At 42.7% G+C, this 72,089-nt stretch overlaps 2 protein-coding genes across 2 annotated transcripts; both read left to right on the forward strand.

Moving 5' to 3' along the window:
• Positions 1 to 19,295: 19,295 nt before the first annotated feature.
• On the forward strand, positions 19,296 to 29,455 carry CD28 (CD28 molecule; the record flags this gene model as incomplete). The annotated part of the gene is made up of 4 exons (XM_082001781.1): positions 19,296 to 19,359; positions 25,655 to 26,008; positions 26,270 to 26,388; positions 29,315 to 29,455. The coding sequence occupies exons 1-4, from the start codon at positions 19,305 to 19,307 to the stop codon at positions 29,453 to 29,455; spliced, it is 669 nt and encodes a 222-aa protein (XP_081857907.1). The 5' UTR covers positions 19,296 to 19,304.
• A 34,535-nt stretch (positions 29,456 to 63,990) lies between these two features.
• CTLA4 (cytotoxic T-lymphocyte associated protein 4) lies at positions 63,991 to 67,284 on the forward strand (the record flags this gene model as incomplete). Its single annotated transcript, XM_082001202.1, has 4 exons — positions 63,991 to 64,048; positions 65,261 to 65,611; positions 66,104 to 66,213; positions 67,186 to 67,284. The coding sequence occupies 4 exons, from the start codon at positions 63,991 to 63,993 to the stop codon at positions 67,282 to 67,284; spliced, it is 618 nt and encodes a 205-aa protein (XP_081857328.1).
• Between the last annotated feature and the right edge of the window lie 4,805 nt (positions 67,285 to 72,089).

Consider the following 72,089-nt stretch of genomic DNA (forward strand, 5'->3'; position numbering starts at 1 on the left):
TAAAAACTTTTGGTTAGTTGCCAGGCCTAAATAACACAACCAGCTCCCACAAAGAACTCTCTTCTCCTCCACATGTGCAAACACCGTAATTTTTCTATTATGCTGATTCAGTAATGGATCTTTCGGTAATCATTCATTAACTGAAACACTCATGTCCAACAGCAGCATAGTATCTCATCTCTGCATATTCAGAAACCCTCAAGAGATGATTAAAAAGTCCCAAGCCCTCAGAAATGTCAGTCTGGGAATCCCTTTGTTTTAAATGAAACTAAAGACCAATCATTTCCCTGAAATGCTCAGCTTGTCCTGAATGCCTGTTTAAATCAAATACAGATATGCCCTATTCTTTCTGCAGAGCCGTTTGCCTGCTCAGAGACAAAGAAGATTGCAACATAAGTGCATGCACATCTCCACATAAAACAAACCCCACACCCAGGTCTGCAATCAGTTGAGTGTCCCAGCAGATGAGGAGGTATTTTAACAATGCTGCAGCTTGGAAGAGAAAGAAGGGGAGGAAGTGGAGAAGGCATGGGGGACAGAAAAAGGAGAACAGATTTTTCATTATAAGGATGACATTTACAAATACCATTCCCTTTGGGTGAGGTTACATTTAAGCTAGACAGCTCAGACAATATTAAATATGAGATGAGGCTTTATTTCTGAAGCACTTCTCTTCTGAGGAACGTGAAACACTTTCAGAGAAGCATGAATTAAGCCTCACAGCAGCAGTGTGTATGAAGCAACAATTATTCCACATTTAGTAGAGGGGGTATAAAAATGCAAAGAGGTCACGTGAGTGGTTCAAGGCGTACAGGAAGTCTGTGGCACAGCACAGAAATAGAATCCAGACCTCTTGACTCCTAGACTTGTACTTTAACCACAAACTCATCCTTCTTCCCTTAAATGTTCAAGAAGTTGAAAGCCACGCATCAACCAGTCAAAGATCTGAGCGATGCTTGCCTTAGATTTTGTAAGTATATACCTAAAATAGTATATGCATAGACAGGAAAAGATCATTACCTTGGGCATTACATAGTAAGTGTGGTATAAACGTCAAATTTGTTTTCTTCCTTGGTGTGCTGCTGGAGTAGGACTCCCCGAGTTCATTCTTGTTCCCAGCTGGGAAAGGATTTCAGGAAATGGCGTTGGGAGACGACAGTTAGTGCATGTTTGTTGACCTGGACCTTTCTTACTTTAATCAATGAGATACTTACGAGAAAAATAAATAAATATGCATAAGTGTTTTGTGCTCTGATAGAGATGACGCTACAAGGAGAATGCAGGAGCAAAGGATGAGCTTTTCTATCTGTAGTAAAAGTTTCTACAGGGTTTAAGAAAAGATGTTAAATTATAACAGAAAGAAACAAGTAAGCCTGGAAAGATTGTTGCTTATTATTGTGCTTGAATGGAGGCATGGCAGCAAAGATCACCTATTTCTGAAGTGTAATTCTTTAGTGTTAAACAGGAAAGGCTACTCTCAAGAGAGATTTCTAAAATGAAAAGTTGCTTGTGTTTTCACAGGTTATTGCTTAAAATCTGTCTTCTGGGTTCAATTCACCAACTTAAAGCATCATACAAAGAAGGCAATTTTAGACACATCTAACCTTCTTTCATGACTAAGGAAAAAAAATCCAATCATGTTTTCCAGTGTTTGATCACTGTGCATGTTTGTGTGGCACTGGCTATTTACTTTTGGTCTAAAACAAGGCCCTTCACAGAGACTGGTATGTGCTCTTTACTGAGGTATCTTTGAATTCCAAGACACAACTGCATCTCCAGTACTGTTAGTTTGGTCGGAAGGCATTAGTCTCAAAACCAGGGAGAGACAGAAAACATTTGCCTCCCCTAAGTGGTTAGTCTTGGGTGAGGACTAGTAACAGTAAATTAAAAGGAAGAGAAAAAGGAGAGACATCTTGCTTTTCTTTTCAGTTTTGTTTTCTTTTCTAGCTCAGGTATTTAAGCCCTATTCGTCTGAACACATGTGTCTTCTGGATCCTGATTTTTAGCCTCACTGTTTTACAGTGGTACTTTAAAAAATACATAATATATTCCTTTTAATTGCCCAGCTCCCTTAGTGAGCAACCTATTGTGCTCAGTAATTGAAACACCAGATTAAACAAGACACCAATACTTTAAAAGCAGTGCTCCAGCTCAGACATATGCAGAAAAAAAGCTAATTTCTTGGCAGATCCTTGGACCTGAAAGAACTGCTCTTCATATGGGTAAAGACAGATTTGCTTTTTGCCTCAGTCCAAAGGAAAGGAGACCTGCAGCTGGGCTGGTGTGGGAGTCCAAGTCCAAGCATGTTGTCTGGATGCCAGCCTTCCTCCCCACACTGGAAGCAGTTCCTGGTTTTGTCTATACATATATGCAGCAAGATATGGACCAACAAATGTGAAGGGAAGAGAATCAGCACAGGACCAAGTACCAGAACAGCCACATCCATTAGACATCTCCCTAGAGCAGAATTGCCACCCTTCACTAAGCCGTGGCCGTGACTTGTTATTACTACTGAGTTTATATTGCTTCATTGGGATTTTCCAGTTGTACAGGAACCCAATCTCTAAGGATTTGCTGGGGGATCGGTTAGATTAATTTTCAAATCCGAACTAATCTAATCTATGCTGGGCACACAGACAGCTGAAAATAATTCATCTTAAAGAGAAAATGCAGTCAGATACATTCAGGTAGCATTGAACAAAATGGAAACTCATGCATCACTGACTTCTGAAATTTTGTCCCTTTCCAAAGCCCCATCCTGATACTACAATCTCTGATTTGAGGGCTGTACCCTCGTTGTGCTTATTCTGCGGGCTGCAGGTTAGATAATAGTGCCTTTTTGCGGCTCACAGTCATTCATACCTTCAAGCTTGATGCTCATTATAATCCTGCAAGCAGGTCAGCCTCTAAGCTAGGATCCCTTGCAGTCTGATGGCAACATGAATTACTGGATTTACTAATGAGATGTTACAGGAAACTGATAGAGGTAATTTGCACAGAGGAGTAATCTGCCCAGATAAAATAAACATGGAGTTGAATCTTTGTAAAAACTCATTGCAAACCTGAAATGAGCTTTTTGTCATATGTTATCTGTTTTTAATTAGGGAAAATACAGTATAGTGCAGGTTTTCTAAACAGTGTGTATTTGTCTCTGTCTTATAAATTCTGTGGCTCCCAAATGGACTAGAATTTCACAAACCTGAACTGACAATAAGAAAGAGACTAAAGACATACAAAGAATGGTCTACGTTCACAGCATTAAAGAATATGTTCTTCGCTGTTGTGGTGCTGTGACTCAAGTCACTAAGGTGCTGAAAAGCCAAAGGGACTCTCTTGCTGTGTGGGCCTGCACTTGCACCAAGAGAATGATGATACTGTAGCGTGACACATCAGTATACTCAGAGGTAGCACCGAATAGTGAGAAAAGGTCACACTGAATCTGATTCAAAACTGGTAGAAAATAGTACCTTGCAGATCCCCGCTGCACTCAGCAGAGGATGGCTGAGTGAGTACATGGAACACAACAGCACCCCGACAAGCATTCATTCCTCTATTAAAGTTACTGCTGCTGTTTGGTGCAGTACCAAAAAGACAGGAAGAACAGGGAACATTTCCTGTGGGATTTTTATTTTTCACCTTAGTAGCACAATCCCATTCTTTTTAAAGACATTTGATTAATTAACTTTGTAGGTAAAAGCCAGTGAATGATATTTCATTTATACTTTGCAGATGTAACAATCATTTTTATCACATTAGTCACCTGGAAAAATCTTCCTCGATATTGCCATTGGGCAATATTGTTTCCATATAATTTCCAGAAGTTGCAGAGTAGCTAAAATACATCTTCTATCTGCGATTATCTTGATGTGTCCTATTACTTGTATTGCAATCATGTCTAGGTGACCTGGCACAGATTGTGTTCCTCTTGGCTGGGCAGTTCTTGATGCAGAAACATCCTTGCCTGAAAGGTTGCAGGAAATGGAAGAAGAGAGAATGAAGAAGACCACTGAGACTTTCAAGCCCAGCTCCTCAGACTTTTCCTTGCCATGAAACGACACAGCAATGTTTTCCTCTGTTACCATGGCATTCTGCAAACAACTCCAGCACACTAGCTAAAATTTAAGTGGGCAAACCTCTAAATGTTTGGCAGCTTGAATAAACATCTGTGAGGATCTGGCTGGACTTGGGGACAGGCTGTCCTTTGCAAAAGAAACCACAGAAATTGGTAAAGATGCACGCCTTTTCCAAGGGCCTCTGCAGAGTCTAGAGGAAAGGGTATGACGCAAATAAGATCTATATCCAGAAAAGTAGAGAGATGGGGGAGTGGCTGGAAAAAAGTGTCCCATGGCAGGGAATCCCGTACAGTGCAGAAAGGTAGAAGGGATTAGAAAACAAATAAATGAATGGAAGAGACCAGAGGGGGGTGCTTTCTAGTCCACAAAGAAGAGCAGGATGCATATTATATTGCAGATGAAAACTGCAGTGCCTTATATGTATCACGTGTGATCACACAATCATGGGCATCTTCCCAGTGAACCTCTCGGAAGGCTCCCAGGCCTGTGGTCTTGGAGAAGGGCAGCTTCTCCTTGCAAGAGAAGCAGGGACCACAGAGCTGTAAGCTGAAGATACTAATGACCTGCAGTCTGGGCAAAATTTAGGATTTCATTTAGGATATCACTGGGGGCAGAAAGAAGAAGAGTGAACCCTGCTGGACCATTAAATAATAAATAGCTGGAGCTGTCTGCCTTTCCCAAGGCTATTCTTGTTTCTATTCCTAGAGCTTCCTATCACAGGTTATGTGAGAGTTGTGTGGTTTTACCCCAGCCAGCAACTAAGCACCATGCAGCTGCTCACTCGGTTTCCCCCAGTGGAAGGGGGGAGAGAATCAGAAGGGTAAAAGTGAGAAAACTTGTGGGTTGAGGTGAAGACAGTTTAATAGGTGAAGCAAAAGCCACACACACAAGCAAAGCAAAACAAGGAATTCATTCATCACTTCCCATCGGCAGGCAGGTGTTCAGCCATCTCCAGGAAAGCAGGGGTCCATCATGCGTGATGGTTATTTGGGAAGACAAACGCCATCAATCCAAACCTCTCCGCCTTCCTCGTTCTTCCCCCAGCTTTATATGCTGAGCATGATGTCATATGGTATGGAATATCCCTTGGGTCAGCTGGGGTCAGCTGTCCCAGCTGTGTCCCCTCCCAGCGTCTTGTGCACCCCCAGTCTCCCCACTGGTGGGGCGGGTGAGAAGCAGAAAAGGCCTTGACTCTGTGTCAGTGCTGCTCAGCAGTAACGAAAACATCCCTGTGTTATCAACACTGTTTTCAGCAGAAATCCAAAACATAGCCCCGTACCAGCTACTGTGAAGAAAATTATTTCTAACACAGACAAAACCAGCACAGAGTTTAAGTCAGCCTCTTGGGTTGTGATATTTTTCTGAATATGCACTACATACGATAAGACATATATTGTTTCAGGTAGTGCCTCCCTTTGCAGGAAGAAGTGCTGTTCAGAAGGGACACCCGGTGATCACAGTGATGGTGGGGCCACTGGCCAGCCTGCTCTTCTGGGTGACTTGGCTGAATGTGGCAGTGCCAGATCCTTGCATCTGTGTGCTTCCATTCTTGCACTATTATGTACACATCCCAGTCTCAGCTGAGGCTGCAATCAGGAATAACCCAAAATACCACAACAACGGCTGTTTTGTTAGATTTTATGGAACTGAAACCCAGAAGTATCAGAAATCTTCAAATAAAGCTTTTTCCCATAGAATAAACTCCCAGGTGCGTGAGCCCTGAGTGTTTGTGAACAAGCAATGTTTGGCTAGTAAGCTTGCCCTTTTGATGTCCATCACTTACCATTTGATTTATATTAAATATGTAATAACTGGCTGAACGCCACAGTAACTCATGAGAACGTTAATGCATGATTTGGTGGTAAAAGGGTGTATAATTTCATTGGAGGGCCACCATCAACCTGACTGCATATTTTAGCAGGGTTTTCTTCGCTGGATAGATTGTTCTTGGATAAAAAATGCAAAACTGAGAGCAGTCCTTACTAAAAACTTTCACAGGTTTGACAAGCCAGTGAGCAAGTGCTATGACGCTGAAAACTACATGTGATGTGTAGTATGTTAATTTTACCAGACAATCAAGGAACCTGCTTTTACGTGAAGTATTTCAAAGAAAACCAGGTGATTTTTTCCACAGGTGGCAGGATGCTGTGCGCAAATATTCTCCCTATGTTTACGACCTTACAGTAAGGCAAAGAGACTTCACCTACAAAAGATTCACAAAGCTTTACAAGTGTCATATCTGCTCACTGTGATGTGTTACATACTTTGCAATGACTATAGAAAAAGGGGCATGAGGGGATCATGATCCTAAGCAGATTTCTATACCACCTAAACCCCTTGAGATGGATGTCTAACCAGTTAAAAGCCTCCCGCAGTAGAGATGGAAACCTGTGGTCAGTCTGCTGCTCTGCTGGGGTACTCTTGCCTTTAGAAAGCTTTTCCTAATGCTGAAGTCTCGCTTGCTGCAGTGCAGTCCCATCACTACCTGCCTTGCCTACAACAAACATGGAGGACACGTGATTTCCTTCCTCTTCCTAAACCAACTGCTATTCTGCACTCAGTCCGCTATTCTCTGAGTGAACACACACCCTTCAACCCTTTCGAGACTTCTGACTGATCTCAGTGCACCCCTCTCACCTGCTTCCAGCTGGGCACAGCTTTCTGGCTACACAGTGCCCCAAACACCACTTGCTACTCTAGCTGAGGCACTGTTGATGCGGAACCAAGCTGAAGGATGACCACGTAACTTTCAGTCCAGTTTCCCAGTTTGTGCAGTGTGGTGTTTGCCTTTTTCACGTTATTAGTGATTCCTGTTTAGGCTGTGATTCATGAATGGACCTTCTGCAGAGCCGCTATCTCACCTGTTGTTCCTCACTGCATACTCGTGCTGCAGACTGCTCCTGCATGGCTAGTGAACCTTGTACTTTATGGGTTTTGTGTAAGACCAGAACCGAGGAGCTCAGTTTATCTTTCTATTTTGACAGCAAATTGTCTGTAACTACTGAGCCTTGTTTCCAAACAGTTAGATACTCACCTCTCATCTGGCCATATTTCTCTTCCTTGCTTACATAAAGCTCTGCCAAAAGCCTTATGAAAATCAAGATATATGGCATTTACTGCTTCTCCCTGTCAGCATGGTAAGGATTACCTCATCAAATGATGAAATTAGATGGTTTGACACAGTCTGTTCTGCAGAAAGCCATGTTTTTCTCCTCTAGGTACTTATGAATAATGTCTTGAGTAATTTTTCCAGTATTTTTGCAGGAACTGAAGTAAGCTGATCTCTCTATAACTCTCTGACTCTTCTTTCTCCCTTTTTTAAAGAGAAGTATTGCATTTGCCCTCTTCCCTTCTTTGATATATTACCTTTCTTGAGAGAACCACAAATGGTTCTGAAATTACATCAGGTAATTCTCCAAGTATTCTGGGCTATAATTCATCAAGCCCAGAATTCATCATAAGCTGAATATAGTTGGCTTCTTTATGCCCTTTCCAACGCATTCTTTCCTTATCCTAGATGCAGATCATACTGCTTTGCTGTGGTGTCAGTTGTGTTGGTTGCCTGCCTGCAGCTAGCTCCTGAAGCTCCGGAGACAAAATCAGCACATGGCTTTCCCAGTAACATTTCCTCTCTCTGTTCAGTAATTAGCCATTCCCCTGGGATTTGTTTTACTCTGAGTGTACCTGCAGAAGTGTTTCTTGTTACCCTTTAGGGAATTTGCTTACGTTACCTCATTTTGTGCTCTTGCTTTTGTGTTTCAATCCTATATGCTAGTGTCATGCCTGTATACTCATCCTCAGTAATCCTCTAGTTTCTTAATCCCTATGTTCTCTTTCTTAGCAGCCTTTCCCTTACATCTGCCCAGAGCAGGATCCTCCCAACCAGATCTCCGAATGTTTTAAAATATGCCTTCTTGAGGTCTATACCCTTTATTTTGCTGTCTTCTTTCTCCTTCAATTTCCAAAGGAAGGCCATGGAAGCTGGAAGCAGTTAACTCCTCTGAAAATAATATTTTGATCGCATTATTATTATCACAAAAATATTATTTTGATCACAATGACAGCATTTTAGCTGCACAGCAAGAAGAGCTCTAGGCCTCTTGTTTCTTAAGCATTATCGTAGAGACTTTTTCTGCCGGACTGCATTGCAGTGCAGATGCTTCTCAAGCTTTCTTATCTGTGCATGGTATCTGATACAAGGTGCATAGAGTGCTTTGTGAGTTTTCAAGAATTGGCAGCATCTCCAGCTGCTAAAGTCTCTTGTGCTTCTAGTCCCCACCAGGAGAAAACAGTCACATATCATCAGGGTTTTCACAAATGCTACAGAGACAGCTCATTATGTCACCTTCAGACACATTTGGTCTTGCTGGGAAAGATACAACTGTCTCCATCATTTTTTAGCTACACCTGTTAAAGTGCATTTACCCAGGTATAAATCACCAACGCCAACTGCCCACAGAGTAGCACAACTGTTATCTTTCTGAAATTGTATTCCATTTGAACACATCTGCTACCTAATAGCAATGATGGCTTTGAAAATTTAGATGACAAATTAGAGAAGACTTATGGTTGTGCTCTGTGGTGAGAGGGCACACTTAGAAGGCTTTAGGCCTTGTGGTTTCAAGAGCCAAACTTAGGATATTTTTCAGGTTCTGAACCATTTGGATTAGAAACTGATCTCAAGCCTTTCAGCTGGTTCCTACACCTACGACATGTGAGATGATACGCCTGGAAGTCATCAAAATTCAGCCTGTGTCTGTCTGTGTTGAACAATAATGAGGGTGATGGAACAACCACAGATGAAATAACAAATCAACAAGCTAATCTACATCCTTCCAGCATCACTTCCTAAAATGTGATGTAACCACATAAACATACCACAGCCTACAGCTTACATGTCTCACCCAAAATCTGAGCGCCTGCAAATGTTAGTGAGTGTAGACCTAAAGTTAAAATTTGCAGCTTTACATTAACTGAAGAACACATATATCTCTTGCCTTGCTTTCGTGTTCTGTCCAGAACTAGAATCAAGATTAGCTAGTTATTGCAAGAAAAGAAAAAAGAAAAAAAGCTTTATAACATTTCTGACCAGGATGGAATATAGCAGAAACCCAAATATGGGGAGACAGCCTTCCCACATGGTCTGCAGCCCAGGTTTACCAGCTTAACAGAATTCAGTAGGTCAAATAATGAGCTGGGATGAAATCCTGGCCCCAAAAAATCCATGACAAAGCTCCCATTAACTTTTCCGGGATGAGTATTTCAGTCTGGTCAAACTGTGTCCAAATGCTTTTGTTAAGAAACAATTAAAAAGCAGCACGTCATGCAGCATTTTGTACATTAATATATTCATATTCAGACAAACTGGAATGGTTTTGGGCAAGGAAACGTACATGGGGTGATTTTGCTGTCAGGTCAAAATGGGCTTTGGAAGACACTGTCCCCACTGTATGTGAAAGGATGGACAAAAGAATACTCTGCAGTGCAGGCAAATAGCAGACAAGTAGGGTACTCTGTGGAGCTACGGATGTTGGTATGAGAGCCCATGACTCCCTAGATCCATGAGAGTTATGTTATTCTCAGCAAGACGCAATGAGCTCAAATGCTACTCGGCAACAGAAGAGGTTTCCCTGTTGTGCAGATGAACAGGGGCTGGTGCTGTTTGGAAGAGATGAGTATGACTCTGGTTTTCTGGAACTCACCCATACCCAGCCACAGCACTTGGGCCCCAGATGGTTTGCTCTCCGTCAGCTGCGTAGCCCATGATCTGAATAGCTCGAATCCTCTCCTTCAGTGGACGGGACAACAAGAACAAACAGGAGTTCCTAGCATGGGTGCAACCTGGGTCTTCACTGTGGAGTTGTTCCTTCTGCTTTGAAATCTATACTGCTGTCTTAAAGTTAAAACAATACTTTACCACTTGAGCTGATGACAGCTGAACAATATACTCCACCTTAGACTGCCTGTTTGTGCCTGACGTGTGCCGTGTGTGCCCTTCTCACTTCCTGCCGGTGTTTACAGCCAGGCTGCAGCAAGAGTTCAAGTGCTCCTGTGCTGTCTCTTCTCTCCATACCTTTGTAGGCTTCCGCCTGTCCAGAGCTGATGTTGGCCCTAGTGCTCTGATATTAGCTTAGGTTCAACGCATTATTTTAAGCTAATGAACAAATGAAAACTAGCATAACCTATCCCCAGGGACAAAAGGAAGAGCCAAGAGCAGATGTTGAAATATCAAAGTGATGATGTCAGTTAAACCTCTTTACAAAACAGTCAAGTGGAAAGACTGAAAAGGAAGGTTGCACTTTTCCTCCAATACATGTCAAATAAAGAACTAAACACTCCTTCTCCTTCCTATCACTGCTTTTGGGATTGTGCTTTTTCAAATAGTTTCCCTGATACAATCAAAGATATTTACCTTCTTTATACAGGTTTAGTGCCCTCACACTGTTAATCCCTCTAGGCATTGAGAAAAAGAAGAATCTATTTCTACTAGCTTTATTAGTGCAATGCAATTTTCCCAGACTCAGAGTTGAATTAATTGTTTATCGTAATAAGTGATTTGTTTAATTTAGCCCATTTTTTTCCTATTTGTGACTTGACTATCACATCATCCTCACTTCTGTGTTTGTAGGATTAATTGTAAATATTCGCCAAACAGATTATACAAATACATTTCAACGGATGAGTTGTTGCAGACCAATGTCTTTGAAAATACCCAATTAATTTTTTACCCCCAAGGGAATGTGGCTGGTTGCCTAATTCATGTGCCATTGTTTCTGACAGAGAAACTAAAACTTTTAAAACAGGAGAATAATGATGGAAGCATATCAGTTACCAAACAGGTAATAATGTTCCTGTATGATGATCTTCCAGATTAATATTAATCTCTGTTAAAGATTGTTTATAAAATGTTCAGACTCACAAATAAATTGTTAAACTAACAGCTTAAATATACATGACCCCTGGAAACCAGGAGTGAGATCTAATCATGAGAATAGTCACGAATCAGTTCCTTCTAGTTCCAAAAACTCTCCTGTTTACTAATTTGTCTTTTATCCTGCAGGGCTGCTCTGTGAAAACCTCCAAGGATATTACATGCAATACAAAACCCACATGTAACTAATCATGGAAATTTAACTAATACTAACTAAGGCAAATTTGACTGAACAGGCAAAATGTTATATAGAATAATTTGTTTTGTAAAAAACATTTACGAAATTACTTCTGATTATGAAAGGACGATTGAATTAATGATTGTCTTTTTTATATGCCACATAGACACTTTGGAGTCTCGTGAGAATATTTCTTAATAAAAAGCGTGTGCAAGTACCTTAAGATATAGAATTAGGGCTAATGGAGTCATCAACAATAATGTGCTGAAGCCAAGGAAAAATGACACCAGAAAACTTCATGTTTCTGAGGCATAAAAGTAAAAGCTCAGAAATGTAATCATGAACTCCATAAAACCTTAGTAGACTTGGCTACAAAAATGTACTTTCATTTTAATAAACTCTCAGACTGTCCTGAAATCAGCAAAACAAGCATTTTTACACTGCTTTTAATAACCCCCAAAGCTTAGTGAGATATTAAAATTTGATTGTATTTTAATATCATCTGAATGATTATCCAGACAGCTACAATAAGCAACATGTAGCAGGACCTCTTCAGGGTCAAACTTTGTGTATCGGAAAAGATGAGGTTATTCTGGTTTTTATTAGAAAGGAATCCATACGTATATGAGATAGCAGCACTGTGAAGTGGAAGCCCCTATACCTAGCTTTCTAATCCTAATAGTTGCCTACTGGCACAGATACAAGTTTCCTAGGTAGTTCTAGCACATGGTGTTTGGCTATAAGTCTGGTTTGGGATAAGCTCTGGTTTAAGGGCCAGGTTTAGCCTGTAAGAATAGGCCTGTAAGAACCCAACCTGCAGTCTGCTGTCTCCCATGAGCCCTGTAGCGGTGGTCATGCAGGTCAGCCATGCGCTACACCAGGCAAAGGACAGCAAAATGCCCGTTCACATTAACAGGCTGCGCATGTGCCTGCGGGCTCATGAGGGGTAAGCCTGTGCCATTACATGCCGTTGGCATGTCTGGGTTACCAATACTTGCTGGCTCCATGTGCTAAGATACGTTAAGGGAGACACCTAAACATTCAGCACCCAGGCAGCTCCCTAATGGACTTTATGGCTTGCACCAGTAGACAGAGTGGACGCCTCTGAAATAAAGCATGGAAATTTTTTCTGCTTCTTGTGTGGATGTGGCTTCTAATAAAGCATCATAGGAATTTTTCTTCTTCTCCCTAAACCAGCAAGGATTCCTATCCTCTGAACCCACCAAGGTCTTTGTAAACAGCAAAATGACTATTTTCAATTTCCTGTTTAAAGGAATAGTTTAAGTGAATGCTGACATGTTGAATAAAAGCAGGATTGCTTTTCTAAGAAAAAATCTGTTATAAAATTAATAACTACTTGTCACAATTTACATGCATATCCAAATGAGTAAGCAGATGCTTCCTACTGTGATTTGAAAAGGGCTTCCTCCTGCTTTAGGCACTTTTCACAGTTAAGAATTAGGAATTTTGGTCTCTAGTTCCTGTGTGGAAATATTTAAAAATCTTTCTAATATATTTATGATGTTTTCCTATGCAGCCCAGCACAAACATTTCCAGTGTGCTATGACTCAGTACTTTTTTTGAAGTGGCAGAAATACAATGAAAGCCTGTTCCTCATAGTATTTTGGCAGAAAACAACTCTGTGGGCTGGTGTTGGCAACACCACAGTCTAAGAATAGGGCATTTCTCAGGCAGAAAGTTGTTGAATTTGGACATAAGTTAGGTTTGCCTAGGCGTAAAGAAGCCACTGTCTTCAGGGAAAGGAATAATTTGGAAATGCTTACCCTACAAGTTAGAGTGCATTAATGTCTACCAAAATAATTATTTCCTGTGAGGGCTACTCAGAATGAAGTAATCTCAAAGAATATATTCCATTGTATGAGCGAGGTCGCTAGGCAGCCTCTCCGACACTTCCTCAAAGGGGCTCTCATTGTACAGAGTGCTCTATTCTAGTTTCAATTGTTCATAAACATGAGTAATGCTTCCTTCCAAGTTTGTGTAAATGGGAAGAACTGTAAATGGATGGTGCTTCACTGTACATGTACCATGCTGATAGCACTCCTACTATCTTTACAAAATGTAGCATTTGGGTGAGACAAAAAGTAGCAGAACAATGAGGAAGTGAAAGAGTTTAAGCTTCAAAAAATGGGCATGATCATGAGACAGCCTTAAAACTTAATATTCTGTGTGGAACCTGGGCTGCCCTGGTTCTGCTGAACCCAGTGGAGGCAGAATTGTTTTCTCTAGCTAAGGGTTTACCCATAAATAGAGGCTATGTAGATTGTTCTCTACAAATAAAGGCAATGCAGACAATTCCCTGGAAACGCCAGCTACAGCATTCCCTTACTATGGGTAACGTTTGCCAAGTGACTCCAGTGTCTAGACCACCAGTTTGATTTCATTCTTATTTCACCCCAGGGCTCTGGTTTCCTGATTATCCATGCTGTTCACGTGCTGCTTTTGGCAGCCATAGTTTTGGTCAATTATTTCTCTCCAAAAGGAAATGCTGGCACAGTTGGCAGACCAGCAGATCATATTGGCTGTGTACCTCCCAAGCTTGGACTCCCGCTCTATGTGACTGCGTTCAACACAGCCCCAGAAAGCCTTCCTCCCTCAGCAGCCCTCTACAGACCCTCAGACCTGGCAGGACCTGTGACACTCCACCTTGTCCTCAATTAAGAAAGCACAATCCTAGCAGACAGAAATCTTGTTACTAATATTTAGGGATCTATGTAACTTCTCTGGACAAACTGTAGACAGCCAGGTCTGGAAGCTGTCTTTTTGCACAAAGGTGAAACCTGAATTTGTCTGCTCAAGATTTCTAGGTCTTAAGTTCTTTGGAAGATGCTTCCTCTTATTTAAAACTCTTGTAATATTCCTGCAGTGCTCATTCATTTCTTTTGTTTTTAGCAGGATAAAGGAGAGGGAAAGAAATTCTCTCCCTCTTAAAGAATGAGGCATTCTGAACTGCCTTATATACAGGACACCACTGCTTTGTTGCCATATCCTTCATGTCTTTACTGGCTATTTTCCAACTTTTCTCATATCCCTCTCCTTAGGAGGGACAGAAGATCACTGGCCTGTTACTCACTGCAGAAATGGAAGAGCTAGCCCAGCTCCCTGCAGCTGCCTGGCAGCAGCTCTAAAACAGAACCTGAGAAGAGCTAAGGATTATTGTTCCAGGGTCTCTCTGTTCTACCAGACCCAAGCACCAGGTCCTCAGCTGAAGTAAACTGGAACAATTTTGTCAACTTCAGTGGTAATGTGCCGGGGTCTCACTCACCTTTTCTACCTGAGAGAAACAAGGAGCAGGTGGTGCAGTTAACAGGAATTATTCTCCCTCTAACCTTAATCTGAAAACTCTTTTATCACAGAACATTTGGCGTATACGTACTCACCCGTGGGCTTTATTTCAGGTGTTCCTACCTAAACATGTGACCTCTACTGAAGCAGCAGCCGTATGTCATCTTACAGGCAGGTGATAGATGGAGTTAATCATGCAGCTTTGAGCCATTCCCTCTCTATCCATTAATCCACATCCTTTGAGACTTGTTCTAACAGTCCAAACCAGGAATAGGTACAACCAAAAGAAATCATTACAACTTTAAAACTCAGATGAGATTTTTAACTTGAAAAAATGGAATGTGCATGTGTGAACTCCTGCCCCTTTCCCAACAAACACTAATGAACAGCTTCCAGCTATTGACATTAAAAATATTCAGCCTGTCAGGTAAATGTTTCTTTCCCCAAATAGGGAAGGCTTCCCTCAAGCTCTCTCTCAAATCTATATGTGTTTGATGGTAGTGCTTAGTCCTATATTAGTGACACATTTATGGGCTGCTATCTTGAGGGCTGGAAACAAAAATTTCACATCTTTCCAAAAAAGAAAGCTCCCTTTCCACTGTGACATGTCATATTAAGCTCTGGTCCTGGAAGGCAGTTGTAACATTTTAAAGTACACAAAACCAACTTAAAAGTCCCTCTGAAGGAGTATATTGATTTTGCCTTTTAAGTGTGATAGTTGTACTGTGGTATGAAAGCATCTGAATTCACAGAAAGAAGGGCGTGAAAAGGCTGACAACACAGTGAAAATTCATGCGTGTGCAAGGGAAACAACAACATGGAACAGAGGCCATCAGAAAGCCAATCAGACCTTGGAAGCTAGAGAGCACAGGGCTACTTGTAGAGGTTCCTAGCTCTGCCACTAACCTGAGGTATGTCCTTGGGCATGTCTCTTCACCCTGCTGTGATTCCAGTCCCCATCTGTGAAGTGAAGATAACAACATGTAACTTTATGAAGTGCTTCAGCTGACAAATGCAACATAACTCCTTAGGGTTAGCTTACTGGACACGGCAGGGGGTGAATAGCATAGATTATTTCTTGTCTCCCTAGTGAGAAGTAACACGACTATTTGTTAAACTCTTTCTGTCACCCCACTTCTACATCTCTACGGCAGCTAGTTAAAGCATATTCTCCTTGTAATAAAGATGTGAAAGAAACAGCCTTCCATCTGTATCAAGTACGTATAACTCTATTCATAACAAATCATTACTTACAGCAGCAATGGGAGAGTAAAGATGTTTTAAGATTTGCAGTTGTAGGAAACAAAGCATTTACTCAAGCAGTTGTCAACATACAAGCGTGCAGAACAAGCAGAATAAAGCCACCTAGACTACTTGCTCAAGGTCTGTGTTATGATTCTTCATGGTGGGGAAGAAAGAGGAAGATTCTCTCAGCCAACTGTTAAATTCAATCTTTGTATGGAGTTGCAGGAGAGTCCAGGGACTTAAAAGTTAATTGTCTATAGTAGTTACACGGAAATTAGACCAGAGTCCTCTGGAATAAGTGAACGATAGTATATTGTTGTATTACTCTTTTAGTATGCATGTACGTTTTTATTTGCCTGAGAACAGGAGTATGTGCTGGGAACAATCATGGCACTATACAACTTCCAGTGATTGAAGGGAGACTTCATTTATTTTAAAATTAGCTTCTAAACTGAATACTTGGCTCAGGATTTGTGGGTGATTACTTCCTCATTCTTTAACATAAAGGCAAGCTAGCAGCCTTGCTTGGGATTTCTTGGGTGTCTTTTAAAGATATCCAGATAATCCTCTGAGAAACCATACTAGATCATATCAGCATTTCTCTCAAACTTACATCACAGCTCCTGTCAGTGCTTGGTTTTCTAACAGTAGGTATGAAAAGCTACAATCAAATACCTGGACTGTTATTTTATTTACATACTGTGACAAGTAAAAAGCCCGAGCCCATAGCCTAAATTCTTGTGTACCCTGAAAACCCACTCACAAACCTCTCATTTACTTCTCTTGGACTGCAATTTCAGCCATTTTGTGATTGGATGGAAAACTTCTTTTCCCCAAACATGGCCAAATTGCATTTTTAGCTCTTTCAGTGCTCTCTAAGCTCTATTTCCACTGAAATTATAATGTTAGTCTGGATTTCCATCACTGTGACAGCAAGCAGAGCCTGTCTGCCAGCATACAGACAGACTCAACAGACTGAAATCTGAATCAAAAATGGGGTCAGAATAGGAGTGAATGGTGCCCGAATTAATGTTATTGCAGAACACCCTCGGGTAATGCTCGGGGTATAGAAGGAAAGATACTTAGGGAGGTGAGAGAATAATGAAAAATTAAGAGTGAAGGCATATTGGGGGACATTTCCAGTTTTATTTTTTCCTAGATGAACTTCTATGTGGTTTGTCCTAAGTGCAGCTTAGCTGAAAAGATATTGTGCTGAAAGCTACAATATCTTCTTCCTCTACCCTCATGACAACTTTTGCAACAGAAAAAGATCATACATGTGATGTGACTAAGTCAGGTGTTTAAGGGATTGGAAACGAACTGTTTAAATTAGAGCAAGAACTGCAATTTGGAGAAGGAAAGGAACCATACTCTCAGGAACACAGTGATGATTTGTGCCCTTTTAAAATCCTAGAAAACCAAGAAGTGCAGATGAGCCAAGAGCTATTTTGGGGGAAAAAAAATGCCCTTCCTTACTCCAGGGATCAAAGAGGAAACCATTAGGCAAAACTAAAATCATGACTGAAAGACCAGAGTCTCTGGAAAAAGCAATACTGGTACCACTGTTCAGCACAGAGAGAAATGATACATCACAGCTTGGACTCTAAAGGCCACAGTGGATAATTTCTCTTCCCTCTCTTGTATTCCACCAGTCCAGTCCCTGTTTGCAATCAGTTCCTTGGTTTGTCCTCACCATGGCAGAGGCACACGGGGAGCAATAACGGATGGAAGGGAATAAATAGGTCCATGGCCACACTGAAAAGAGTGCACACTGTTCCCTCTTGGGTTTTGTTAGTGGTATTCCTAGAGTCTCTTCCCACACAACTGTTTCCAAAATCAGGTTTCCGTCTGAATGGTGCCCCTTTGCCAACATATGCCAGTGAAATGAATGGCAGTAGCTCGCTCTCTGCAATATACTCTGCTAATTTTGTGATGAGGGGAGAATGTACCCTCTGTGCATTTCCAGTCCGTACCCCAAATACAGAAAGGATCTGAGAGCCAGGATGCAGAAGCATGCAGCAGGATCAATAGACATCGTGTAGGCTCAGTTACCTGAGCCAGAAGATGTGACAACAGTGGTTTTTATCTCTGAGACAGGGCAGTTCAGCAAAAAGATACTGAATTTTGTAACTTTGTTGGGGGATTCTCACTTCAAGTTAAGATGAGACTATTGCTTCATTGATAACTGCAGGTACGCTCATATGAGACAAAAAAAGTTTCAGAATATTTATCTAGAAACCACAAAAGTGGGCCAAGAAAGAGAGAATCTGACTTTTTTTCTCTTTTTATTTTTTAAGTACAAGGAAATTCCAAAATTTTCAGTATTGCAGGCAATTTACACCGATTACAAAACAAAAGAATACTGTTAAAATTCCTAGACTGCAAATGGATATACCAGCTAAAGCTGCTCTTAGCTTGCGTACAAAATTTCTGATAAAACATGGCCTTAAGACCTCAGATACTAAGGGAAAAGGAAGAACAGTTTGTGGCTCCTCATCCTTTTCTACAGCAGACCAATTTTCTTGAAAGTCTTCCTGCTAAACACCTCCCCTTTTCTCTCAAATAAATCACAGATAATGACAGACATCGATACATATTTCTACTTTGGTGGACAAAAGTAAATAGTTAATAACCAGAGTTCCTCACAGTTATAAATGCCATTAACTGGCTCTCACAATCCTGCTGTTTTAAGGGGGTAGGTGATGTTGAGCTTGCAGGGCAAAGAGTGAGCATTTACCAGATGAGTCGAAGAGTAAACTTTAAATCAGAAGACCTGTAGTGAAAGCACTGATTGAGAAGTGTGCTTGCTGCTTGCTGCCTTTATTTAGATGTCAATTGGATTACAGTTGCGCTCATTTATAACTTGGGATATTTTTCAAAAAGGAAAGGTATACCAGATCACTGTTTCTTGCACAGTTTGTTCTGCATTTAGGTGGCAAGCAGATGCAGAAAAATGAAAATGAACAAACTTAGATCATCTACTGCCAAAATACGTCAGTGCTCCCAGGGGCTGGGAAGGCAGGCAGAAGCAAGCCAGTAGGCCAAGACAGGAAGGTTTCTGCTTCTAGAAGTGAGGAGAGATGGAGCTTCCTGAGCACACAACTTCCTGAGGGGCCAAGTTTGGCCACCAGGAACTTGGAAACTGCTGTTCGCTTCTACCATGATGACAGCAACAGCGTATGGCTGTATGTTCTCTCGGTAAAGAAGCCATGTCGCATCTCTAGGGAAGAGCCCCAAACACAAGCACACATCTTGCAACACAGGGACAAGAGTCCCTATTTTGAAAGGCGGGCTTCCACTACCTTTTAGGCGTTACTGAGCTTTGCAGAGGCAACTTGCTAAGGCTAAAGGGATCAAACAATTTAACTTCCTGTTCAAGTGTTCCCATTACTGTGGTTTAACTCAGCTGTGTATCATGTGCTGCAGAGGGAGGAGGAGAGAAGTTGTGTGAGCAACCGAGGGTGCAGCCTGGCCCCACGGGGAAGGAAGGCTGGGGCTGGTGGCACGGGGCCCTGGGAGACGTGACAGTACCTGGAGGGGGTGGGGACAAAGCGTCGGGCCCACCATCAGCACCATGCTGCTGGGGATCCTCGTGGTGCTCTGCTTCATCCCCACTGCCGATGTAACAGGTAACAATGCCCCCCATCTCGATTCTTTCCACAATTTTTCCTCTCTTTGCTCATCGGGAGGAGAAGATCTAGTATAGCTTTGAATTAATTTTGCACAAATTATTCTGTGTTTGGATGAAATGGGAGAGACAGAGCATGCTGCTAATACTGCACATGGATCAACTTGATACAACGAAGAGGCTGATCTTTTTCCTGCCACAGGTATCCCTCCAAGATAAGAGCCAAGAGGTTTCTTTTAATTTAACTTCTCTTTAGATGCATCTGGAAATTGCATGCATAGATAGAGGGGGGTTTATTTCACCTTCCCTATGGGCTTTAAAGATTTTGCCTTCTTTTGGGGAGTAGAGAGGCTGTGCAGATCTGGTGCCAAGGGCCTCTCTCGGAGCAGCCTCTCCACCACCCCCAAGTCTTCTGTGCAAAGCTCCGGGTCCCACCATGGCCTGGCTCGGTGTGATGGGCTGTGGAGCTGAGCCCACCCACATCCTCACAGAGCTAGCAAATAAAAGGACCAAAAACGGAGTTGCTTACTGTGCTCAAAGACGGGAGGATGGGAATTGCCAAGTCTCTGATTTTTGCATTGTTTAGTAGTTTATTAATACTTACTAGATATCTACCTTCTTTCTGAAAAGATCTTCAACACAAAAAATGTCTATTTGTGACTTTGAAATTAGTGAATCTTTCTGAATCTTCAGTTGTTGTGATTAAGGGTATTTGTCTTGGTGTTGTCTTGCTGATGCAGTGTTTGTATGTTCAGAGTTAACACATCTTTCCAAGGGATACATCAAAATGCAAAGCAAGGGAAGAGATGCTGGCTTTTGCTAGGATAATCTTGAGACAGACAATTTTTCAAACCGCTGGCCTGTGAACTGTTGTTACTGGGTCTTCTTCAAATATCAGTGTTTTGTATTTTACAGGGAAGTTACAGATAGGATCAAAAATCTAACATATATAACATGTCTAAAGAGTTGCTTTTTTAATATGAGAGATACAATCGAATCTATTTTTTCCTTATTTCTGACTTATTTTTCTATACTTCTTTTCCTCAGTGAAGGCATTGTAAGTTGCATGACACCGTGATCCACATTGCTTTAAGAGATCATAAACTTTTTCTTCCTTGTCCTTTTCCCATGTTCATAATTTTGCGTTTGCAATATCATAATTATTTCCACAGCGGGCCCCCGGGTTGTCAGAGAAGACACTGATTCCAGGAGGGGATAAGTATCACCAGTGGGTTAGCAGTTTTAAAAAACATTTCCATGAGGTGTGAACAGCTTTTAAGCAACTGTTTTGAATTGCAACAAAATAAAATATAGTATGTGGTTATCAGACACAGGGGTTTTGCCATGACTCTATAGACATTTATACACTTGCTGCGCATGAAGAACTTGAGTTTCTCCAATAACTTCACTGAGACTGTTCAACTGCTTCAAGAGAAGCACATGAGGTCACTTGCTTCTCAGGGCTCTCATCTTTTTCCCCTGTCTTTTCTCCACCTCTTCATTTTGATTGAGATGATTGATCCTTAGTACATGGAAAACATTAAGGCAGGTCAAAACCCTGCAGGACTCCCTCAAGCCGCAAAGTGTATTGTAGGCCTTAGGTATTTTATTTTGGGGAAGACAACAGAATTTGTCCTGTTCTGCTGTTGTTAGACCGTACCAGTGAGTACTGCAGGTTGCATTTGGATCATGGAAAGGGACTTAGAAGATCAGCTTGTTCATTCCTCTTTTGCAGAAACACTGACATTTACAAAGTTTGTCTTCCCCACCTTCTTGTTGGCTAAAAAATTACCTTGCTATGGTCTGTCTGAGGGGCAGCTAGATCAAGTTGCCTGTCCTATGTATTTTGTGAAATAAATAATATAAGCAGGTTCCCACTGCAGTGTACCACAAATGACCTCATCTTTTTACCATCCGCATAACTTTCTGGCTTACGGTCTCTGGGTGTTAAAATCAAGCTCTAACGCACTAAGGTTACCAGAGTGCAGAAGATGTATGAAGGCAAGGTTAGCCGAGATTAGGATGACATCAACAAATTCTTGTTTAAAAAAAAAAAAAATCACAAACTGACAAGAAACCCCCCTGTGCTCACACTGGGGTTGATTAAAGCAAGAGCGTCACCGGGGCTTTATGTAGTACTATGCTTCCTGCAGTCCTCGCACCAAAGTAGGAAAGATTAGCAGAAAGCAAGTCTATAACGGCTAGAAGAGGCAGATCCGTCCAGCTGCACATTATACACACAGCTGGGTGACCTAAATCCAAAGTAAAAGAGGAAGACCCTTGTACCTGTGAAAGAAGAGTAAAGGTAATTGAACAACAGACCAGCAGCAGCGAGAATGAAATAGCTTTGTGTATAACGTAGCTGTGTTTCTTTCTGCTTGTGGATTAAATAAACTCCTTTCAGGTTTTCCCCTATCCCCCCAGGGAGTTAAGTGGGACACTACCGTGCTTATAGAAATCCCAACTTATCCCAGAATCCTTGCTCTGGCAAATAGCTCTTTGAAGTCAACTGGCATGGAAAAGGCAAAATATTTTTAGCAGAGTATTTTTTCCAAGAGCTGATGATGATTCATGGAAAGTTCTGGAAAAAAAAAAGACCCTCAAAATAGTTATTTTCCATACTTTGTCATCTCTATTTCACTTTCTTGGCAAATAAGAAAGAAAGGAAAAAAACATCAATGATGTTTTGCTTGCATCAGGGGTCCATGATTAGAGAGTCAGTATTTTACACATATTATAGATGGATGGCATTTTTTTTCATGATGCAAAAACCCCTCACATGTCATTATAACAAACGTCTAGCACAACAAATAAGGTATAAAAAAAGCTTAACAAACATTTAGAGATCATACACACCATTGCATATAAATCCTAAGATCCTGAGAAAGCTTGCAGCCTGTGCACACTGACTTAAATGACTTTACATTTTTAGATTTCACAGCTTTTTGAAACTGTAGACAATAATTTTTCGTAACTGCCATTTTCTTGGCTGGGTAAGGCCAAGATATAGATATTTATGACTATGCAGCATGACTGAACACAGCTCTGGAAATGGCAATCATAACCCTATTTAGGGGAAAGCATACACTAATGGAAACACATACTAAATGTTTCAGAGTTTCACCATTTTAATAAACCCAAAGCGACACTTACGAGAAAAACTGTCTCTGTGAAGGCAAAAGCAGCCTCAGCTCATGTTTGTTCAGAATGGTCCAGATCCTACTACAAATATATTATCAAATCCTATTCAGATCACAAGTGAAGTAAGCGATGTTTTCCCTTACTCTGTTTTCCCCGTGAAACTAATACATTTTTGGCATGATTGACTTTCTTCAATTAAAAAAACATCCAAGCCTGGAGGAGAAGGATGACAGCAGGGCCCGTCTGACACGCCTGTGGGGTAAGCCTGCCTTGCCCCTGCTGGCACTGCAGCCCAACCAATTCATGTGGTCCTAGTTAGTTCCTATAAATGAAAAACAAAAGATCTCCCTCAATCAATTTAGATTTGAACTAGTAGAGCCCCTTTGTGAAAATGGATTTGGGTGCTTATCTTAAATGATGTAGGAGCAGTCTTCGTTTAATAATCCACAGGTAAACTTTTTTTCCCACTGCTCAGCCATCCTGCATCCCAACATCAGCAGCATGGGGCTGGGTTATCAACACGCAGCCTGCACGGCAAGGCAAACAGACCAGACCATAAATTCAAGATGTGGAAGTAAGTTGAAGGAACTTATATTTTTAGGTGGGGTATCAAAAGAGACTGGTCGCCACTTAGCACAATATCATGGCAAGGACATAAATAGCCCAAAGCTGTGGTTAAATAGCGGAGCTCAAAGGCATGAAGCTACATACTAAACGTCAGGAATCCAGATCATCTGACAACAGCAAAAGGTGGGGGTAAGTCACTGGGGTCTGCAGGTGGGTCTAAATAACATTAGGAGGTGGTCCCTCAGTGATGAGATTTTCAGTGTTCTTTGTGTTTCCTCTGGCCATAGCAAAAAATCTGACCAGGCTAAGCAATAAACATCTCTTAGTTTTCTGTACGTACTTGTAGTGAAAAACAGACACGTATTTTTCCGAAGTGTAATGTTTCTGCAAGTGTCTGTTACGGGATGCCTATTTTGGTTGTAAACTCTGAGACAAAAAAGGTCTCTACTGAAGGTGTGTTCAGTCCCTGTGACAATCAGGGTTGTAGTGGTGGGCACTACCGCAGTGCAAATCAGAAGGATAACTCTGTCTCAAGTGAGATGTGTAGAATTCTGCTGTGCTAAAGGTAGAACAATTCTACCACAGACTTCCACATTGCCACTTAGGCCAAAGATCAGTTTTCTGGACAACAAAAATAAGATCAAATATCTTGTTTTTAAGGGGTGGAATCCAAACCCCACCCCTTACTAGAATGCCTTATAAGTCTATGCAAGAGCTTTTGTCGGAAAATGCTGATTCGATGAAACTGAAATGTTTTGCTGAAATGTCTTCATTTCGATGAAAATTTACCACAGGCAGCACCTCAAGTAGAAACTTGCCTTGTCTGTTATTAACCTGCTGCTCAGTTCCAGGATTCCAAGATCTGTGTCTCTTTCTGCTGAAAAGCCTGGAAGTGTTCGTCCTTCATAAAAAAAAAAGTTTCACAGTGTTTGTGTTCCCTGCAAACATGGGATTTCAGAGCTGTGAGGAGCTCTGCTTCACCCCCATGCTAATGATGTTGAACAGAGAGACATGAGGAGGGTGGACTACAATCTTTCTTTGCTAAAGACGAGGCAGTAGGGCATTCCCTGTCTCATGTCTTCCTGCTCTCATGAGAAGAAAGGGCTAGTAAACAAGACTTTCAGTGAGAAAATTAGCAACTTCAGCAGTTTCATGGGTTGGGCTGGTAACTGGAGAACTTGTTAGCTGTGGGTTGTTTTTACTGCCCACACCCTACCACTGGTCCTGGCCATCTCACACATCTCTTTGCAGTTACTTTACTCCCTGGATCACGTTCAGCCCAAAGGAGTATCCTAGACAAGAGATTGGGGTACTCCATCTTCTTGTGCAGGTGTGAACATGATAAATGTAGCCATTTGGTCCTAAATACTGTTAAACACAGTGAAATACTTATTTTCTGGGCATTCTGGATCTGGCCTCCTTCCAACTCCATTTCCCTTACTAGTCTTTCTTAAGTCTCATCAGACGGATTAAGTAGAAAGAATATAGGTTTTGCAGCAGATTTTGAGGACAAGAGACACAATTGTCATTCTCACAACCACAGCAATTCTCAGGGATCTATAAAAAGCTACTAAGACCTCATATGACTTGAGCTTGCATGAAGACTTACGCAGTCGTATACACACACAAAAGGGCTGTCCTTAGTTCTGCCACGTTCCTAGCTTAAAAAGCAAAACTCCCTTCCTCTTACATAGGGGCCATCATTTGAAAAGTAGGTCCTCATTTGTACCGGATGATTTTTCTTGGAAGAAGTTGTCTTTCTGCATAGTCCTTGCAGTGTTTCATTGTTTGGCAGATGGTAGCACAGAGGTCTAGATGTCAGAAAATATTTCCTGTTTATATATCAGTCTGGTCAATTCAAATTTAATTACACCTTCATGTGACACGTATTTTTGCAGGCCATTCAAGTGCTAAGTGCCAGTGCAGGGTCAAATGAATCAGCTCCTGAGACCTTTGAGAGATGAAGAATCTACTACAGCTGCTAGCTAGAGAATTACTTATTTTACATTAAAATGATAGCAGTTTATGCTTTTAGTGCTCATCGTCCAAGGTCCAAACCCTTGAAATGGTTCAGCAAATTCCACCTGCAAACTCTTCAAGTCTGTCCTTGGATTAAAAAGCAAATGTATAAATAATAATATCTTATCTGACTGCTAAACTAAGCATTTAATTCACAGTATTTTCCCTCCATAATGTCCCCTGGGATTCTGCTTGCTAAGGAAAGGAAGGACTAAGGTGGCCTTATATATACACACATGCACACACATGCAGACTAGCCTTCTGAGCCCTGACATTAAATCTTAATCAGATGGGCCACTTTCTGTACTGGTGTTCTGACTCTGAAGAAGAACACTCTTGACCTCACAGTCTCCCCTAGTGACTATGTAATTATTTATATAGAGGGGGATTGCTGCAACAGGAGCTCCTGTGAGAAACTGCTTCTGCAGCCTGGTGGTTATGTACTCCCTAGCAGGGAGTGTCAGCAGGGGACAGGAGATACGAAGACTTGCATGGAAGGATGTGTGGTTCTGGAGTCTCATACTGTATTTTAAACAACTGTTTTTCTCACTTTCTCCCCTCCCTTCCAGAAAATAAGATTTTAGTGGCTCAGAGTCCTTTGCTCACTGTAGCTAACAAAACTGCAACTCTAGTCTGCAACTACACATACAATGGAACGGGGAAGGAATTTCGAGCTTCGCTGCACAAAGGAACAGACAGCGCAGTTGAAGTTTGCTTTATTTCATGGAACATGACCAAAATTAGCAGTAGTTCAAATAAAGAATTTAACTGCCAGGGGATTCATGATAAAGACAAAGTCATCTTCAATCTTTGGAATATGAGTGCCAGCCAAACTGACATCTACTTCTGCAAAATTGAGGCCATGTATCCACCCCCATATGTCTACAATGAGAAGAGCAATGGGACTGTCATTCACGTGAAAGGTAAGTTGGGAAATCTCAATAGGCCAGTATCCTCCCTGTACACACTCCCTACATGATGGCTTAAGGCAGTTTGTTTCCTAAAAAAAAAAAAAAAAAAAGTCTGGTTGCCTGGTAAAACTCATTCCTGCTCCTGATGTCTTGAAGAAGACATCTTAAAATGATGATGAATACAAATAGTGCATGGGAACAAGGAGTAAATAAACAGAGATTGAGGTTTTTGCTTTCAGGTACTTAAAGTTTTCTTTGTTCTTTTCCTTAAAGAGACACCCATCCAGACACAAGAGCCTCAGTCTGCAATTTCTTTGTGGATAATGGTGGCAGTGACTGGAGTTCTCACTTTCTACAGTATGCTAATAACTGCAGTTTTTATTAACCACTGGGTAAGAATCTACTATTTTCCTTTGCTCTATACGCTCTTTGTCCCTGCTTCACTTCTCAGGCTATACTTGCCATGTTTACCACAAACTCATGTTTATCACTGATACCCCTCTCTTCAGGATCACAGTGCTCCTTCACCCCAGCTATATTTGCACACCCATGCTATGTCCCAAAAGAACTGAAACACCACATTCTCTCTAGGTCAGCAGTCAGGCCTCTGCAGTAGAGTCCTAAAGTAAATAGTAATGCCGTAGCATTGGCAGTGCCCTGCACACCAGCAATACTGGGACACTGTTTCTAGCTCTTCCAATTGTCCCTGTCAGGGAAACCTAGCCCTACAAGCATTCCTGGCAAAACCCTTTGAGACTGTACTGACAGAGGAGCTCACTTAGAGTAAAACAATCTTTAGGGATCCCTCAGTTGGCCCAAGAACATCTGCACTGATGTCTTGTGCCTATCCAACAATTCCCTTGAGCACCTACTATTTCTGGCAGGTTGACTGCAAGGGAATAGGAGCACTGGGATCTCAGTGGTCCCTCATCTGCCCCTATTCATTAACCCTAAGAGAGCCAAGACAGTCTTTTGGCTCATTATTTTCACTTTCTAGTCTCTCTGGAGAGTTGGCTGGCCCAGGTCACATTCGGTTCTGCCTGCTGGAGTGAAGGGGAGTGAGGCGTGATGTAGAAGCAGCAGATGGACATCTTGCTAGACAAGTCTTAGGACTGTGATCTCCCAGAGCTGATTTACACTACTTACTCCATGTGGGAAAGACTTGAACAATGACTAGAGAGAGTTCTGTTCCTTGAACTCTGTCTTTCCCCTGTATCTTTGTTGTTGAATAGTGATTTTCAACATACTGTGAGGTAGTCTGTATAAAGGACCCAGAGTGCCTGACATGTTAAATGTTGCATGTATACAGAAAATCACTCTCACTGCTAGCTGAAGCTTGAGATCTATTAAGTTTCACAAAAATACACTTGCTCAATATACATCTATTTCTAACGGAAAACAGACAAATGGGGCATTGCCATAGGAAAATGCAAAGGCAGGTTAAGTGGTCCTTCTTTGTGCCTTATTGTAGAGGAGAGCTGAGAGGAATACAGCAAACAGCTGCTGGTGTTACAGTGCTGTGCCCTGATGAGATACTGTAGCTCCAAATCCATCATTTACAATCTGAACCATTTTCTCTCTGCTGTATTTGTTTGGTATCTAGTGGCTACACTCTTTGCTACTAACATGTCTGCCCCCAGCAAGAGCGATAAGGCTGCATTGCGATGTGTGCTGTTTGCTGCATTGGTTTTTACCTGCTGTTATCACTGCTGGTGGTATTCTCCTGATAATATGTGCTTTGAGTGTGTATTTAGAGTGTGGCTGAATGTAAATACAGCTGCCTAGAAGACATTGTGAATTGTAAAAAAATGTCCTAAAGTATGATACTTGACAGCCATGGCAAGCCTGTTTCACCTGCATTCCTGAAAGCATACTGTTCTGCCTTCCCTAGAGGAAAACTACTTTCCTCTCCCAAAGTAGCAGTCTTTGATCCTGGAACAGTCCAGCACTCATTCATGCTAGCAAAATGTCCTTCTCCCATGCAAAATTGCCTCTAAGGTGGATTAAAAATCCTGTATTATATATAATCCATATATACATTATGTATATGAACACATACAGGTAAAGCTTTCATGTCTAATGATTTACATGCATTGACTGTATTGCATGGCTTAAGCATGCAATGTAACTTACATTCACCACCTTGCACATATATAACATTAATATAAAAAAGCTTAAAATGTTTCATAGTAACCGCCCCGCTCTGCATGTACAGCATAATTCAGCCATCAGATTTTCTAATGCAAACCTCCTCCAGTTCCACAGCTTCACAAGTATATTGCAGCATATGCAAATATTTACATACATAGGAAGGAAATTTCAGTAAAAAAGAGACTGCAAAAGAAGGTATGATCAGTAGTAAGAAAAAAGCATGGAAGCACTTTACCTCGCCCCTGATCGATAAAGCCTTAAGCTACACAAAACCACCAACCTTGGGCACAGCCTGCAGCAGTCAGAGGTTCAAATGCTGCTGTAGCCACAAACTTCCTCTGTGACTATAGGCACATTATTTCACCTGTCTTCTGCTATTCTTATTTCTGAAAGAGGCGATGCCTCCCTTGTCTCACAGCGGCATTATAAGGCAGGAATTCAACAGTGGAAATAAGATTTTTGAGGCCCAGAGAGTGAGACAGATAAAAGATTAACATCAGCTCTGATTCTTTTGTCCCTTCAAGGAAGGCTCAAAACAACATACACATTGTGTGTTCCTTCTGTAAATGGTAGGCAAACCAAATACACATAGCCTTAGCTGATTTTTCCTGCTCTTATTCTGCTCGAGTTAAGCTAATTTCTTTTTTCATCCCGACAAATGAGGTCAGCCTTCACTGCTCAGACTGTATTGTTTGTGCTGAGTCATTCCACAGCTGAGAATTGATGGTGAGAGGCATCAGTTTGTATCCTTGGTTTGCAGCATTCTTTTACCTGGAGAGCTAACACTGTAAATCTCTCAGCAGATAAGCTGGAGACTTACATTCAGGTTGGGCAAATTCCATAGATTATTTTATGAGAACATGTGTTCTAATTCTTCTGTAAATGTATTTAAACCTGAGGCTGTCTTATAAATACGCCTGCTTCCCTGAACCAGGACCTAGGGACAGAACTGTCAGAAGTTAGTATGAGAGTTGGGTGAGACAATTTGTTAACTCAAAGAAGAAAAAATTAATCAAATCCATTATTAACTTTTCTCAGGTCTCATTAACAGTCAAAACCCCTCTGCTCAAAGGATCCCTGCTCTCCCTCTTCTTCTCCCTTTTCGAAAGTTCACCCCAGGTGGGACAGACTAATTGCAGAAATGTTTTCACACTTCTCCCTCCACAGCAAAAATCCAAAAAGAATATGTACCATCAGAGTGACTACATGAACATGACTCCCCGGCACCCACCATACCAGAAGAACAAGGGTTACCCATCCTATGCGCCAACACGAGACTACACTGCGTATCGGTCCTGGCAGCCGTGATACCCACCAGCTGACCCACCAGTAGCCTTGTGTGCTTCTAGGCAGTCACTTGCTCTTGGACATGGAAGGAGAGCCTCTTATATTCTCATCACATTTGTTGTTATTGATCATGGATACCTACACCATAGCAAGTACTGGCTAAATTTTGATATTATACTAAAAGAAAAAACAAACAAACAGACATAAAAGGGGGGGTCAGGGAAGTAAGAAAGAATTGTTTTCCTCGGTGGCTGAAAATGAGATACAACTGGTATTTAGTGTTGTCAGTGGACAAAACAGAAAGATGGCATCAGACCTCAGAGCTGGTCTCCTCCTAACACTTGTGGTTTTGCTTGACTGTTGGGAGAACCGTAACTTCTGACCTTTCCCAATAATTGCTGCCTTAAATTTAACCCTTAATTTTGTTTCCTATATGTCTAATCCTCAGAAATCCTTGTTGCTGTTAAATATGGCAAAATGTAAAAAAAAAATATATATTTTGTTTCCTACAAGACCAGGGCATGGTTTGAAGTTGAAAACTTCAAAACGAAACTTGGAAAAGTCAGCCAGAAGGCATCCAAGATATTAGGCTATGGCACAAATGGGCTGCCAGGACAAATCCAGCTGATAGAAAACTACTAAACGTTCAACATGTGAGTCCTTAGGTAGGACAGTTTAGAAATGTTCATAAGGCCATTTGAAGTCATGACCAAGGAACTCCACAGAGTGAGAATGTAATCAACCTGAAGACAAAATCAAGACAAGCGGGAGAGGAAGAAAGATCTGTTGTCATCATGAAGAACCCCATTTCTGTTTTGTTTGCCTCCCACAGCAAGGGAACACAAAGTCATATGGGAAGCATTAGAAGACACAGAGGTCAGATTTTGAGGAGAGCTTTACTTTCATTTTTGAATTTTAGTTTCTATCCAAAAGGCATTCTGCTGAGTCCTGCTGAAAATTCATGTACATCTTCTGGCACCTAGGTTGTACCAGAGCTCTTTCGAATATCTGGGTCCAGTTATGAGCAACTAGGGATCACTTGAATGTTTTTCCCATAAGCACCCAATTTTTGGGGTGTGAGAGGGTCCTTCATTCCCATCACTGTGAACTGGACCTGCAAGTGCTCAGCCGCCTGCAGGGACTGCTCTGGGCACTTTGAGGAACTTTGTGTTGACTGGAGGTTACCTTTCTATCTAAAGATGTTCTTCAGGAATGCTCCATGCTGGAGCAGGACAAAGTCTTCAGCAAAACCTGCTTAATTCCTTCAATTAAGCATGTTTACATTACCAAGACATCCTAAACTGTATTTGGGGTTGACTCGGCATAAAATCCCTTTTCATACTGAGGACATGAGGTTTAATTTATAGGGACTAATGAATAAGCAATTAAATGAAAAATAAATCCATATTCCCACCTTGAAATAAAATCGGGATTATACAACATTACTTTCCTCCAAATGGGGTGAAGAAGATTTTTTCTCTCTTTGAGGGGACATGAAAAAAGTAGAGATGTGGAAGTGTGGCAATAACTTGCTTTGACATCTTAACCCAAGAAAAAAGCTTTGGCACTTCCAAATTGGAAGTTTTATTTGAGTTTGATGACTGGGCCCCAAACCATTCAGAGTCATATCACCACAAACCATATTGCCGGAGGGTGCTGTGCCACCTCTGGGCAGCAATGAGGTGCCTGCTGTCCCCTCAGACAGGCACAGCTCTCCCCAGACCAGGCGCAGAGCCCACAATGGCCATGGCAAGTGAGGCCTGAGCGCCTACTGCCATGAGGCAGTGCTGTGCATTTGGCAAGGGACTGTGGCCTTGGACCAAGCAGGCCCTGGGACCTTTGCTCTGGGTCAGTTCAGGTAACCCAAAAGCTTATGATTGGGTTGAAGAACTTGAAAATAAAGTCTTTTTATTTATTTCTTCTCCTTTCCCCTTACCACATGCACAAACCCCCCAAGGCTGACCTTTTACCGCATACATTTTTTACTCTGTTTTCCTGAAAAGCCCTTTACTGCACCTTTGTGCTACAGCCGAGGCAGCAAGGAGCACATGCAGGGGGCAGAGAGGAGAGGGGCAGGCAGGACCCATGGCAGTCCCTGCATGGTCCCAGCTTGGCCCTCCTTGCTGCCGCTGACTGAGGGGATGCCTTGCGACCTCCCTCCTCATTTGGAGGGAAGTGGATGATACTGTGCCAGGGGCATCCAGCCACTCCTGGTAGAGAGCAGCAGGCTGGGCACAGTCTTCTCTCAGGGTACAGCACTGTCTCGCCATGCTCCATGCATGTCATTGTATAACACAACATTAACAAGTTCTCTGATTACAATGCACTGTGAAAAATCACATCTTCTAGTGCAAATGTAAGGTGAGATGGCAAATATGTATCAAAAGCATAAAACAGGGTAAACATTCTCTGTTTAAATTGCATATATATATTTTAGATATATATGTATCTGTTTCATTATATCTATATTCCCTAGAGTTTCATTATACTTTTTGCAATCTCCTTTTAAAATTATTAAGTAGATACAGTAAATTAAATTCTCAATAAATGCACTGGGCCAGAGGCTAGTCTGAGGAAAGTATTACTTTCGAAAGCAAATGTTGGTATAATTTGCTTTCCTTCCCCTAACACATTTGTAATTTCTATATTTAAAACATACTGCTGGCTCCCACGACATGATACTGGAAAGTAGGTCCTGGAATATCTGGAACAAGTATTAATTCATTTGACTGACCAAAAAGAAAGGGAGATATGGGGAAACATCAAAAATATAGTAGTAAATAAAATGAAGAGAACCAGGACAGGAGAGGCACCAGCACTGTGTTAAAATGGACATTGCCATTATATTAAAGCACTCTAAGAACACAGATTACAGACCGTTGGAGGTGAGATACCAGTAAATACCTTTTATCCACCACTGTAAGGGACTAAAAGAGAATGTTTGCAGAGAAGCAAGCCAGTTAGGCCTGGAGTCTGGCTCTGCACATGTGGGTTAGCATATGCAAACAGAGCGACAGAGCAACCCTAATTTATTCCATCTGGTTTTAGGCAATGCATAACATGCCAGGACAGCCCTGGCCTTCCCTGGCCCTAACTTTGGGGTCTATATGCTGCTTATGGGATGATGTAAAGAGATACCTTCCTCTGTTGCTGCTCTGAACTTGGAAACTGGCCCTCAAGGATCAATAGGGTTTTCTGCCTTGCACACAGATCTTAATTCAAATGCAAATATAATCCTGCCAAACAGTGATTTAATTTTTCATCCTCCTTTCCCCCTCTTTTGGATCTCAGTGTCAAACGAACATCTGATCTGCAGTCATCATATCTGAACGGCAATCAACATATGTTGCAAGGGGTCAATCAAGGGTTGTGCAGCTCTAGCCCCCTGCATGCCGATTCCTGTTGTGCACGTCTCCAGCACAGCACAAAACAACAGCCTGGCTCTTCTATGCTTCCAGGAACCAAGCCCCTAGGAGGCGAATGCCGAGGAGATAGCCTGTGTTATCTTTGCACTATCTTGAACCTTCACCATTGGGGTTGTCAGGTTTACTAAAGACAAAAGTCTCAGACGTTCCTTCTAGTTTGAATCCCCCAAATTCCAATACCCGCCTCTTGTATCAGATTTTTCAAAATGCCTCTTCATTCTTCTGCACCTGTAAAGATGAACCCGGCATGACTGTCAAACTGTATCACATCTTCCTTCTTTGCATATCATCTCTTTTACTTTCATTTCTATGCCAGACTCAGCAGTTCAGGAACCCATCCAATTTGTTATTCTCTAACACCATTGCGCAGTCTTCCGTATGTACCCCTGAGTAGTTATTTGCTTCACAAAGACTGTCTTGTATGCCACATTCCTCTTCATTTGGGGATAAGGAGTTGCCATAGGAGATTGGAGCCAGTGCTGATTGGATAGGTGCTTGTTTTCTCTTTGAAGGATTTGGGGTCTTTCATCCCTTTGATTTTACCTATCATCTTCAGATTTTCAGTCGTGCCAAACAACCACGTGGGAATCCCACACACCACGTGCTTCCCAGAGCGCATTTAATTTCTGTACGTTTCATTTCCTGTGCATAGCAGACTTTTGGCTATTGCCAAGTTCATTATGCCTGTAGACAAGCCCTGACAGCAGAAGCAACTTTGGCTACTGATGGTATGTTTGACACTACTAAATAACATGGTACAAAAAGCTCGAGTTTTAGGAGCACACAAGCAAAGGTTTCAGTGCTAAAGATCAAATCTTTCCGCTTTCAGCAAGGCTCTTGCTGTGTGACTGGAAAACACTTTATTCAAGATGAATCACAGACCAAGATATAATTTTGTTAGTCACTCACACTAACCAGAGAACAGGTTAGGGTAATGAGTACATCAGCTTTGTTAAGGTCCAATAAAGAGTGGGAAAGGTTGAAAACAGCATTAGGCACTAATTTGTAGCCAAAGTCAGTGTCTGTAAGCGGCTGTGAGAGGGAAACATTACGAGCTGCTTATCTTGATGCAAATGGATTGTTCTTCACAATTAGGTGCTTTTGTTAGAGCATCACATTACAGTATGTTACTATTCCAGCCTCAAGGGCATGCAGATAGTCTGATGTGGCCAATTTGGCTGACAAAGTATTAGGAGGCTGCCAATTTCATACAAACCAATTTGCAAAGAGACAAAAAGTTGAATGGTCTCATATTCATGGTAGGATTTTTTTGGTTTTTTTTCACTGGATCTCCAGGATCAAGGCACAAGTTCTTACTTTTTCTCCTTTTTTTGTTGATAAATAATAACTTGATTTTCAGGACCCATAAACTTACTAGGATCACTTCCGTTTGGGGGAGCTGGCTCCATCTCATTCATCTGACCATTGAAATGACCAGTTTTCAAATGCCAGTTTTCCTAACCATTATATTATTATGCGGCCACATCATTCCTTTTCCTCACTGGCTTTTTATTTCTTCAGGGGAACTATTCTAGATCAGGTTGAAGTGTTCTCATGGGCTGGAACGACTCTAGTTTTTCAGTCAGGAAAGATTACTCCCTAAGCAGCAAAAACAAAGACACAAACGAGCAATTTGTAACAGTACAGTTCTGTGGAAATTAACATAGTGGTTTCAATCTGGTAGGAGGATCAAATGGCCTTTTCACAAAATCCTTTTGCTCTAAAATAAAGATGCTTAAGAAATTACATGCTAAAGTACCTTAAAAGAAAAGAGATCAGGTTGCAAAATTAAGAAATCAAAGGCAGGAAATGCCAGAAGGAAACTTTCCTATCCAGCCTCTCTTCTGCCCCCTTGTGTGACCGCAGTGGCTCTTTAATTACAGTTGCATTTTTTCCCTGCCTACAGGGACTTTGCCTCCTAATCTGAGCATACGCTACTAAGAGAAGCTGGTCGGCTCCCTTGCAGCAAGCACAGGGCTGCTATAAGAGGCTCCAGGTATTGTCACAGTAGGCGCTTAGCTGGCGACGCTGCAGGTACAGAGTCCGAGCGATGTGTCAAGCCCCTCATATGGACGGCTGTAGCAGGATACAACCATCCATCGGGCTGACTTAGAAAATAGCTAAGTCAATGCCCGACAGCCTTGTCAGTGCCCCATTAAATTCGATCACTCTGTTGTGAGTCAGAATGAACTAATTTTCCTACTATGCTTGCTGCCTGTGACAGCCCTTGGGCTACTTGCATCTTCAAACATCAGTGGTCAAGATGAGAGCTGTTGTTTGGGGGTTTTTTTGCTTATGAAAATGATGAAGTAGGCTGCGTGTGTTTCTTCCTGGGCTGCTCAGCATTCCCCAGCCAAGTCAAAACAGGCTGGAGAATGGAAATTGTTTCTCTGTTTGCATAGCTCACCAGCTCCTGATGCATGGGGACAGAAGCTGAAGTCCAGGGCGGAATCTCACCTTTGGGAGCATTATCCCAGGTAGCTCTTTCTCTCATTAGCAGAAAGCTGAAGTCATGCCAATTTTTTTTCTTAACAACAAAAAAGTATGAGACTATGAAGATACAGAATTGGACAGCAAGAGCCTGATCTCTCTCCCTGCTGCAGACACACTGACTTGACACTAATGTCGAGTCCAGCTCTGTGATGGAGCAATCCACCATAAGGATGGGAGAAGCAAAAGGGGTTAAAGGAGAAACCACTCTGAAACCACTTCAGTGAAACTCTGGAACAGTCCCTCAGGGAATGGAAATGAACAAACCAGCTGCAGGATGCACAAAGCAGACTTCTGCCTCTCCCTGGCCATATACTAGAAATAACAGTATTAAAACCACCCTGGTCCTTCTTGCCTCAAGAAGTACTTTTTACTGCATAGGCTGCTATGCATCAATGAGAAGCTAACTGCATTGATGGTGAAAGCCAGGTTAGGTCCTGTGTGTGGACACGGGAGCAGTGTTGAGTCCCAGGAAACTCTTGAGATGAAAGCAGCAAATTATACTCAAAGGGCAATGGCCAAGCAAACCACAGCAGGCTGGAAAGGCAGGATAGATGAATGGCTCACTGCAGGAAAAGTGGAGTTAAGCAACTCCAGGGCTTGTCTCCAGCAGCTAGAGAAATGCATTAGTTTGGACTGCAGCTCCAGTGAATTTCCTCCAGTAAAAGCAGCCCTTGGAAGGACAAAGTTTCTGTGGTTGTTTCCTGAGATTTAAGTCAAAATAACCATGCATATACACTTAACTAAAAAGGACTTTTAAAATACCCCTATTTCTGCCTTTTCTCCTTTCTGAACTAAAGGATCACTTACAAATCCCACATTTAACCTGCAGTGTAAGGTTTTAAAATCAGAGTATTTCTTTCTTGTTACTTTTTTTTTTAAATAATTTTTTTTATTAAGGAGTTTCTGTTGTAGCTCAGCAGAGAGGCAAAAAAGGACCGGGGTATAAGCAGAGGATATATGTACTGCAGCTTAGCACTGCATGGCAATACCCACACACTGTGAAAGACAGCAGGCACAAAATGAAGTTCAAAGAGTCCATAGGTTACATGAGCAACTTAGTGAAGAAATGTCGGTTAGAAACGAGCAGCAGAAAACAGCTCTGTTTTCCTATTGCTGTGGCTTTGCTTGGTGACGATGACATACAAAGATTAAGTCTAACTGCATGAGCTCCAGTTGTTTATCTCCTTTATTATCATCTCCAGTAAGTGAAGGAGATGTGTGGGTGTCACCTGCAAAAAAAGAAGTTGCATTTCTGAGAGAAAAACATCTGCAGATCAGAGAAGGCAAATGGTCTTGTTTAATTTATGCATATCCAGTTTCCTTCCCGTCACTAATCTGCAGCACTGAACTCAGTCTCCTGGATTTCCTTAGCTTTACTATGCTGAGAGAGAACGCAAAAGAGAGGGAGACAGACGGACTCGAGCAATATCAATGATTGCAGATCACTGAAGTAATTTGTAAATCACAAAGGTAGCCTCGCTCCCAGGGCATGGAGTTTGATTTTCCCTTGCCTCTCCTCCCGTCTGTTGAACTATGGGGATTTGCAAAAAGAAAAGCTATCTATCTGCTGTGCAATCAATATACAGAAGAACGTTTTGTTCGAGCTGCTATTGAGAGATGCTAGCAGAAACTGGAAGTCCTGAGTAAGGACCCATGGCACGAGTGCTAGCATCTGTGTAGAGGATGTAGAAGATGTGGTTCTTCTGTGCTTGCACATTTGTCTCTGTGACAGAGCGAATCTTTGCACACAGTTAAACATTGCTTGCTGCATACATTGCACTATTTTAAGAAAGATTTAAAGCAAAGGCATCTCCTACATTGCAAACTACCAAGCAATACTTCATGTATGGACATGCAAACAACTGTACAAACACAGATGCGAGCTTCTGCCTTTGTTCCCTATCATTAGGTATATATGTAAAAATAAAATAAAAACCCCAGTGAGCCTATGTCTTGGATTGTGTACCAAGCACAGTATGCTCATTGGGTCTAAGATATCTCTAGATTAATGATTTTTGATTTGGCTGTGTGCTGACTTGCTTAGGTCAACACACCAGCCTCTGAGATATAAGAAGTATGAGAAAAATTAAAAATTATAAATTCACAGTATCTGTATTTAAAAATAAAACTTTCCTCTACCTCTAAACTTGCCATAATTTGCTCTAGCCCTAGCCCTGGATTTGATGACCTCCCTTTTCGACTGCATATCAGGGAGTGGATTCCCTGCGGCTCTGCTACAGCTGCTCTAATCATCAAGCAGGAGTGCATGTTGCACTCTTCTTGTGCCCCAGCTGCAGTCCCAGCAAACCAAGGACCTGATTAATCCTTCTCACCCAAGTGCAAAATATGACATTCACCTTCCCCAGTAAACAGATCTCTTTCTTCAAAAAAATTAAACTCACTTGTTCTTGATAGCTGCCATAATGAATGCTTGGTCAATAAAGATTAATTCCTGTTCTTGCAAATAACAAGTTCTTGTGTCTGTTTACTGAGGGGAGGAATCCAACTGATGTTAGTACTATTAGTTGTGAGAGGAAGTTGCACAGCTGTGCAACTTGCTGTGGGAATGTCTTCTTCCCTCATGTAAATGCTAGGTTGCAATCTGGGTCAACAAACTAATGTTTAGAACTTTTGACTAGAGAACAGCACAAGAAAAATATCAGAACCAAAGCCCTGTGAAATTTGAGGCACTGATCAATCCAGTGCTGCCTCTCATTGAATGGCATGAGCACTAGCAGCTGAGTGTCATTCTCAGATCAATTAGGAGTGAGTTCACACTGTAACCTCTCCAATTTTAGCATCTCAGATGCATATAGACTGCAAAGGCACAGCAAAATACTAAAGGATCCAAGGCAGGTGGAAAATACAGGGAAGCAACAGGTTTAACTTGTTAAAGGCAAACAGTGTTTGTGCTGGGAACAGGAAACCAAGAGACAGTGCAAAGGATGTTGCGGGTGTTGGAAGGGCCGCTGTAGTTACTGTGCATACCTGGGTGACTCATCATCACTGTGAACGCTGGCTTGCACTCACATGGCCCTCCTCCCCCAGCTGGAGCCAGCGGGCTCATCCTGCCTGGTGTCTCCAAGCTTCATCTCTGCTAGGGTATCATCTGGAAACCATTTGGGCCAGCACTACGCTGGGCTAGAAGGTGTACTTCTGACATATACAGACTTTACATGTCACACACACAGGAGTGATGTGCCAGTCCCTGCTTGAGGAGATTAAAAATTAAAAAAAAGAAAGAAAGGGGGAAGCAGAGGCATGGTCCTCATGCATACATACGAAGCTCAGCAGTTGTGAGGGCAGAATCATACAATAGTTTGGGTTGGAAGGGACCTTTAAAGGTCAACTAGTTCAACCCCCCTGCAGTGAGCAGGGACATCTTCAACTAGAGCAGGTTGCTCAGAGCCCCATCCAACATGACCTGGAACGTTTCCAGGGATGGGGCATCTACCGCCTCTCTGGGCAACCTGTGCCAGTGTTTCACCACCCTCATTGTGAAAAAATTCTGCCTTCTATCTCGTCTAAATATACCTTCTTTTAGTTCAAAACCATTACCTCTTGTCCTATTGCAACAGGCCCTGCTAAACAGTCTGTCTCCATCTTTCTTATAAGCCCACTTTAAGTACTGGAAGGCTGCAATTAGATGTCCCTGGAGCCTTCTCTTCTCCAGGCTGAACAACCCCAGCTCCCTCAGCCTGTCCTCACAGCAGAGGTGTTCCATCCCTCTGAGCATTTTTATGGCCTCCTCTGGACCTCCTCCAACAGGTCCATGTCTTTTCTGTGCTGAGGGCTCCAGAGCTGGATGCAGGTCTCCAGGTGGGGTCTCCCCAAAGCAGAGTAGAGGAGCAGAATCACCTCCCTCGACCTGCTGGCCACGCTGCTTTGGATGCAGCCCAGGATACGGCTGGCCTTCTGGGCTACAAGCGCCCATTGCCAGCTCATGTCCAGTTTTTCATCCACCAGTACCCCCAAGTCTTCCTTGGCAGGGCTGCTCTTGATCCCTTCACCCCCCAGCCTGGATTGATACTGGGGGTTGCCCCGACCCAGGTGCAGGACCCTGCACTCGGCCTCGTTGAACCTCATGAGGTTCACTGGGCCCATTCCTCAAGCTTGTCCAGGTCCCTCTGGATGGCATCCTGTCCCTCACGTGTGGCAGCCACACCACTCAGCTGGGTGTCATCTGCAAACTTGCTGAAGGTGCATTCAATCCCACTATGTCATTGATGAAGATATTAAACAGTACTTTTCCCAGTATAGACCAGAAAGTACAACTGGACCATTCTTCACACCACTTGTAAACTCTACCCACTGCACCACACCATGAGTGTGTGTGCATCTTGTGGGAAACCTGCTACTCCACAGGAAAAAGAAGAACTTGTGGCTTGAGCCAGGAAATGTCCAGTCTGGTCACAGCTGCAGTTTCACTTCTGCACTTCTGCCACAGTTCAGACCTTCCAGCTGGGCTTCCCATACACAAGCTGCAGAGCACAATGGCTGCTCTTATAGTCCATGCATTTCTCCCATCCTCCTTCACCTTGCACCACAGGAAACTGCCAGCGTATGTGTCTCTGTGTCCTGCATGGATCTGCCTGCTTCACAGGAACAAAAGGACGTAATCCCTGCCTGATCACTTGTAAGCTTTGGGTTATTTTGTAATGAGTTTTCCTGTGGTGAGAGTTGCTCATCTCTCACAGACTTTCCATAACCCAGGATGTCCCCTAACACTTATGGACAGAAGATGACAACCTTTGGTTACCAGAAGACTGGGCTGGGAAGCATGTGTCCATGTAGAAAGGAGATGGCGTATCTGCTGCTGTAGGAGTGAAGGAGTAAAGGGGCATAGCAGATCTATGCCAGAATTTGTCTGTGCCACCAGGCTGGAGCCTCGTGAAGATCATCTGTTCCATTGCCCTTCAGGAAAGATTCAGAAAGGAAGGAATATACCTCATTACACAGCAAGGAGGCAAGTGAAAGTGATGTGTATGACTCGGGATCAGGAGGTTCAGACTGACTCATATTTTTTATTCGCCATGAAGATTGACAAGATATTGACAGGGCATCCTTGGCATATACTCCCTCTGCAAACTGAGGGTAAAAAACTGTGGAACTTGCTTTGCATACCAAGAATAAATTAGTCTGCAATTTATTCTTGCACAAATTGCAAGCATATTCATGTGCAGCAAGAATAAAGACATGCCTGACCAAAACACTGAACAATATATACTATGTGTATTAACCTGCAACATATTTGCCACACTCTAGAATGGACTGAAGTCTATTCCTTCACCTATTCCTACAGATTCCCTGAAGCTCTTTGAATCTCTGTGTAGCTAAGAAGCTGGTCTAAGACACCTTCTGTCCCTACAACTCAACAATTTGATGGCCAAGATCAACTGGGCTGAGGGGTCATCAGAAAGAAAGCAGTGTAATGGAGAGATGACACAGAGAAGCAAAGATAGCTAAGCTTCATTCTCAGTACTGCCTCTGAGCTTTCACTGGCACTTCCTATGTATCTTCCTTATTGAGACTGCAAGCTCTTTGGGCTATGTATTCCTAGTCACTACATTTTTGAACAAGTACTTGGGACCCCAAATCTTGGTCAAGTGCCTCATATTGTAGTACAAATTACTTTATAAGGTGTTATATTAGATCCTCGTCCCTTCCGCAGCAAATGTCAGCACTAGAAGCCATGGAGGGGAAAATATAAAGACAAACTTCCAAAGTTGCAGGGGCTGGGACAGAAACACATAAATGTTCTTTTCTTCCTTCCACACATTTCACTTCCTTTCTGATGGGCCTCTTACCACTTGGAACACATCTGGCCATCAGTGCTGTGGTTTTACCAGAGCTTATTTTTCACTTTATCACTTACTGATATGGCTACACACGAGTCATCATCAAAGGGAAGCCAAGAAAGCAGTATCAACAGAGAGCTCTATAAGTGATACCTCTCATTTCACAACCCGGAAACCACAGGCAATCCCCTCACACTGGGTTCAAGCACAGCAACTGCTCTGAAGCAGCTTCATCCAGGGAGAAAATTGCTGATGTTTGACTTGCAACAAATTTGCAACATCACAATACTGGGGGTGGTGCAAGGAGGAAGAACAGAGTGCATTTCAAGCACACATACACAAGCCAGAAGACGAGTGTTTCTCAAGGGATGGAAGGAAGGGCTTTTATGGTTCTCTAGCCCTACCTCACCCCCTCAAGTTAGAACATACATACTGGAAATGGTTTTCCCCACGTGGAACATGTATATGGTTGGGAGGGGGTAAACATATACCCACATAGTCAGTTCTGTGAGTATATAATGTTTCTTTTACAGTTACACCAGCATGCTTTCCTATTTCCCCAGCTTTGCTCAGTGCAAGGTCTCCTTGCACAAATAGTCCATGCTGCTCAGTGACTGCTAATTGCCCTGTTCTCTGGTTGGCAAAGTGTGTCCCTTTCTCATGGAAAGAAACATGCCTGAAGAAATTTGCTATCTGAAGGCATCAGTCAGCTCTCTTGCAAACTTGATTTTACGAACTCTCTTGCTTCATCCTGTGGGACCCAGAACTCTAGAGGATTTTCACATGCATTTTGCATAAGACCATAAACACACAGACCTGTGCTCCATCTGTCAATAGTGTCTTGTTTCCAACAAACCTAGCTGCTCCAGTGGAGGGTATTAAGCCTTCATGGTGGACTAGCTTGTCCTGAAAGAAATGTGTTTCTATCATTGGCTAGCAATAATCTCATGGCCTTTAACAGGAGCTTTGAGAAGTAATCTTTATGATTTCCATTTTCTGCAATCGCAATCATTGTGATCACAAATGTGAATTTGTATTACAGTAATAATCAAAGATCTATTTTTTCACACTGTACAAGCTGAAAAGTGATACTCCATGCCCTGAAGAGTTTAGAGGGTAAATGCAAAACAGATGAGAGCTGATTGACGGGGAAATAGAATACAAGAAAATGTAAGGGATTGTAATGTGATTGGCATGTGAGGCTGTTTGTTTTTAAATTGGGTGTATAACGACAGAAAAAGGCATCAAAAGAAAGGAATATATATTGTTATTGACTTTTGGGCTTAGCTGGCTTTGTTTTCAGTGAAGCACCAGTTTAATGCTTGAAAAGAGGTAAACATCTCTCCACTGCACAACAGTGAACCGTGAGCAGGTTTGGGATTTACACTGGTGCAAGAGCATGAAATTTGGAACTCGGGCCATCTTTTTTTCATAACAGCTCATACAACCTGCCATAGCCAGCAATCTGCAGAGGAGTGTCTCCCGTTTCTGGCTAATTGGTTGAACAGTCTGAACAGTCTCTCTCTTCTCGGGCTACTGACACTTGCATTAACTTCGCCTCTGTTCCTATGTATCGTTCCTGGGGGGTGTTGGTAGGATGCTGTCAGACACAAGTGAGCGAGAGATTTCTTTGCTTCCTTTGCTTCCTTTTCTGAAAGGAAGAGCTGATCCCATTTTCCTTTCTTGACAAACTATGGTGCTTTCTCCTGCCAGCATGTGACGCGGGCAGAACTGGGCTCAGCATTTTATGCCGACCCTGACCTTCACTGCAGCATTGTATCCACTTCATTCATTAATTGCAACAGTCCTCTTTACTGCAAGCTGTAAAAGGGAAGTAATAAACCTAATGGCATTATGTACTGTAGACTCCAGCTCATGTTGCTACTCATTCTCTCAAAGCAGAGACTGCTCAGGAGAAGGGATTAACCTCCTCTGCAGTGAGGAAGCCTTGGCAATTGGATCATGTTAATTTGATCAACACTGATGCTCTATTATCAAATACCTTTTAATTCAAAGGAACCCTCCCTTCCTTGGATCAAAACAAATTTGTCATCTACAGCCCATCGGCCTCCAGGTTCCAGCTGTGCTTGCAAATATTAACTTACAAGATAGGGAAATTGGTTAAAGTGATGCTGAATAAAAGCATAAGTACTGTGCCCTCTTTGCAGTATCAGAACGTGCAGGTATTTGTTTAGCAAATAGTGAATCTCACTGATGACATCAACTGCAGGAAGAGATACCTCTGCATTAGAGCAGGAATCTCATTCCCTAGGGAAATAGTATGGCAACTCATAAGTTGGTTTGAAGGAATAACACAAAAATACAAGCACAGAGGCTGTCTAACGGTTCTTTGCCCTTGAATCTTGAGGTCTCTGCTCCTGAAGCAGAGCCCTCTTGATGTGGCTTGGTGAGTCCTGTGCACAGAGAGGAAAGCCATGGGAAGAAGAGTTCCTTCAAAACCTACAAAGAAATTTAGCCATCCACTTGGCAACAGCCTGAGTCCTGAGAAGGTGAAAAGTCTCGCTGTGAAGAGCGAGACACACAAAGAACAGCTGCACATTCAGAACAACCTTCTGTTACAAACAAGCAAAAGAGGGACAAACAAAAGCTCTTCAAGGAATCTGATAACTCTGAAGCAGCAAAAACACAAATCAATTTGAGATTCCTATTCCCCAGAGACAAGTACCTGAAAGTGATTTAAGTAAGTCAGGAACTCCTGAGCCACCAGATGTACGCAGACCAATTCAGATACTATAAGGTTGAACTATGCATGCCACCTGAATAGCCCATTAATTTTTTAGGATACGGATTCTTTTAGTTCTTTGAGTTCTGCATACACTTTGAAAGAGCCCCGTATGAGGCCAAAATGAGGGATCATCTTACCTTTTCCCTGCTCAATAAAGCAAATACTTCTGCAAAAAGTTTGCAGATGCTCTTACTTATAAAGTACTTCAGGAGACAGCTTGAAGCTTGAATCTTTAATCTAAATGGACAGCCTGAGTGTCAACTGTCAACTTTTTATTTCTTTCACATAGCAAGGAGGATGGAGAGAAAGTGAAAGTTGCTCTGTTATCTCAAAGCTAAAATGGCAAACCTTACCTGTGTAAAATCTGTTTCCTTTTCTATTGAGTTGTTTTAGATTATGAAAGGTTAAGTCACCAGTATGGAGCAACTCCGATGCTGCAGAAGGAAACCCATGAGATCTTTTTAGTAGTATATATGTCTATGCAGTGTGATGTATCTGCAAACCATACTGAATTATCTGATTAGAAAGTGCAAAAAAACAAAGGCAGCCTGCAGTGAGAAAATGAGACCCTGTGCAGAATCCATCTGCCAGTGAAGCAATTAAAAGATGGACTTCTTAGAACAGCAGCGACTGTCATTTGTGTATGACACTCAGTGGGCTATGATTTCCTCAGATAATACATGTGCATTGCAGCACCTGGTGAAGACCATGTGATGATCACTATGCAGCCTAAACTAAGCTATTTAATAGGTGTGAAAGAGAGCAGGAACTTACTCTCCACACAGAGAATAGGGCAGAAAGGCTTGCTTGTGTGTTTTTTATTTCCTGTAACTGTGTTTCTCAGAAGGTTTGTGGGCATGTATCTCCCTCCTCTGGTGCACAATAAAGTAACACCCTGGTGGAAGATATGTGAGATTTGTTGTGGCAAAAAAATGAAAACTGGGAAGGAGTCCCAGTGCAAGGAGCACAAACAATAAATCTTATGGGAGATAATGTATTTCCTTTGCTTTTCCATTTTATTATACTGTTATCATATAATATAAATATAATAGCTGTCTTCCACACCTGGGCACCATGTATTCACGAACATTTTGCCCTAGAAACAGCACAGCCTCTGATTTGATGTCAAGTCTCTATGATCTTCTCTGAACTCAGTTCTTCAATTTCTATCAGATTGATCCTGTTTCTTACCAGGACTATGCAGAGACCCATTTTCCCATCTTCCTAGTTGCTTTGTTTATTCACAAAAATGGTATGACTGTAAGTTTCCAGACCACTTGGTGAAAATGACCTGTATGTCTCTCATTTTATGTAGATCTCTACTTGATGCTTACTGTAGCATGTCCACAGTCATGGCCAATGACAGAGAGCCTAAAGAAGTGCAGTTCATCTCATCTAACTCCTCACCTCTCCAGTAAACAGATGATTTCTCTCCACTGATTTGAAGCGGTCTGGAGAACTACCTTAGATGCAGACACCTGCGTTGGTCAGCAGCCGGCCTTAAGCAGTTCCCAGAGAAAAACCTTCCCACCTCTTGCGCTCCACTCTATCTTCTGTTTGGTTCATCTTCTGTTTGAGCTGACTACTCTGCCAGAAATCCTAGGAGAATAATATCATTTGTCTAGTCCAAAACACCAGCTGGAAAAGAAGTGTGATCTGGCCAGGGAGTAGCAAGATATTACTACTGACATCCATCCGTACAAGAGCAGGTATTTCCTCATAGGTGTGTAGAAAACTGCTCGCTGCTCCTCCAAGCACTGTTGTGACCTCCAGCCCCACTGATGGGAGTAATGGGGCCTTTTCTTTGTCACCAGAGTCTCTAAGGGACTGTTCCTGTCTGCTGCCACCCAGATCTGGATATTAACCAAGCGTTTGCAGAAGGAAGGCTCATCTGCTTCAAGTCTGGTGTGACTTTTGCCTAAGCAAGTCTGGTCAAGATGGTGCAGAAAATTCAGATTAGAGAAGTTCTTCCGGTGCAGACTTCTTCATTCTTTGTCACAGTTAAGGGAACTATCTTCAAAGGAGGCAGTGTCCCCCTGCACACAGACATCCCCTCCCCGGATAAATCCATCTCATTCAACAGCTTCAAAAGAAAGTGCTATTTTAAGAACAGAAATGTCTCACCCCCTTTTATGACTTGATTTTTAAATTATTCTGACACTTGTTTGTCTGTGTGCCAGACTAACAAGAGACAAGAAGAATAAACACATTACTATAGAACTGAAAGAAGGCATTAACCCAAATGTACTTTAAAACAGGATAGGCTAGTCAGTACCTGAACTAGAATTTATTACTGGATACTGCATCTTGTAACTACAGCAGCACATCCCCCCTGTTACAATGAGTGTGTGTTTAACACAACTCCTTGCTACACCCAATAGCCAGTTCTGTGAGCAGAACATAAAACACAACATAAAACAGGCAATTATTTTAAAATTTTGAGGCATTGAAATGATCTTTCTATAGGGACTGATTCTGCCTTAATCGTTCATTGCCATCTAAACAAACAAGAGCTGCAGCCAGTGCTTGCTGTGCTGCCAATGATATCCTGACACAATTCAACTAACATCAGGTACTGTGTCCTGATTTACACCACTGCGAGCAATGGGGCTCTGCTCTCTGGATCTGACCCGCTGAAACGTGTCTATTAATAACGGCACAACCGCATCCACCGCTGCCTATCTAAGCCCAAGCGTTCTCTCCTCCAGTTAAAAGACAAGTCTTACTCCTGCTTCTTGAAGGTCATCTGCTTCTGGCTTGAGCAAAGTTTATGCCCCAGATCCACAGCAAGAAAATCCTGACCCAGCTCTTCACACAGGCTGGTGTGGTTGGGCTCAAGACAGAAGAAGATGGACTTAAATGACACAGGCTATATGCAAGCCCTCAGAGAAGAAAAACTCTGTGGGCTTGAGTGTTTGCTAAGAGAAAAAGAATTAAAAGGCTTTATAGTGTCCAGAGCTTCACAGAAGCAGACAACTGCCAAAGAGCTACTTAGCTCAAACAGCCTCACAAAACTCCCCATCTGTGTACCATGAATGCTCAGCTAACCATGTCAGGAGTACAGTAACTCGTATATGGTAATTTGGGGGACAGGACTACTCTGATCATCTATGCCCAGCCATACTCTAAGAGCTACAAAACTCAAATGAGCCAGAAGAGTTGCCTGAAGTAATCATGTCTCACAGTGGGGAAGGCACAAGCAACAGCTCTTTCCATTTTTACTTGGTTGCACAGAAATTCAGCTTTTCCCCTTGAACACAGGGAGATTCTAATCCTCAAAGCTTTAGTCATTTCAGGTAAAAATGTTATCCACCCAGTATTCAGGGGTCATTTGGATTCATGGTCTGATTTGACCATGATGAAAAAATAGATGAAAAGTGGAATATTTGGATGATGACTCAGCAGCGTTCAGAGTGAGGGTTGCTAATTATGGTGGATGTGTGCTAAATATTCAGACACAGTGGGGTTTTGCAGTACACCAGTGAGTTTTTGCATGCACAGGCTGAGCAACCCGATAAAAAACAGAAAGCTAGAAATTGATACAGGATTGGTATATTTTTGGTTAAAAATGTATAAAACATATAACCTCAAGCCAAGCCCTCACAATAATAAAACAAACTACGCTCCTGTACATGGGCAGCCTTTGAGCTAGAAGGAGATAAATAAACAAATAAAACAGAAGGAAAGAAATGAGTCAAGAATTAAAAGGAGAATTTAATAAGAAAAGATGAAATGAGGAAATACAGAGTATGATCCTGAAATCTAATGCTCACCTATGCCTTTATTGCTTTCAGAATAAAATGACAACCATCACAATTTTAAATAGGTCACTGTGTGTGCCCAACACTTAGAAATTCAATTGCTTTACGAACTGTGACACAAGTGTGCAAAGCAGAATGATTTTAAATGACTGAAATGGCATTAAAAAATTCTGCAAATCACTTCCCTGCCATTAAACTTGCAGAGTTTGTATAGCACTTCAGTGCTGCCCCTGGACTAAAAGAAAGGGTTCATTCTTGCACAGGAGCTTTTGAGTCATGGATATTAAGAAATGCTTATAGAGGTTGAAAAGATGATGTTTTTCTCCTCCAAGCTCTCCAGCAAGTGGATTCAGTATGCGCCTACTTGCTGTAGGTCTAGTGGGTGCGCCGATGGAAAAGCACTGGGCTTCAGCAGCATCCAAAATTTACCCCGCGCCCCCCTCCCCCCCCGCAGACCCCACACGCCCCTTGCTCTTCGCACGGGCACCGGAGGCCATGCTTTTTTGGGGCAAGGGGAAGGGAAACACACAGCAGAAGGGAAGGGGTAACAGGAGGTCGGAAGGCGTGAGGGGTGACGGGCGGGTGCCCTCCCACGAAACCCTGAGGTGGTGCCTGCCGACGGAAATGACGACAGCCCGCAGGCGCGGCCCCGCGGCCCGCCATCGCCGCTACCACACCTGGCGAGCGAGCCCCGCCCCGGCCCCGCCTCGCTCACGGGCCCCACGCGGCTCCGCGCAGCCCCGCGGTCCCGGCTGCCAGCGCGCCCCCCCGCGGCCGCCGCCCGCCCCAGCGCCGCGGGACCGAGCCGCGGGCGCTGCGGGGCAGCCGGGGTGCGGCCAGGGCCCGGGGCCGGGCGTTCCCGCGCGTCCCTGCCCGGCAAGGCGCCGAGCCCGCGGGGCGCTGCAGGCAGCCGCACCGCTGGGCAGGTCCCCTCCTGCCTCCGCCCTTGTCAGGCCGGCTGGAGCAGGCAGTGAAACGCCCTTTCGCAGCAACCGGCTTTGCAGAGCCCCAGCGCGCACCTTTCCCCCGCACCACCCTTCTCCCTGCACACCCCTTCCCCGATACACACCCCTTACTCCTGTACACCCCTTCCGCGATGCACACCCCTTCCCCTAAGGCCGTGCATAGCCGAGGGCCACGTCCTGACTCTCCTCGTGCTCACACAGATCCACAGCCCCTTCTGCCACAAGAGTTGGGGGCAGGCGGGCGCAACTAGGTAAGGTGGCAGTTCCTGGTACCTCAATAAGCGGTGTTTCTCCACCTGCTGATCCATCTGGATCCATCTGTGATCCATCTGTGATCCATCTGGATCAGCAGGGAGGTAACTAGCAGCACCCCACAGGTTTTGGGATGTGCTTCACCTCGGTTTTGGGCCATGCACCTAACTGCACTGCTGCAAGAAGGAGAGGCACAAGCTGCATCCCTGCCGGCAAACCACCTACTCCAGTGTGCTGCTACGCACAACGGGCTGCAGTCCTCTGTTCAGCGTGGGCAGTTTGTGAGCTCAGCCTCGGAAAACTGGATGTGGGAAAAAGAGTTTGGAGGTGCCTCTTCTGCTGAGATCCTGTTCGTCCTCTCCCCAGAGTCCTGAAGAATTTGATGCATTTCCGAAAGTAACAAATGTTCCTGCAAGCAGTGGCTTTCAGGGCTGAGCACCAGAGGTCTCCCAGGCCCGGCTGGGACAGTTCCCACATGAGAGGATGTGGGGAGGGGAGAAAAAGGTCGGGGGCCTGGCTCTTGATTCTTTCTCTCTATGAAGGCAAAATGAGGGAACTGGAGGCTCCAGGAGGTTCACTGCAGTTCTCACAACTCTGTTCACTACATAGTGCTCACTTGCCTCAGTCAGTAAACAAAGCTCGATGGTACAAAACCCAGGAACAAGCTTTGCTTGACCTAGTCAGAATTTCTGGTTTAAAGCTGTGTTTCCCAGTTTAAACCTGTGCAAGACAAAGTATGACTCCATCCCAGGAGAGCAGGAAATATTCCTCACATTCCCCATAAGCTCAAACTACTACTAAACTTTGGGCTTCTCCCTTGACATGCACATGCAGTGATACTCCTTCAGCCCCATAAGAGTTATGATGGTAACAGCACCAAGCAATGTGTGGTGATGATGAAATGTTCCCTGGCAGGAGAATTAGCATCACAGAATCATAGAATAGTTTGAGTTGGAGAGGACCTTTAAAGGCCATCTAGTCCAACCCCCCTGCAGTGAGCAGGCACATCTTCAACTAGATCAGGTTGCTCAGAGCCCTGTCCAACCTGACCTGGGATGTTTTCAGGGATGGGGCATCTACCACCTCTCTGGGCAACCTGTGCCAGTGTTTCACCACCCTCATCGTCAAAAATTTCTTCCTTCCTAGAAGGCTCTAGATACCTAGAGTTAGGCTCTGCACAAACACATCTAAAAGACCTCCACTGTTCTTTTTTCCTGTGCAGTGCTCCCACCAGAACAGCTGCCAGGATGCTACACCTGCAATGCCTCTCCTGCTGACTGGGGAATGGTGCTGTAGTAACTGTAGTGTGGTGCTACTGGTGTGTAGTGTAGCAACTGTGCAGTGAGGAATGAACTTGAAGGACTGGATTTGTTCAAGCTCTGGACTGGACCCCTGTGGTACTGATACTGTCTTTTCCTTAGCTCATGCAGTGCCTGCCATAATGTGCCCTGTGTGCCTTGTCTGGGGCGCTGCGAATCTGTGCAACCAGATCTCAGTGCAAATGGGTCTGTCACCTGCAGAAGGGCACCGAGCTCTTAGCTGTGATCTGCCTGGCACACCCACGAGCAATGTGGAGTAGAAAAAGCAGGGCACATGTTCCCATCTTGAGGACATCTGACAGGGAGACCCAGCTGTGCTACACATCCATTCAGCATTAAAGCAAAGACCAGCAGTGTTGAGGAGGGTATGAAAAGAAAGACTTGGCTCATGCTCATGCCCCAGTATTTCATCATTCCTGCCTAGGGCGTGGTAGTGCTGGTTCTGAGAATATAGTATGCCGTGACATTTGCCTGTGGTAGACCTGTTTTACAGTGATGCTTTGTACAAACCCACAGCTCTCAAACTGAAAAGGGGGAGGGCTTGTGAGAAATGAATTCTTCAGGAAGGTATGGCAGATGCTTTTCTAAGAATACACCACATGATAACACATAACACTCTTGCCAAAGGGGAAAGGCAAAAGGATATATATTGCCCTGCCCATCTATCAAGGAGGTCTGATGAGAATATCATTGTGTACTCAGCTCATTTTTTACTTGTTTTTGACTTAATTTTTCATTATCCATTTATAGCAGAGCCTTCACCTAATTGGCTATATTTAAATATTTGGGGGGGGGGATGCTGAATTTAGAGAAATTAAACTGAGATTCACCGCCTCCCTTTTAGTTTCCTTAGTCTTTCAGGCTGGCAAGCTACAGCGGCCAGCAACTGTTGTTTCTTGTTACAATGGCAACCACAGCCCTGTTTACAAGGACCAGATACGAGATTACAAAACCTAGGCCTAAGGCAATGGTGAGGATGACCACACCATAAATGTGAAGCATGTATATGTGGGTGTATTTCAGGGGAGGGGAGGGGGAAAGCTAGCAATGCTTTTAAGATTTGAGGCCTACTCTTTAATGTAAAAGGTATGTTCTTCCCAGAAGGGGAGAACCTCGTGAGTTACTTATAAAGCCTCCGGGTGCCAAACACCAGAGTTACAGGAACATCTGCTCAGAAAGCTTGTAAAAAAGGTTCCCTTTGCACCGTTTTCCTGGGGCTAAATCTTGCTTTGGACAGTATGACTTGTGTCTGTTAGTAAATCAGATGGGTCCAGGAACATGCCTGGGAATTCCTCTCAGCCTGCAAAGCCGGGTGGCTGCACCCAAACTGCTTAACTGGAGCTGGTACTGGAACGTCCTTGCTCCACATGTGTGGGCCCCTTTGGTGAGGGCACCTGCCAGCTCATGCCTGCCCAGGGGTAATGGCTGGCTCCCCTCCTGCCAGCACAGCGAGCTGGTAGGTAACACTTGATCTTTGAATTTAAATACCTTAAAACACGCAGGCACAGCTGCTGGAGAACGCATGTGGGTGCAGCCAGGGTATTCCTGCAGCCCAGAGCCATTAATTCCAGAAGCAAGTACCTTATGGCAAACACCCAAAGCAGTGTCTGCTGCTCACACAGGCACGTAGCAGGGTTCCTCATGTCTCCCTTATTCCTATGTCTGTGACTGACCCAGGAGGATTTACCTTATAAACACAGAGAGCTGCAGTGAAATTCTGGGCACCCAGGACTCCTTTTCCCTGAGCTCACTCTGAGGTCCCCAACATGCCCAGATTTGCCTTATCCTTTGGAGACCTCATCCCTGCTTCAACCCCATCACATTCACTTGCCATGCCTGTCTGTCTCTGGAGTGAACTGTGTGTATCTGCCTCTGGAAGACATTCCCCTGCCCAAATTCAATATTTCTAATATTTCTCAAAGCAATCATTCAATCAGCCCCTCCTTCAACCCTTTCTATCAGAGAAAATGTGGCATTTCCATAGACTTTACTATTGCAGTCATTGCTTGAGGTCAAAGCTGAGTAAACCTCAAGTGCCTCACCAGGCAACTGTGCAGAAATAAATTTCAATTTCAAAGATTCATTCTGTTGATTTATTCCCTGAGCTGTCATTGCTCACAAGCTCAGCTGTATCACAGATCACATGTTTAGGATTTAATTATCTTCACTGTACATTAAATGTACTATATATGGTGTGCTGGAGAGTCAAGACGCAGAAAGATTTAAACTCAAAAAAAATGTACATGGTTGAAGAGAAAGCCTTGAGGAATTCTCCAGCCCTGTCTTGACTGTCAGGAGAGTTTCATGCCAAGTAGTATTTTAGGATGTTTTCATGGTCTGCTTTACCTGATCTCAGTCAGTGTCAACAAGAAAAGGCAGCGCCATCCAGACTGCCCCTCTGGCCTCCAGCTCCAACACCCGATGTTGTTGCCCCTGTGCTGGCACTGAGATTAATTTGGTTGTGAGATGAACTGGAGCAGGGAAAGGATTTAGCTTGCACAGCTGCACAAGGACTAGTGCTGCTGCAATGGAGGGAGAGCCACAGGGCTAGGGATTTTGGGAGGCGGGGAATGATCCTGCCCATTTTGGTAGCAGTTGCTCTTCCATGGGGTCAGGCTGTTGGTGAAATCACACCCGCAAGACAGGGCTTTTCCTTCTCTGTGTGATGAGATAATTCAGGCATTGTGCAGTGTCTTCTCACACAGATACAGTAATAAATCCAGTAAAACCCTGCAGGTTTAATAGATTACAAGATGGCAGTTTTGGCCTGCCTGAGGGAAATGCTAAGGTGGGAGTGTGACAGCCACTTTAGCTTAAGAGATAAGAACTGAGCCCTGGCAGTGGCACACACCTAACTTGGACTCACTGCAGGCGAGTCCTCCCTCAGCAGGGAAGGCTTAGTACTGCCTTGTGTGAGGTTGCTGTCACAACAGGCATCTTTTAGCAGCTCAAAAGCAGCACAGCAGTGCCTACAATGAACGTGTGCCCACAGCGTAACAGCAAGGTGGCCCTGTTGTTGGTAAACAGTGCTGCTCCCTAAGGAGAATTTCCTCTTGGAGGCTGATGATTGCCAATGCCAGTTAGAGCTGCCTGCAGCCTGTAGCCGAAGAGCACAAGGATGAACTTTTTGTCATGTCTTCACCAGAAGTCAAGCCACATGAAACTTGATTTCCCACAAAGTCATGTTGATTGTCTGGGCTTTACAATGTCCCTGAAATGAGCACAAACAGCTCAGAAGATAAGGTGCCATCAGCTAAGCCCTTCTCTTGCCTGCTCTGCAAGGAGCAATTGGTGGCACTGGGGTTAAATAACCAATCTGTCCTTGATAAAAAAATACCTTGGTATCTGCACTCCCTTTCCTCCCAAATGGATGATGGTCGCTGTAGGCAGCCACTCTTGTAGAAAACTTCCAGCTATCAAGGGGTAAAAATGGCCAATAATTACGCAAACAACTATGGTAGGCATTTATGCAGTTTGGAGTGTACAAACTCTAGCTGTGGCCGTTATGACATTTGCTATTAAACCAGGTTACTAGGCAAAAGCCTCAAAGAAACTATAGACACTTAATGAAGATAACAAAGTGGATCCCAAGAACAGCACATGCAGGTTAATTAAAAATGTAGTTAATCCCTGAAAGTACAGAGCAAATAGATTACAATGCACAAGGTGTGCATGTGGCTGCTGTCCATTTTAGTCCAAAGAGAAGGATGGGCGCTCATCTGGGGCGCCCAGGACACCAGCCGGGGCCCTGCCGGCCCTGTGCATGAGCGAGAAGCACAGGAGAGAACACAACATGTCTGGTGCAAATTGCAAGCAGCAATACTAAAAGCAAGAGGCAGGTGTGTTCATCTTTAAGGTCAGCTGAAGGGCCTGGTAGTACGTGGGTGAATAAGGCTGGGGTCCTGCTTCAGAGAGGCTGCCGGGGAGGGAGAGGCTGTGATTCACTTCAGGAGAGCGTTGGCTGACTGTGAGGAGGAGGCTGGCAGCCTTTGCTTCCCATCACGCTCGCTCCTGCAGCGTCTGCAGTCACAGGGCACACAGAAGGGGGAAATGAAGAGAACAGGGTGGCTGCAAGAGGGGGGGAGATCAAAGCTTCTTCCTTTCCCTCCTCTGGTTCTGGCCCCTCAATTTGAGCTTCTGTGTCTTATTTCTGTTGTGTTTCTCAGTGTTTGTTTTCCCTAGAGGTCCCCCTGCAACCTGTGAGGAGGATCCCTTCCTCCCTGTGCCAAACAAGAATGCCCGCTCTGCTAGAGATGTTCACAAGAGCAGCCGGCAGGCCGGGCCTGCCACCCGCGCCGTCCCTGTGCTCGTGTGTCCTGCGGGTGCCGTGGTTGCCATGGGGGCTCCTCACCCTTTCTGCTGACACTGTCAGAGCAGCAACAAGTTTTATGTGTAACTTCATGAGCCAAGTCGTTTAACCATTTCTGTCCTCCCAGCTGCATTTTCCTCACAGGATGGCAGCATTTGATGTCTTGAAAGATAAAGAATATTTTGTTGTAAGCAAAGGAAAACTAGAGAAGATCGATGGTGGCAGTGGGGGGGAAATGAACTGAAAACCATAGACAAGGCAAAAGGCTGAATAATCAGATGAGTGAGGAGGGTTATAGTGTGCAAGTGAAGAGGCATTGAGTCACACTGCAAGCTTGTACCATAAAATGATCTATACCTATTTCCCAGAAGGTGATTAGTTTGCATAATTCAGAAGTTTTATGAAGGGTGTTCATTGGAACTTGATGAATAATTAATTTTGTTCCGTTGGCAAATTTGGAAAGTCAACAGGACTCATTTCAATCAGACTGAAAGGAAAATTCATTTTTTTTGTGAATTAAAAAGTAAAACAATTAATAATTTGGAGGCTTCAAATGAGACATTTGTTCCTAAAAAATTTTAATGCTTCATTTTTATGTTGGCTATTTAAATATGGTTTGAATACTTAAAAATAACAGGGATTCTTGAAAGAAAATGTTGCTCTGAACAAGAAAAGCAAATAATTTAATTTGAAAAACTTTGAGAACTATTTCATTGGAAATTCTGAAGGTTTTTTTTTCTTGATATTAAAGAATATTCTTTGCATGATCTTTATCATGATTTTTATCTTTGCATGATCATTAAAATATTCTTTTAATGATCATAGTGGCCAAGCTCCTGAAATATACTCATATCTCCTATCCTGAACTTTTGGCTGCAGAAGTTCTTTTAAAAAACAAAAGCCCCATTCCCAGGCTTGACAGTTTATCATGCAAATCCAAACTTCTCAAGGCTCTAGACCCTGCAGCTCCACATGTCTCCAGCTCCTCAGCAGCCCAGGAACTCAACAAAACATTAATCAGCCACTGCAAAGTCACAGACAGAAATTATAGCTGCACTCTCTCCAGAGCCTGCATTCGCCAGCTCAGTGTGTTATGACCTAATACACAGTCTACTATTAAATAGCTTGCAAATGAGATTACTCTATTTCAGGGTGCAGTATTAAAAAAGCAACAACAAAAGCGCTCTTATAGCTTTTGTACTTAAATCCCTTCAAGTCAGGAACAGGCAGTGCTGTAGTTTCGTAGCTATTGAAGGAATGGAGGAATGGGAATGAAGAGAGACCGAGTCCTGCCTAGCCCCTCTAGCCCAAAGACCTTGGTACAGAAATACCATGTGTTTTCATTGACTCTTGACCTCTGGCAATACCCCAACAGAAGCTGATATATCAGGCAAGTAATATTGCAGCAACGCCACTTACAAGGCTGTGGCAGCAAAATTTGTCGATGCAGTTAGGTCCTTAGAGTAATGAGAACCAGGCCTTCTGCATTACACTTTTTCTTTTACAAGACCCAAGTTGGTTGCTGACATTTGAAAATCATAAAAAGTAGGTTAATACAATGGCCATTTAAATGAGCAAACATAGCAAAAAACCTTAGGAAGTGAAACTTTCTCAAGAAAGTTCTGCTTAACTGCAGTTCTTGCTGCAAAGGGTTCCCTTGACATTTTTCTCATGTCACCCAGTACTGGTTCTAGGCAGAAGAAAAGACAAAATTACATTTTGCCAGTGTGTAAGACAACTTTGTTTCCTTTGCAAAAGATCTGATAATTTAAAAATGAAAAATGTTGGGGGGGGGGGCTTGAAAAAAGCTTTAGGAAAAGATGTACATGCATTTTCTCAAAAATTTCCCCTTTTCCTTCAACATTTCATCAAAATTATAAAATTCAAAACATTTCCTTCCATTTTGCATAGGGCTTGATTTTCATTGGACCCCATCCAACACATTTGTTTTCTTTGCATGCACCAGATATAATCTCACTGCTATCTAAAAGAAAGAAAAATTCCCCAAGTGGTGTGTTACCCACAAGCCCATCCTCCTTTTTAGCCCCTCTTACTGACTTTGCAACCCTATTTTATAATCTTCCCTCCCCCCACCCTGAAACATATTTGCAAACCTTCTTGATTCTCCCCTTCATCTCTAGCACACATGCCGACCAAACTGCCCACTACCATACTTTCTGGTATCCATTATCCCTGTGGCCAAAACATTAGGAACTCTTTTGGACGCTGGATCTGAATTTTAAAATGTAGGATTCCCTAGCTGGGTTTTCACGTGATGATAGTGGGAGGAGGCAGCTGGAGCTGTGAAGCAGCGTGTTAGTTAGATGCTCACTGCAGTCAAAGGCTTTATAGCACGCACTGATCAGTGCTCAACTCCAATAACCAGGACAGCAAGCTGGCCACTCTGACACGTTCAAGTTAATATTCTTAGAGTTGCTATAGATGTGATTGTCTAAGAATATAAGAAAGATAAAGCTTGGAGGGAGTTGTAACATCTGTCAGTAAACAGTTATAGTAAGAGAGAGCTCCTGAACAGAGAGGTAGTCGGCTTTTTCAAACTATTGCTTTGGCTAATGAAGGACTCAGCCTCCTCTTGCACATCTGGCCTCTCTGTCATTTCAGGGTTTTGTTTTCATACTTAGCCCTGGTACGGACTTCAGGAAAGGGGAACTGCTAAGTCCTAGAAATGTGGTTTCAAATACTTTGTAAACTAGGGAAGAAGAAGGGAGTTTGAGTTATCACTAATGCACGAGTAAGGCTTTGTACATGAGATCAGATTCTGTGGTGAAGAGTGGGTTGAACAATAAAACCTGCAGCTGATACATTTTTGGAAGATATAGGACCTGCTTTTAGTTTGCTGACTCACATGATGCCAGCCACAAACCCAGTGCTTGGCTACAGCATCCCATTTGCAGAGAGGTCTGGGTTATGGTGCGACAATTTTTTTTGCAACTACTACACTTCAAGAACAAGAAGATTTTTGTAGTCTGGGATTTATTCTACACCCCTCTGCCAGAAATTGGTTATCTTTGTTTTCCAGAGCCTCCAGCATATGATTTAAGACATATTCTAATGCAAACTCACAAGCTTTGCACACATCACTGTAAACTTTCAGTAACATGTCGTGGCCCGTGTACCAAAGGCAAACTGATCAAGCATATCACTTCCATACATCAGGGCATAATTCCCAGGAACAGATTCTCTGACAGGCTCTGAATTATTCATTCCATGCTTTTTGTAGATAAATTTGCAAGGAAAGAGGCAAGGACAAGATGTGGGAAGAAGAAAGGAGGGATTCTGAAGTGGCCCCCATCGCTCAGTGCTGTGTTTCTTGCTCTGTCATGCAAATTTTAAAGAGCATTATTGACAGCGATACAGGTGGTGCACTAGCTGGTCTTTACTAAAATGTATTTTCATTCAGAAGTGGCATCTGGGCAGGTTTTGTCTGGGAATATGCTTCATTCACAGCCTAACAGTGACATCTGAAAGCACTGAAAGCATATACCAATCACTGATCCAGCGACTCGTATTTCTGCCCAAAACATCCTTTTCCATCTTGCTATTCTCATTTCTCTAGATGCATCTCATCAGGAGCCCTCTGAGATTTCCACACAGAAGCTGTTTCCCTAAGATGTCCAAGGCTTCTGTGCCCAGACTCGGTGAGCCCCTGGGAAGAGATGCATACCTGTGCTGTAGTTCTGAGACCCAGTCCCTGCACAGGCAAATCAGACTGAGTGCACATGTGGTTGCATGTGACAAAATACCTTTAGAATCCTTAGCCCATGATCATTATTCACCTCAACTGCTGAAACATTCTTTTCTCTGGCCTTGACAAACTTTGGCTCACCACTATGTATTCAAAATATTACTGTGAATCTGTTAATTTGAACTTGTCCTTCTCTGTTCGTTAGCTTCCCCCTTCTGCTATATTACTAAGTTTCCTTCCTTCATTTAATTTCATTTCACTTTCCAGCCTATCCCATTCTAACTATCAACTCTCATGCACCCTTCAGAAATGGCCTCCAGACTTTGACTGGTGAACAAAACTGATCTTCATTACCCACTTAGCATCAATTCAAAGAGGTGCTTTAGAATGTGCTCTGTGCCGTCCCTTCGGTTTGAACAGAACTGTGAGCTTAGGAAAATGCCTTTCCTTGTCAGGTCTCCTGTCTTTCAAACATTTGAATTCTCTGTATGTCCACTGAGCTGGAGCACTGCCTCCTTTATGTAAACTTCTTTCAGTCCTTTGCTTTATAAATGTTAAATATAAAGGCTTAATTCTAGGTTTTCCACAAGTCCTGTTTTTTTCTTGTAGTTTGAAATGCCATAAAAAAAAATCTAAAAAAAATAATCAGGAGCTTGATTAGCCCTGTGAAAACTGGAAGTAGGTTCTTAAGCTACACACCACACGTGAATTATACTCCTTGTCTGTATGCTTTAAAAATTCTTATGCGTCTCATTTTTGAGGAGCAGTCCTCACATGTCTTCAGCAAAGCTTTATAATGATTTATTCTTCTGTCCCTCGTTAAATGCAAACTGCTGTACTGGCAGAGCCAGAGACTATCAGAAATATAGCTACCTTTTACTGTTTTCCTTTTTGCAATGTTTCAATGCTTTAACAAATAAACAGAAGCAGAAGTAAAATGTTTCTCCAGTATTCCTCCATGTCTCCACAGCTGCAGCTTGTCAGAGGTTATACTTAACTGTTTTATTTTTAGACTCAGGGGGTTCCTTTTGTTCTTTTTTGCTAATTCCTGAAAACAGACTAGCTTTCAGTGTTTACTCTGGGACGAAGGTGCCTGCTTTATTCTGTGTTCACTCCCAAGTGACTGGCCTATTAACAAAAGATTTGTGGTGCTCTGCTTTGGAAAGCTCCTTCCTTAAAGGTAAGCCCTTAAACAGCTGCCAAGATACTTCAGGGTCTGTGTTCAAATTCCTCCTAATATCTCTCCCTTGCCACAGCCCCTTACAGGAAACTGGAGAAGAGTAAGGAAGCTGGTCTGTAAAGACCTTTGGTCTGTGTTGCTTCTCAGTCCTTATTTCCTCTTACTTCTGTCAGTATCTCTTTCCACACAGTCTCAGATCTTACATTTTGACTGTAAGCTGCATAGGGCATGGGGAGAGGGCAATACATTCACACAGACAGGGGTCCTGGTTGCTACTGGGACATGTATGGACTATTACAAATAACATGTAGCAAACCCAACCAGGTAAGGGGTACAATGCAGACCTTCAAGGCTAACTGAGAACCCTTAGCATGAAAAGTTAGGAGGCAATTTTCCATCTATGTTAGATAACCGTAGATGCCCTGTATTTCAGGAATGCCTGTTGGATATAATTAACTTTACAGGAGGAGAAACAGAGCCTAGACTCTAAAAAGGAAATACCAACAAATTTAGCACAAAGAAAAAAGCTCACACATTCACCCACACCTCAAATCCTTCTGGACCTGGTCAGCAGAAATGCACAAGAAGATCAACCCCATGTGCCCTGAGAAGTATGGGATGGAGAATTCCTCAGCTAGTGCTATCCTTGCCTCTGCTGAAGCTGGGGTGAGGGCACAGGCTTAGGACTAGAAAGCAGCATCTGTAAGTCCAGGTTAGAAGCTGACAGAAAGGCCACATTTCTGAGAGACTTAAAAATCAGTGGTTTTGTAATGTGAATTGTGGTTCCTTCAGGAACCAAGACTGATCCACCAAACTTGGTCATATCTAGGCCTTAACTTACACTAATCACGTTTCAGTCCTTTAATGGTAATGAAACAATATTTTTCCAGTCACTGTGTTATTTCCTTTTCTCTTTACCTACTGTTTTGTAGAAAAGATTTTTTCTTCAGCCATACCACTTAGAGGTCTGGATTTTTTTTTCAAATGACAGTGCATTTCAAAACCCCAATAGGTTTGTGGCAAACTAACATGGTAAAAACGTGAACTGTTTAACATAGTAAGTCATGATTTCAGATTCTGAGTTTAACAAAATATCCTGAAACCAGATACTTATGCAAATGATAAGCTTCTCTTCTCCCCATTACACCTCAAGCAATTCACCAAGCAAGTTCCTGTCACAGAAGAAAAAAACATGGGCAGCATGAGACAGGCTTTAAACAGTGAAAATAATTTTGTGAATAGTAACATTTTGCAATGGGAATTCTGACAGGGTGTCAGCAGGAAGGTTTGCCCTAACAAGTGTTCAATGAAGAAAAGCAATTGAAATCACTAAAATGTGAGTGATTAACCCAAAATGAGAAAGAAACTTACACGAGAAACCTAGTTATTTAACTTACTAGCAATCTGACTAATCACAGTAGTGTAGTCCAGTGTTCAGTGTAAATTGCGTGTCCCTCTCTGAGCTAAGTTCAAAGAGGCCATGAGACCCGAACCACTGCTAAGCTGATTCCTCAGTTTAAGGCTTTGCAGATTTGCTCTGCAAGACCCTCAGTCCCCTCCCCTGCTCTGACCCTTTGCTATGGTAGCACATGTAGAGTATAAAGGTTTCCTGTGACCTGGGGATTAATATCACCCCTAAGAACAAAGAGTACTATAATATAAGTATGTGCATTAAAGGGAAGATTTATCTTGCACTGAGCTTTTGGACATGGCAAGTGCAATGCACAGGCTGCTGGAGACTTCCTTCCTGAAAGACCTTCTGAATCTCAAAGTCAGAGATTCCTTCACCCATTCCCTTGCCCTGGCCTTAGTCCATGTGTCAAGTTCCAGTTATCAGGAAAGGGAGGAAGAAAAAAAGTTCTCAAGATGAGGAAGTCAGGGCAGGAAGATACCAGAATACATAGACAAGAAGGCATAGTAACTAGGTAAGATAGGTCCTGTGGCTGTAGCCCACCAAGCATGGCTGTGATATACAGGGAAGGTGGACCAAGCAGAAGTCCAGAGACTCTTCATCAGCTAAAGAATAGTCAGAAGAGGGGCACAGCACAGACAAAAGGCATCTCCAGCAATTCTTGCAGGTCTTATTTTAGGGGGAAACCCATTAATTTACCAATACCTTGTCTCATGCCATAACTGAGCGGGGAAGGATGGGAGCGGTAAAGGAGAGATCTTATTTGGAACAAGATCTCTGTTTTACTGCATCATCCATCTTCTATCTGCATATGTTAACTCAAGATCCAAAGTCTGATTAGCAAGGATAGAGGGCACCATGGCAAGGTGATCTCTATCCATTGCAAGGGAGATACTCTGGGTTCACCTCAGGCTGCCCTGGCTGTGAAGACAAAGACAACTTCAAGAGACTCCACAGGAAGACTTATTGTGCCTTACTTAGAAGAGCAGTCATCATAATGTGAGGTTTTTAAGGAGGAACAAGGGTAAACAGTAAAAAGTGGACAATCTGAAAAGGCACCCTTGAGAACAAAACAGCCAGGAGACAAGGTGAGTACCACTGGAAACACAACGTTTGCCAGAGCAGACTCAACTGCCAGAGGGAGCAGCTCAAGCACACTGCTTCTCACTCTATCTGTGTAAGATACTGCGGATATGTGAGGCAGTGAGCACTGACTTTTACATGCCAACCCTTTGCAAGCATTTAGTGGTTAAATGCACCATCAATTTGCAGTCTCAATCAATTATCAGGAGATGACATTATAGTTGATGAGGCTCAAGTGCATCATTTGTTTAACCGCACACAAAATCCAAGCCCAAAAGATACATAGGACAGGTAATTTGGTTGATTTCGTCAGGCATAACCTGGTAATTCCATGCGATAAATCTTACTGATATTCTTGTATGTGATGTTGCAATAGCATTTATTTAATATTAAATTTAATATTAAAATTGATTTAGGCTTGTCTAACCAGTAATACAATATGGGCCTGACTCAGTATTAGGGTGCAGTTTTTAATTTTCTCATGGCTGTATTTTTATTTATCATCAGTTCTGTTTTGAAAGCTTGTTAAGATCAAGCTGACTATGAATCTGTCATTACAATTGTTGCATCACCTAAGTGATGAAGCAGTAAATTTAGTTATACCTTTAGGTATTTATGTGATTTCAAGATCAAATATTTATCCTGTGTCTTTGGATTGGGCAGGCTACCGCTCAAGAGCTAATGGTGTTAGTTTTTCTAGGTCACAGTCCAAAAGTAGGTCTTTGCAATCTACTAGATCTACATATATAAATGATGAACCACCTTCTAAAAGAACTTCTCAAAGTGTGGTAAAAAAAAGAATTATGGCCTTCAGTCTAACTGAAGTGTAACTTCATTTTTATGAAATTCTTTAGGCAATGATTCATGGATATGACAGTCTATCACAGAAAAAAGCAAAATTATTTTCAGACCTTACACGACTTTTAAAAGGCCAATGGGTGAAAACTGTTTCACTGAGATTTGAAATCTAAGCAGAGAAAGCAATAATCAAAGTTTCTGCAGTTCTTTTCATCTGTTATAGAATCATAGAACAGTTTGGGTTGGAAGGGACCTTTAAAGGTCATCTAGTCCAACCCCCCTTGTGAGCAAGGACATCTTCAACTAGAGTAGGTTGTGCAGAGCCCCGTCCAACCTGACCTAGAATGTCTCCAGGGATGGGGCATCTACCACCTCTCTGCGCAACCTGTGCCAGTGTTTCACCACCATCGTTGTGAAAATTTTCTCTCTTATATCTAGTCTAAATCTACTCTCTTTTAGTTTAAAACTGTTATCCCCTGTTCTATTGCAACAGGGCCTGCTAAAAAGTTTGTTCCTAAAACATCTGTTGATCTCACGGTACTTAGACAGTAAAGTCCATAGGTAGGGAAAGTACTGTATAGATGTGGAAGTCACTAGCTATAAACCTAGATAGAAAATTTTTTCTTGGAAACAGGAAAGCTGGGTTATGATTCAAGTCACATTGTTGAGAAGAAACGATGAAGTCATTGCAAGCATAATCAATGTTTTGAAGGGGACAGCAATCTTTAAACATGAAAAGCACTAACATTAAAGCAACAAAGAAATTGGGGGCGGAGGGAAGTCCTCCATAAAAAAGTTAGCTTGCACTGATTCACTGTGTCACATTAGGCAGAAGTATAGTCCTCTGCGTGTTGTCCTAGTAGGAAATACCTGATGATTGCTAAAATATTAAGTGCTATGATTGTGCAAGCTGGCAGCACCAAAGAGCCTAAACTGCTCTACTGGATGATTACCTTTCCTCCCCCAATTCTTAAAGCAGAATGGATGGCAGTTTCAGATTGAATATATATTTTCCATCTGCTGAATAGTTGTTTTTGTTCATGCTGTTTGAGGTTAACTGTGCACGTACTAATCAAACCCACTACTTCCTTTCTCGTAAAACCAAAACAAAGCTTCATATTACTTTCAGGTACAGCATCTGGGATCAAAGCTATATATATACACACTGACTCTGTGTGGGTTCAAACATTTCAAAGATTCAGTATCCTGAAAGGTGTCATCTTTTTTCCAGTCCTGAGAGTTCCAGTTTGTCTTAAAGTCGGAAGGCATCAGCCACCTTCAGGCCCTTCAGCATCTGTCACAGCGCAGAAATGCTCTCAATATTGGTCACCGTGGGCTTTCTCTGCACAGCCACTGCCATTGCCGAAGGTGGGTAGATGAAGGAGGCAAGGTAGCTGGGGGTGTCTACATTTTCTCAGTTTCACATCTTTGCAGGAGGTGGTCTGGGTACAACAGGGAGAGGGAGATGACATGGGACCCCTCCATAGGACAGTCTGGGAACAAGGTCTTGGGGCACCGCAAGGTATCTGGAAAACCAGACATAGACTTTAGAGCAGTAGCATCTGTAGAGAGGCTGGGCAGGATTCAGAGTAGCTCAAGAAGGAAGAAAGATTTTGACAAACCGGGCCCTGTGAAATTGTTGGCAGCTGATAACGTGGATACAGAGGTTTGAATGGATGCAGAAATTCTGTTCCGAATTCTTGCATTGCGGAGCTGAAGAAGATAAGCTCTGCCCCAAAATGGACTGATATAAAATGAAATTGAACAAATAATACTGAGTTTTCACAGCTTATTAAAGCAGAAGTCAGTACCTGCCCATTGTGTAGTAGGATAGAGTACAGAAGTTGTAAAAAGCAGACAGTGGCCATGTACATGGTACACTAGTTTTCCTTTAAGATTTGTAATGATTTTTTTCAGTATTTTTATCAGGCTTTGCTGTCTTTTGCTATACTGGGGCTTGGGATATATACTGTTGCTTTACTGTGGCTTGGGAATAGCTGGTTAAAAATGAGGAGCAAAAAGATCAGAAACAAAAATAGGCAGACAGGTTTTCCATTCAGTTTTACTGTTACCCTAATGGTTCTGTTCCATGTTCCATACAGGATGTCAACTTGTTTGTTTCTAAATGTCAACATGCGTATTTCTACCAGGCAGAAATTGTGGTTTAAATGGCTAATTTTAAGTTCCAGATTTCAGCTTTACCATTTGAAGTTTATTTTTTTGCTTTCTTATGTAAATTAAAAAGTTTGTGTTGAGGGGAACTGAAGCATGTAGGTTCCATTACTCCAGTAAGTGGGCCAAATGAGCTACTATTTAAGCAACAAGTAATTGCCGAGATTTATAATATCATTCATAGTAATCAAGGCACTTCTTGAGCTTTTTAAAGTATATTAATGCAGTGCCTATGTGAATTGTGGTCTTGGAGTCCTTTTTTTGGAAGGATTTAGCAGCATTTCTAGGAATTACCCATGGATAATAGGAGGTGGTAGGACTCCATTCCTATTGTGCACGTTTCAAGTAAACCAGTGCAGATCATTTCTTGACACTTTGCTTACCGTCATGCTCTTTACTTCCTTGCAGTAATGGAAGTGACTCAACCAGCAATGGTGCTGGCCAACAGGCAAGGAGTCGCCAGCTTGGTGTGTAAATACAAGCACATTGGGAATGCAAAGGAAATTCGAGTGACTCTTCTTAAACAGACGGGGGACCGGTTCACTGAGATTTGTGCTTCAACCTACACAACGGAGTTTAAAATGTTCAGTGTGGAAGAGGTCATTCAGTGTCATGTTAACCCTAGCCGAAACAATGTGACCCTCACCCTCACTGGCCTGCAAGCTAATGATACTGGTCTTTATGTCTGCAAGATGGAGCGGATGTACCCTCCACCCTATTTTATGAACAAGGGAAATGGGACGCATCTCTATGTGATTGGTAAGCCAAGCAGCTTTACAGTACCATGATATTCCCAGGTTAAGGGGGTTGCTATTGGGTCTCAAAGGTCTTCAACATTCTGTTTGTAAGAAGTGAATCTGAACACTGATTCAAGTTCTGAGAATCATGATTAGCTCTTGTTCCTTTCAGGTCTCCCTACACACACCTAAAGCAGGCATATTCATAGCCCTGCAATGTATTTAGCAATGTATGGATGTTTGACAGCATAAGCAATATCGAATAGCGTATATGTATGTCTAGACAGTTAGATATGTAAGTGCAGAAACAGCAGAGAGTAAGGTGTATATTCTTCTACTGATAAAGTCTATTTTCATTGGAAGTTGAGTGGGCAGGGACTCAGAGCTCAATCCTGGTAGTATCCTGGAACAGCATATGCTAGTGAAAAGCAGTGTGGAGGCTGACTTATTGACCCTAGGGGCTTCCTTATGAGGCTTGTGTGTGACATGACTTGTGTGATATCATATGTTTTAGATCCAGAACCTTGTCCAGACCCTGCCATATATCTCTGGGTATTAGGAGCTGCTGCCTCAGGATTTTTTCTTTACAGTATCATCATCTCGGCCATTCTTGTGGGCAAAGCGGTAAGTCCCATCTACTCAGCCCCATCCTGCTAATTACTCCTTTGTGTAATGAGGACAAGGAGAAAGAAATGAGAACAGGGAAGAACACTGGGAACAAATGCACTGGGATGTGCCTTTTTACTGGTACAATGCTGTTAGAATAATGCAAAATAAGAGAACTTGCTGGAGTTGCCATTCAGATCTGTTTGTGGCTCATTTGTGTTGCCAGAGTACCAGAAAGCAGTCAGCTTACATCAGCTGGACTGAGCCTTGGCTTAGGTCCAGATGCTTAGAACAGGTTGGAGTCTTGGATGCTTAGAACAGGTTGGAGTCTTGGATGCTTCTGGGATCAAAGGCAACAGTCTTCGTGTGTACTCTGATTTCACAACTGATTCATACAAAATCCCAGAATTTGATTTTTCCTTTTCTCACCATTCACCTCTGTGCAAAGCAAATTTAAAGAGGCTTCCTCTTGTGATGGGGGGAATTGTAACTTACAGCATTTTTAACTTCACAGCTAGAAATGTCTGCACAAAGGCATGTGAGTTGTAAGCCTGGGATGCCTCTTTCCACAGGGTTCTGGAGTACTCATACTATTTTGGAAATAAACCTGATGCCAAAGCTTAAAACCAAACAGTATCCCTGTCCCGTATTTTTCAATCTGCCTTTGTCCCTAGAAGCTAAATGAAACTGTCCAGTGTGAACACTCCTAGTTTTGAACCAACACTGAACTCTGTGGCAGGAGCACCTTCAAAGGGCTAAATGAATTGCAGGACTCTGGTTTTTCCCTAAATGGCCCCTGTAGCTTCTGATTATCCCTCAAATGGTCTCAACGGATCTTCTACAAAGAGAGGTGACAGGGAAAGGGAAAGGTGTCTAGAGTACTTTCTACCTAGTGAAGGCAGAACATCCATCAGTTTTCTCTAAAATGTGCTGGTCAGTGATTATGCTGTGATCACTTGTTTATTTTGCTGTCTTCCCATATCTTTATAGATAAAGAGAAGACGATGTCTCACTACTGGGGTCTATGTGAAAATGCCATCTGAAAAGCTAGAGAAAAAAGTGATTCCATTCCACATCACTGTTAACTGAAACAAGGAAAGAGAGAAACCATTTCCTAGCTGGGATGGAGAGTCTGCTAATTCACCTAAGTTAAAGAAATAAAATTAATTGTCTTATTACAAAGGTGTATGGGAAGGAGAGAGAATATTCTTTGTAACTTCTATGGTTTGGAGGAGAATAAATAGTTTATGCATTAATATTTTGAGGTTAACCCTGTCACATAAAAATGGCTACATTAGGCCATTGATTCTTTGAGTTGTATTGTACCAATATGTAGTCTATATATATATAAAAAAATAGCATTAAGTGCTATTGCTGTTGCAGCTGAGCATCTTACTGTCAAATTTCACCATGTCTACTGATCAACTGAAATCCAAACACTATTACGACAGAGACTTGCGTGTCATTGCAAGGCTAATCCTATAGGTCTGGGGTGCAGAGGCAGAAGAGCACGCTAATGTACAAAGGAATGTTGACTTGTTTCCCTGCATTGCTATTTATTGGTCCCATTTCTGGCATTAGTGCTCTGCACTTCCACGGAGGCATCACTGTAGGCTGGCACTGATGACACTGCTGCTCTAAAAGCCTGATCTCAGTTCCTTTCATTGGCATTGTGTCCCAGCAGTGCGGTGCTGGAGTTAACATTGATGATATCTGAGTCGGTGCTGACAGCTCGGTTGGAGAGAAAGGCTCCCCAGCAGGAGCCCTCTAAGCTGTTGCTGGGAGGACGTTCCAGCTCTGCTGGGGCCTTGCGTTTTACAAATGCTAAATTAGCATCTATCCAAAAGGCAGAAGTATGTTGCTGTGTTTAACTGAGTCTATTTTCCATGAAAATGCTGACAGTGTAATCTTGTTTATTAGTTATGTACAATTCAATAAAAACCTTGAAGCTTTGCCCAAATTCAAGTTCATTTCTTATTCACCGTTCTCAGAAGAAACAGGAAGTGGCTACATGTTAGAAAGCAGCGATGACAAGATGAACCTTTCCCCTCTGACCCTGTGTTTTGCCCTTCTGAGGGAGCCTGTGTGCTCATGCCTACACTTAACTTTCTCAGCTCTCCTCCTCAGGGGCCACCATTAAAATCTGTCAAGTTTTCTATTTGTCTGTTACTACAATCTACATACTACGTATCACTACAGCTCTTAGAGCTGCTGTGATGTGGTTCAGAGATGCTACCAATCACTTTTCACTTCCAGCAAAGTTACTTGCAGAAGGTAGCTGTAACGACTTCAACAGCATCTCCTGTACATGTTTATACAAAAAGCTAGTCCTAGTTTCAAATCCTGTTTTCTTTGCACCTCTTTGACACTCTCACTCGCTAAATGCCAGCCGACACACAAAGCTGCTGGATCTTAAAACAGTTTCAGCATTCTTAGCTACTACCTACAACTTTGACTCTTCACTATCAAAATCTCACCTTGCAACCCAAAAACTTGGCAGCATGTATCTCTATTTCACAGCTGTGAATCCGTCTTCTTGGGTCCATAACTGTGAAGCCAAATTCCCAAACAGCCCTCTATGCCTTGTTCCTGCAGTGGCAGCAGCTCCCAGAACACCAAATCTCCTTGCTCTTTTGGTTCGCTTTTCCCCTTTCCCCTTTCATCTGGCACCACCTCCAACTGTACAAATAAACATTCACATTCTCAATTTGTCAGTGTTTGCAGGTGCTAACTGCTCTCTCAGTGTTGACCTACAATTGTAGTGCATTAAGTAAAAGTAGCATCTGTTGACATATCCTTTTTCTGAAGGCTTTTTAGTATTCTGATATCAGTCTGGGATTTTCCCCTAATTTTCCACTCACCTGGTGTTTTGGGGATAAAAAATGGTCAAAGATATCTGATGTCACTGCAAAATGACTGAATTTCTGCCTGTTCAAGTGAAACCTGCTCAAACAAATATGTTCCATGATTGGCAAAAATAGATTTGACCCACACACCCACTTGTATAAGCTGTAAAGTCTTCCAATAAATTTACCCTGTCAAAGCAAGAAAAATTATCTAGGGAAATTTTTTTCTACCACAGCAAGTAGTATCTCGGATATCTCCTAATCAGCTATCAACTGTTTCTTCTTTTTCTTTTCCTTGACAATTCCTATACGCTGGCACTAAGAACTTAGTTTTCTTAAGCAATCTAAAAGCATCTCAAGTAAATTATTTTCTAAGTTTATCTCTCCTGGGTGAAGAGATGCTTTGGACCTGTATCAACAACGTCATGACCTGTGGCCACAGCTGGCTGTGAATCTGTGTCACCATAGAACCTGTGTATATTCCAGTTCACCTTCATTTCTGGCAGCTAAGTTGACCATGGTTAGGCCTTCTGCATCCATCTGGACCAGCCCCTGTTAGTACACTAACATTTCCTTGAGTCATTCAGTCTGTAATGATCAGTGAAGAATTCTGCCCTGAATAAGCTGTAGGCTGCTAAATTACCTGAGTAGTGAAGGTTATGGGAGAGCAGAGCCACATATGGCAATAGCAGTACTTCGTGTTTGCTCCTGCACTTAAATAATTCCTGGTATGTTTATTAATTATCCTATTGGAAATCAGTTTGCTCAAAGACTCTGTCTGTTCTGAACTTCTCTTCACCCTCAGTAGCTACTTTTTCCAACCTTCTCTTATTTCTGCAGTGCTTAGTTTTCTCTTTCCTTACCACCACAGCTGCTGTCCCTGACCTAAACGTTATGTAAGTACACATTATCATTTTTGTTCTAAGCCAGGTTCCCCTTTCAAATTTTCTGGCAGGGTAATAGGTGCACTCAAACCAGCAGATGCAGCAGTGAAGACCAAAGTGGGATTTCAGTTCAGATTTTATTGACAATGATACTCTCATAATTTATATCTGACACTCCAGAGATGAGTGGAGCCTAAGCGCCCGCAGAGATGGTATTTATACCTATCTCCATATGGTCCAATACAGCAGCTAGCTCTGAAGAGTGCAGAGCCCAGACCCCGGGGAATTTTCATTCCCCTGATGCCCTATGCTGCCCTTCAGGACCTTGAGCTCTGTGCTTTTCCCTGATACTTGGAAAGCATCTTGTCATGATCAGCACTCAAAAAAAAATTGACATATGCAAGTCAGATATAGTTTTCCGTCAGATCACAGCAGTACCATTATGAAAGGTGCACACTCTAGGTCAGTGTACATCCCAGAAAATGCAAAAAAGAAGAAATCCTGACTCTTTTTGGGAAGAATGTGAAAAGGAAAGGTGAAAGGATTTGGTCTCAGAACTCTGCTTATTAGAACAGGGAGCTTAAAAACGTAGCTCAGTACCTTACCTGGACGGCCAAATACGGAGACCATACTGCTTGGTGAGGTTCAGGAAGAGCCTCTTTGGATGTGCCCTTTACCCAGCCAGGAGATATGTCATCCTGTTTGAAAAACAGAGATAGTGAGTTTCTGGCTGCATCTGGGTGGGCATATTTGTCTGCATCAAAGACAATGGCATATGCACACAGCACCCCCAAACCCCCAATGTTCTACTTTCATTTTCATCCACTTTTTTATGTATCTGAACTATTTTTCTCCTTGTCATTTGTAATTATCAGAGTCCTAACTGATACAGAAAAACATGTGACAAGAGTCTTCCACCTGGCTACTCTATGGGTAGGCAATGAGTCATTTTAGACTATCATTTTAGCATTAGACATTTTCCTGTGAAATATTCCAATTCCCCATTCTTTGGAGGAAGATGGGAATCTGAACTCACCACTCAGTCAGGCCTTGAGGTCTGTAGGGAAAATCCATTCATCCTGTTTTACACAAATTTTTACCAAATTTAAAAAAAGTAATCAAGGACCCCTAGGCTATGCAGGAGAAGACCTTTGTTGACCTATTCCTATCCTTCCTAACCTTCTGACCTTTGCTGAAGATTCCCCTGGGCCTAATTTCTTGTTTTTCAATAACCAACATTTGCATTGTCCAGGTAACTCCTAACTGGTTTGATGCTATTCTTTTCTGAGTACTGACTTCAAGCTTTGCAGCTCCAAAGAATATGTGTGTGAGGGGCTGAAGTGAGATTTGGAAGCAAAGTACATTGGAAGGTAAGATAAGACTGGCTTCTTCCTTTTGCTAGACAAAAGCTATTGCTGGGGAGTGAGCCCTGAAAAAACAACCAGAAAATGCATCAGTTTTCCCTGTGATGGGAACAGTCTGAACCGTGACTAAAGAGCTCTGCCTCTAGGAGAGGCATAAATAGGAATCAGATGATGTAGCCAAGAGCTATATAATGAAATCCAAACCAAAGAAGGCTGGTATATAGCAGATGTATATACATTACTAAAACCAATTTATTCTTGACATTTGTAAACTGCATGCTTGCTTGAACACATAAATGGTACTTTGAGCTAGCTTCTATCACAGCTAGGCTGTGGGGCCTCTACAGTCCCTAGGAGGGTCACATAGATTTAGAATACAGGCTTATGGCTGGGAGGAAGGTGTAGGGAAGAAGTGAAATTCAGAAAATTTTTGAGCTGCAGGGAATGAGGAAAGAATTACAAATACACAGCACCATACAGATTCCTGACCATCACTTGGGCATAATTATTCCTGTACTTCTATACACAGACATTCAGCACTTACATGACTTTGTTATAATTTTGTGTGAATGTTTTTTGTGACTGATAAAAGAACAGTATTATTTAAGGGTACTTTTATATTGTGTATCAAAGATGAATGGTGAGGAACTGTGGTATGTTTGAGCAAACAACAATTACTGACAGAAGATCTTAGTAACCATGGGAAGGGGGTGCAAAAATTGCCCCTGAAATCAGTTTAAAAATTATTGTTGTTTGCTAGAAGAGTTGCTAGAGTTCCTAGAGCAAGGAAGAGTTTGGGT

Source organism: Phaethon aethereus (assembly GCF_964289735.1).
Source record: "Phaethon aethereus genome assembly, chromosome: 6".
NCBI lineage: Eukaryota > Metazoa > Chordata > Aves > Phaethontiformes > Phaethontidae > Phaethon > Phaethon aethereus.